This window comes from Varanus komodoensis, unplaced genomic scaffold (genome assembly GCF_004798865.1).
Source record: "Varanus komodoensis strain SLA01 unplaced genomic scaffold, ASM479886v1 scaffold16, whole genome shotgun sequence".
In the NCBI taxonomy this organism is placed as follows: Eukaryota; Metazoa; Chordata; class Lepidosauria; order Squamata; family Varanidae; genus Varanus; species Varanus komodoensis.
This window is the reverse complement of record NW_025335468.1, coordinates 18181204-18253292: the sequence shown is the minus strand read 5'-3', so window position 1 is coordinate 18253292 and position 72089 is coordinate 18181204. Positions and strand designations below refer to the sequence as shown.

Below are 72089 nucleotides of genomic sequence, written 5' to 3'. Positions count from 1 at the left end.
GACCATTATATATGCCACCTGGGACTCCTTGGAGGAATAGGGGGCCTATAAACAAACATTTATTTAGTTAGTTTTTATATGCCATCTCAATACTAAAAGTCTCCGGATGGCTTACAAAAACATAGAATATATATAAAAATAAAAAATACACACACACATTTATATGTGTGTGTGTGTGTGTGTGATTTTGATATAAGAAGATCATGCTTAAATGTTGAAGACATGCTGTCATGGTCAGTGATCATCTCTTATCTAAGGCAGCTGGTCTGCATTCCAAAGGGGCAGTGACCTTCTGTCAAACTTTTGTGACAAATTAATTCAGTTATACGGCAGAACTGATTGGATTTTAATTCCTGGGGTGATTTTGAAGGCCCATGAATCTCATTGTGAGATGGAACTTGGTGGGCGGCTAGGAAAGAGTTGAACATTCTGCTAAGGCCCTGGGATCAGATCTGTTCATCTGTGACTAAGTTGTAGGTTGTGACATACATCATTTATAAGTTACAATCTCAGTTGTGCAAGTTCTATGTGGGAAGGTGCACAGATAAACATGCCTCTATGGGGTAGGGCCCCAGATTTCCCTTAACTGCCGGCAGCAGGAGCCATTCCACCAGGTTTCCAGAGGAGAGGGTGGGAAGAGGAGCCAGGCTATCCCCTCCAGCGCGTGACCAGCTGTCTCTGGCTCTCCTTGTCAGCTAGCCAGAAGCCATTCTCTCAGGTTACCTGAACTATTTCCTTCCTAGTCAGTCATGCTAAAAACTGTAACCAGTACTGAGCTTGCTTTTTCCTTCTTCCCTCCCCATCTACCCATTTCTGTGTGCCCTGTCATTTAGGGAGCTTCCAAACATGGCTTTTAAAAGGCTACTGCTGCATCATTTACAGTATTCCACAGGGGCTCTGCAAATCATGCAGCTGAAGTCTCCCTATGCTTCCCCCCTTCCCCACTTATCCAACATGTTCTAGTTGCTTCATAGATTTGCTAATTGTTCAAGGTGTGTGATAACAGTACTAGCTGAAACCTCAACAAGTGTGGATCATTGCAACTTTTTAGCACGTTGTTGAGCATGTGGTCATGATGACTTCTGTGATGTTGCTGAAGGGTGTGTTCCATTTCTGTGCAGTGGGGCCATTTTTTTTCCAGTGCCGAAGCTGGAAGAGCTCCAGTAACTGATAAGCAACCTCAGCATGTGAAGTGGAGTCACACAAAATGCAGAAGAACCGCTTTGGCTATTTTTGTAACCCTGTTGTGATTGTATTTCCTTTAAAAAAAGGTTTTGGGAGTACTTGAGTTTTGCATGCAGCTTCTCTAGAAGAGATGTTCTACCTAGAGTTGTATTGAGGTTTCTTCTTCCATTTTCTTTGTGATAGTAACAGGACATCTTTACATGTGCTGTTTTCCAGTTAATTTTTCTTTCTCTGCTCTCTGAGAAAGGCTCAGCAGTGCCCCAAAGTCCCTCACACACCTGTGCATGCGGAGCAAAGCCTCATGCCTGATACGATTGTTGCTTCCTTCAGCCTGAGCAACAACTGCAAATCAGGGGGATGTGTTCTTTCACAACAACTTCAAGCTACCAGGGCCAGAGGCTACAAATGATGTCATTCATGGGTAGGCAAATGAGTCCCCACCAGTTTCCTTGAATCCAGCATCCAGTCAGCAGCTTAGGAAGAAGCAAGACTACCATGTATATGGGCATTTAAGACGACCCTTGAAGCCAGAAATAGTGAGGCAAAAAGTGGGGTGTCTTTTTATATGCCAGCTGAACATTTTTAATCATAGAGTAGGGCCCCCATATCTGTGGGGAATACATTCAGTGGATGCCTGAAACCACAGGACTGCCACAAAAGTGGAAAAACAGCAAGTATCTCTGCAGAAAAACCTCAAATAAATCTAGGGACTCTGTCTGGGGACCCCATACTCGTTTTCTCAGTGCTACCCAGTCTCACTCATGGTCTCTCAGTGGACACAAAGACTCTAGGGAGATTCACATTTTTTTCTAGAGATATTTGCTTGTATTCTGTTAGAGATATACTCATATATATCGGCATATATATAAGAGGGCCCTTGAAACCAGAATTAGCAAAGCAAAAATCAAGGGGTCCTCTTATATGCCTGATATTTGAAAAACATTAGAAAAACAGCCCAAAATATCGACCTCAGTTACCTTATAAGCCAGGATACATGGTATCCATTCAGCTATGGATCTATACTTCTTATCCATATGTGTACCATTGGTAAGGAGGACGAACAGTTTCCCATCACTTGCTAGAATTCTGTAAATGGCCCAGCCTGCCCGCTTTCCCTATAAACATCCCCCAGGTGAGCACCCACTATCTCAGAACCTTGTCATCTATAATCACATAAGCCAAAAGCCCAGTTCTTTGAATTTTCCATTTGGAAAAAACAACCCGTCCCTTCAGTGCCACCTCATAACAGCAATGCCTAATAGTGCATTCCCAGCGAAGAACAGCTCCAGCATTTCTTACTGTGGCAACAGGAACTACCAAGGTTGTTGTTTCTTAAGACCTTCCTTGAAATTGCAACAACTTTGGCTCTTCTTTGGGAGCAAATGGAAGGGTAAAGTTGTAAGGGAGGAACAGCGGTACGGAAAGAAGAAACTGCAGGGGGAAAAGCTCGTGTCGTCAGGCCAGGGTGTGGGAACAGGTGGGGCTGGGTGAGACAGGCTTCACAGGGTAAGCTCAGTGAAATTTCCCTCTCTGAAGCAAGAAAGGCAGAAGAAAGGGTGGATGAAAGCCCCAACATGTGGGTGGCTTCTGTTTACCGCTCTCTGGGAGTCAGAGAGTGGTGGAGGGGAGCTGCTCCAGAGGGAGATGGTTTAAAGAAAGGCAGGCAGAGAGATCAGTGTGCTAATAACCGCATAAACAGAGGGAAGGAGGGAGGGAGGGAAAGCTTTGCAGCTTTTATGAGAAATCCAGGCAGATATCAGCAGGCACCGAAAGGGGGAGGAATGGGAAAACTTTCAGATGCGAGTTGGCAAAGGCACCTCCAACACGCAGCGGAGCAGTTGTTAAAAGGCAGCTGACTTGGTGAGGGACTGCGGCCTGCAGCTAACATGTCTGGGATGTGTGCTGGAGTAGAGGAACCTGGGTGAGGGGGCGAGAACAAGCCCTGTCGCTCGCTGGGCATTGTGGGGGCTGTTCTTTGCGCAGCTCCTTCGCTTTGCCAGCCTCTTCCGACCCCAGCCCTCTTCGTGGCAGCTGCCCCGAAGGACACGTTTCTGGTTTGTGCTGGAAATTCTGCACAGTCAGCTTGGCAGCACTAGCGCTTTGCCCTGCCAAAGTCTGGGTAAATGCTTCATTATATCTTGCTGCCTTAAGCCTGAAAGTCTCGAGGCTCTTGAAGGACCAGAGGCAGATATTGCTCAGGGGCACACCTGAAGTCTGTTCTATGCTCCTCAGTCAGGTGGGTCTCTATCCAGGCCAAACCTACATGGGTCAGAGCAAGGAATCAGTCTAGTCTCTAAAAGTAGTAAGGGGGTAATGCCCTTGTTTTCTCTTTCATTCAAATGTGTATGAAACATTGCTGGCCATAATCTCTGCCAAGATCATCAGAGAAGGTGGGTAACTGATTTATATACCCCCATGTTCCTCCCACCTTTTTTCTGAAACTTGGTGTAACTTGCATCTTCTCATTCCCGCTCTTTATGCTCCAACTAGAGTTCCTTTAGGCATGATGCCCCATACTTGCATGGTATCTCACTGGTTCCAACGGATTTTTTTTTAACACTCCCCCATGGAGGGATATAATTTTGTGAAAAATGTGTAGAGAGGACAGCTACACCACCATTCTGATCCCAGTCGGGGCCACACATGCTGACAGGAAAGGAAAGCAAGTTATAATGAATGCTTAGTGTGGCCTTTACTGTAACAAAGTCATACAGAAATCTGTCAAACCAAGCAGCTTAGTTTGAAATGTCATCTCCCCAGTCCTGAAGTTAAAGCTTCAATTGTTTCAGGAACCAAAACAAGACCGAGTTTGGCAATGCCTTGAATATACTGAATATTTAAAATTCAGGAGGAGGTGGGGTATCCATTTTGTTGCATCCCTAATACAGAAGCAATCAACCCTGCAGGCACATGTTATAGCCCAGAAGGCACCCTGAGAAACTGCCTTCTGTTTGTAAGCAACACAAGTTCAGGCCAGCCACTTACTCTCAGCCTACCCTACCTCACAAGGTTATTGTGAAAATAAAATGTGGGAAGAGGAGGATTATATAAGCCACCTTGAGTTCCTTGCAGGAAAAAAGTTAGAATAAAAATATAACAAATTAAACAATGCATAAATAAAATAACATAAATGTGTTTGAATGTGCTGCAATTTGAAACTGAATGGAATGTGATGCCATTGCTCAGAACTTCAGTACTTCAAGATGATCTGGTGTCCTGAAGCTTAGCATACTGACATTAAATTAACAAAGTGAGTAGAAGTGCAGGTCAAAACAATTCTGTGATACTAGTGAACTGTTCAGGAGCAGTTGGAAGAGAAGCCATTTTACAGGACAAAAGTACTCTTTAAATAAAGACCCCCCTCCATTATGGAATTTCCTTCTCTGCAATACGTAGAGGGTGCATTATTAACTAACTCTGATTTTTTTTTACCTTCCCCAAGGTCCACCCAGGAAATCTTTCCCCTGCTTTATCCCATTGCAGCAGTAGCTGTAGAGTAAAAAGACTGAACACATTCTCTGAAAAATAGATGATTTTCCTCTCTTTGCACATTACTTATTTAGTTTTAGCCACCATTTATTAGAAGGCTGTATGGTAGACACAGACCTGCTCCAACAGAAGGGAAGAATTCACAACTGGGCTCCAGTGAAGAGTCCATAAGCAACAGCTGGGAGGTTGTCACCACTGTCAGAGGCAGTAGCCTCTCTGCCCCATGGCAGGGCCACCCAGATGGCATCAGGGCAGGCCCTGGATGGAGCTGAAAAGGCTGCTTTGCCATCCATGTCAGATTTTATGCAAACCACTGGCTGTCACAGACTGACTGATTAATTCAAATTGGTCTCTATGTAGGGTGCAGGTCAAGGGAGAAGGGAGCTTTTCTGTGCCCCGTGGGTCACCCTCTCGTCCCCTCCCCAGACAGTGCTACGTGTGGGGCAGGAGTGCAAATGGGAGGTACTGAGCTCCTTGACAAGCTTTACATCTGAATGATTTTCGTTCATGCATGCTGACATTACTGCTTTATACCGCAAATCTTGACACCTTGATCACTATTGACAAAAATCCAATGCTGAGCCTTGAGATCGTGAGACAAAGTATCCTAATACCTGGCAGAAAATTTTTGGCACAATGTGACATTCCAAGTCTTCCCAGCCACCCCGGAAGTTAGGAAAGTGGTTGAAAAGAATTTGATTTAAATGAAGTTACAAAATGTATACAAGAGAATCCAAAGAATGTGATGCTCCTGATCTCAAATGGAAGCAAAACATTTCACAGGCAGCGGTAATCACACTTTTGTTTTTTTTAACAAATGCACCTGGAGAAAACAGGAATGAGCATTCTGATCAACACACTATTACAATTGCAGTCATACCTTCCACACGAAGTGGTTAGTGGAAGTGTACAGAACAGCTCATCATTCTGCGTGTTCAGAAGAGCAAGTTTTTGCAAGTGATGGAGAAAAAAGTGAGCTTCCCTCACTAAGAAAGAATTTTCTTCAGACCTCAGAGATTTCTGTTTTCTGAGCTTCCTAATGCATTGTCTCCCACGTCTGCTGGACTATTTCCTCCTTTGCTTTCCCCACAGCTCCCTGCCAGGCTGTTTTGCAGACTGTGCAAAAGAAAACTGCTAAACATAATCCATAAAAGATTCTTGGCACTGCTCCTACCTGAAAGAATGCTGAGCATGAAGTCAGGCTATAGGGTGGAGGGATTCACTGAAAGAGTTAAATCTTTTAAAGGGACAGAATGGGTCAGCTACCCCAGTATTTAAGTATTCATTTTAAAGATTTTGCAAAAGCTAAACCAATAGCAAACAAAATACCAACCTTGCATATTTAGCTTACTTAGAAACTTAGTCACTGGGGGTGTTTCATCCATTCACTTTCAAATCTCATTGAATGAAAACATCACTGTGACTGGAGCCTGCCACAATTTGGGGCATGTACAAAATTAATTAATTTTATCACACACACACCTGAGCAAAGAAGCAAAACTACTATTCTGTTTCAGCAGAAACAAAAAGTCTTGAACAATTCAAGAACACATTTAGTCTTTAGAGGGTTTCATGCTACAAATGCTGCAGTGTAATACATGTCTTAGTTTTGTGTCCACTCTTGGTCAGATTTGTTCTACTATTTCAGTTGGTCAACTCTAATTAGCTACCATCTTGGATGCCCACCTTAAAATTGGGAGAAGGTTTGAAAGTGCAGAGAAACCAAGAGCAATGCTACCAGGAGACCAGGATCTTGCATTCACCTGGTCTCCTCGCAGGGTCACCTAGCAGGGCAGAATGGTTAAAGCTGAGACACCAGGCTAAGATGCTGCAAAAGAAATGGTCACATCAGCAGAAGAGAAGAAGTACTTCCAATGGAGATGGGGGCAAAGAAACAGGTCCTGGAGGGCAGCTCCTGGGCAGCAGAGGTAGTTCATGGAGACACTGGTGGACGATCTTTCACAGGCAATGGCAGTGAGGGTAACTCTGGTTAGTACTGTGCAGAAGAAGGCAGTGGCAAACCACCTCTGAATAAGTCTTACCTTGAAAATCCTATGATGATACAGGAGATAGAGCCAGAAGATGAGGCTCTCTGGTTGGAAAGCTATTGGGCAAGTACAAATAGCACAGAATTAAAAGGAAAGTCTGATGCTGCAGAACATATACAATTAGAACATGGAAAGTGGTAAGTATGAATCGAGCAACCAGGAAACCATAGAGCAAGAGGTGGAATGGATAAACATCACAGCCCTTGGTGTGAGTAAGCTAAATTGGACTGGAGTGGGAGATTTTAGACAAACACAAAGTGTTTTATACTGGAAATACCAACCGTACCTCAGAAGAAACAACATGGCTCTAACACTGAGGCAAGATATAGCACAGGCAGCAAGGGGCTATAATGCAAAGTTTGATCCAACAATATCAATCTGAATTCTCAGAAAATCTGTTAACATGTCCATCATTCAAGTCTATGCTCCAATAACAGATGCTATAGAAGAAACTGAAAACTTTTATTTAGGCTTCCAAGAGGAAATTGATAGTAAAGCAAAGCAAGGCCTGCTGATCAGGTATAGAACAAGTCAGAAATGAAGCAGGAGTATGGCTTATTGAATTCTGATATGCCAACAATTTGTTTATTGAAAATACATACTTCAGGCCACAGATCAAATTAATATATATGTTGACATTACCAGACAGCCAATACAGAAATCAAATTGACTATTTAACTGGAAGCAGGAGATGGAGAACCTCTATTCTTGGTGCCAAAACAAGACCAAGAGCGGATTGTGGCAATGACTATGAATTATAAATATCTAAAATCAGAGTAAAGCTGAAAAAGATCACTAAACCATTCAGAAAGCTAATTGTAAACTGTTCAGAAAGTTCATGAGATGTAAGCAATGTATAAAACTTCTTAAATGTGTACTTCAATTGGTTCAAAATAGAGCTGCCAGGCTGCTGACGGGGACTGGGCGTTATGTTCACATGACTCCAGTTCTCCGTCAGCTTCACTGGCTTCCCATTGAAGTCCGGGCCCAATTCAAGGTGTTGGTAATGACCTATAAAGCCCTAAACGGCTTGGGTCCTGGTTACCTGAAGGAGCGCTTACATCCATATATGCCCGCCCACCCCTTGAGATCAGCGGGAGAGGCCCTTCTCCGGGAACCCTCCGTGAAAGAAATCAGGAGGGTGGGGACTCGGAGGAGGGCTTTCTTTGCAGTGGCGCCTAATCTATGGAATGCGCTCCCCAGAGAGGTCTGCCTGGCACCGTCGTTATTTGTTTTTCGGCGCCAGGCAAAGACCTTTTTATTTAAGCGTCATTTTAATTGTTAATATTATTGGATTTTATCTGGCCAGGGCGACTTATTTTATATTGTTATTTTTGTGTTTTAACTTTATGTCTGCACTTTACAAACATTTTAATTTAAGCTATAACTTAATGTTTGTATTTTAACTTAATGTATTTGTATTTTAACTTAATGTTGTAAGCCTCCCCAAGGCTTCGGCGAATGGGGTGGCATAAAAATGTCTTAATAAATAAATAAATAAATAAATAAATAAATAAATAAATAAATAAATAAAATAACAGAAGTACTGTGCTAAAATTCAACTTACATAACATTCCGGAAGAATTTAAAGTCCACATGAAGAACACATTTGCATTACTGAACTCAATAATGGACTGAAACCAGAGACAATATTAAGTATTCAAAAAGGCAATTCATGTAGTGAAAAGAAAGGGTGGGGGGACTTAAATGGATGACAGGAAAAAAACTCACAATTGCTGAGGACAGGTGAGAAGCAAAAGGTTAAAGGTGACAGAAATAGGGTCAGAAACCTGAATGCAACTCTTTAGCAACTATCCCCTAGCAAAATAAAGGATAAACAGTGTGCACAAATAGAAGAGAACAACAAAAGAGGAAAAACAAGAGACCTCTTCCAGAAGATCCAAGACATTAGGGAAATTCAAAACTAGATCAGGAATAGTGAAAGACCAACAGGGGAACATACTATATAGGCAACATAAAATGAAAGGTAAAAACTACATACAGAAGAATTATGCAGAAAAAATAAAAGGATGAGACTTCTTCAAAGAGGAAACCTGTGAGGAAGAACCTACAAGGGATGTGAAAGCTTGCCTGAAAGCACTTAGAAGGAATAAAGCACCCAGAGTAGACAGGGTACCCATAGAACACAGAATATTCCAGCAAGAATATGCCAACGAATGTGGAAAACAGTGGCCCACAGACTGGAAATATTCAGCATGCATTCCGGTCCCCACGAAAGGAGATGCTAAAGGAGGTGCTTCAACTACAGGTCCATTGCAATCATTTCTCCTGCAAGCAAATGATGCTCAAGGTGTTACAATGAAGATTTCTACCATATACGGAGTGAGAAATGCCTGACATTCAAGCTGAATTCTGAAAAAGAGGCACCCCAGATTCTATCTCAAATACACGTTGGCTACTGGAACTCACCAAAGAATTTCAGAAAATGGTCAGTCTGTGCTTTGTTAAATTCAGCAAAACCTTTGATTGTGTGGATCACATCCTGTGGATATCACTAGCTAGGGATAAACCTGAAAGAAATGTGGGTGCCTCAGCACTCGATTGTCCTGATGCATAAACGGTATAATGGACAAGACGCTACTGCTAGGAAAGAATATGGAGAAACAGAATAGTTTTCCATAGGCAAATGTGTCAGACGGGGTATTTTTTCTTCCTGTCTGTATGTAAAACCTATCAGAAGGAATACTGGATCAGTGAAAATTGGTGGACAATACATCACTAGTTGAAGATATGAGGATGATACCATATTACTAGCAGAAAGCAGAAATGAAATGAAACACCTTACGAAAGTGAAAGAAAAAAGTAAAAGCAGAACTGCAGCTGAACATTATCACTACAAAAAAAATATAACTAGAAAAAAATTACACAAGTTTAAGGTCAACAATGAAGAAATTGAGATTGGGAAAGATTTTGCTTACCTTGGCTCAGTCACCAATTCAACGGAAAAGTGCAGCCAAGAAATTTGAAGACTGAGACTTGGAAGGGCAGCAATGAAGGAACTAGGAAAGATAAAACTTTAAGGATGTTTCACTGGAGGTCAAGGCCAAGCCCATTCACACTATTGTGGAAAATGATGCATGCGTGCAAAAATTGGACAGTGAAGAAAGCTGACAGGAAGAAAATTGAAGCATTTTAAACATGGTGCTTGAGCAGAGTTTTTCAAATATCCTGGACTGGCAGAAAGTGGGTCCTAGATCAAATTGAGCCAGAACTTTCCCTTGAAGCAAAAATGATGAGAGTGAAGATCTTGTACTTCATGCATGTCATGAGAGGGCAAGACTCACTGAGGAAAACAATTGCATTAGAGAAAGTCAGAAGCAGCAGCAGAGGAAGACCAAATATGAGTTGGATCAATTCCATAAAAGGAGCCACAGACTTGAGTTCACAAGAGCATCAAATGCAGAGCAGAAGGAACAATGGGGGTAATTTTCTTGGCTGACCTCACTTCCCCCCATGCCGCTTTCACAAGATTGGCTTTTTTGCCTTTCTTTCTAGCTGGAACGTCTTGAGAGGAACAAGAAGAGTTCTTTCAGGGTACCTTATATTCTGCCCACTGCAGTCGACTCTGCTCATCACTCCCTGAAAGTCTCTTATTAACCCCTCTGGATTGTGTTTTACCAAGAGTCACAGTTTTTTGTGTGCCCACCATGAGTAAGCAGGGGAGCAACATCTGCCTGCACCTAGGCGAGTCTGTCCAGTCTAAGATCAACGTCTGAGGCCTTTCTCTGTGGCCAACCAGGGTGAGATGTGAGACCAACAAGTACTAGGGATGGGGGCTTTTCTGTGGTGGCTCCACATCTTTCCCCAACATTTGTGAAGGCTTTTATCCAAAAAAAGTAGGTTAGAAATTAATAAATGGAATTTTGCCCATTTTGTTCTGTATATACAGCCTTTCAACGTACTCCATTCTGTGCTTTGCCACCAATCAGTGTGCGATAACTTCTGGGCACATTTAGTCCAGTTTGGGCTGTTTGAGGAAAGATTTCTCCCTCCCCAAAACAAACAATGCCCCTTATTTCCCCCAAAGAAACATGGATTACACCATCCATATAAAGATTTGGGGTTATGCAAGGTGGGGTACCATGTCTGCTCCTGTACCTTATCAAATCAGCACAAATTTTGGGATACAGGATCCCATCTCTGATCAATATAAGAAAAGATTCAGGATCACTTTTAGGAGGAGGAATCCACAGAGTCAAACTCATTCAGCTTCCATTTTATCCTTCCTTCTTCCGTCCCAACTCTGATTAAGATGGAAAGAATCTGTGGCCCGCTGCACTAGATTAGCAGATAGGAATTTTGTCTATCATAGCAGACCCTGCTCCTACTTTTCTTTCTGACCCACCAGGTTGTAAAAATGCATGTTCAGTAAGACCTGCCTATTGATACCACCAGCAGCCATCTTTACCAGCTTTAGAATACCTCTTCATTACTAGGCTCTGCTTCATTTCCCCCTTCTTTAACGGTGAGCTTTTGGGATTACATGGTGTTTAAATTTGGCCTGAACTGGTCAGTTGTTAAGAAAAAGGTTGGAGCAGCTTCTCCTTAGAGCTTAGTGACAAACCAAGAACCTAAATGCCTGAGAATGCAATTCAGCATGGCTAGGAGTTATAGGACCCTTTTCTGTCTAAATGTCCACAGGATTGCACCCTAGTTCCTGATGTGGTTGAAAACAGGAAAACTGGAGGAAGGTAAAGTGTAAGAATCTTTGTGACCTCTGAATGAATGCTGGATGGGTATTTAAAATGGCTAAAGCAGGCTTCCTTTCACACAATGTCTTGCAGATGTGTTGGTCTACAAATCCCATAATCTGGTTGGGGTTCCAGGATTTATTTATTTATTTATTATGTATTCCACTTTTATTCTGCAATTAAATTAGCTCCAAGGACTCTCTAAGCAGACTTTCTATACATCTGCAGGACAAAAAGCTGGGGAAGGCTTGTCTAAAGTGAACCCTACTGGTTGCAGAAACTGAGTTTTTTCCTTCTCTAAGTTTTGGTTACCTGAAGGAGTGCTTACGTCCATATATGCCTGCCCGCCCCCTGAGATCAGTGGGAGAGGCCCTTCTCCAGGAACCCTCCGTGAAGGAAATTAGGAGGGTGAGTACCTGGAGGAGGACTTTCTCTGCGGTGGTGCCCAATCTATGGGATGCGCTCCCCAGAGAGGTCCACCTGGCACCATCGTTATTTGTTTTTCGGCGTCAGGCAAAGACCTTTTTATTCAAACGTCATTTTAACTGTTAATAGTATTTATTTATTTTATTCTTTGGCCAGGATGACTTATTTTATATTGTTAACTTATTTTATATTGTTAATTTATAGTATTTTAATTGATTTTTGTTGTGAGCCGCCCCGAGGCTTCGGCGAATAGGGCGGCATAGAAATTTTCTAAATAAACAAACAAACTTTCAGTTTTGTGACTTGAAGCTTGATGAAACTGGTTGATGAACATTGAACAGCACCATTTCAGATAAAATATTTCTTTGCTCCATACAGGAAATGGTGATCACAAAGCACCCTAACCTTTAACCTGGATGCCAAACACCCTGAATGTATTCAGGAACTCCCATATGCAGCTTCTTCCACAACGTAGGTTGGCTGTGACCTCTAAGAAGTCCTTCTAGAATTTTAGGATAGGATTTTCCTGCCTCTGAACTTAAAGGTTAAAATTATTATGATATCAATTCTACAGCAGTCTCTTGTGCCAGCATGGCTAGGTTTTAAATCACACACACTCAAGCATCTCAGTACGTTTTGGGTAAAGGTTAAAAGCAAAGATATAATTAGACACAGTTATTTGACAGAGTTGCCATGAGCTCTAGAAAAAATAGTGCATGATGTCAGCTATTAGTATTCCTGTTTGCTCCAGAAAAAAGGGTTGCATTCTCTCCACTTCTGGGTTATTTTTATTTTTATAAAATGTTTTGTTTAAGAAGAGCAGAGCAGATCAGCTTGCCTGCTGTTGGTTGAAAAAGCTATTCATTTCACATTTGCCCCACCTGCTAATACTAAAACCTCAGCTTCTAAAAGGCAAACAAGCATTACAACATAGTAATACTTTCAGAGTCAGGAAAGCAAAATTTGGATCATTTCTACAGAACAGAGCACAGCTAGATTAACATGTTTTAACCCCAACATACCAGAAAAGATACTAATACCCTTAGCATATGTTCTCTAGCCATCACCTACTTTATTTCTCCTTCTGAAAAGGTTGCTTTATATTGTTCTTCTGGCTCTGGAATGCACAAGCCAGCATGAAAGAGAATGAGAGGAAGGAAGGACAAAGCATGTAACCAGTTCACCTAGAAACAAACTTATTAAGCTAAGTGCACCACATTCCTATTAAAAATGCATGGACAAGGCTTTAAATGAGTTACAAAGAATGAAAATAATCGTGCAGCTTCTCTTTCCAAATGAATATTAAACGGAGGAAAACCACAGGTGTTGACATTACAAGGGTCTGTTGTGGTTGAAAACCACAGCCTTGTACCTTCCAGGCATGTCAGTAAGTAGGTAATCTGAAGAACCATTGAGTGGAAACCAGCCAATATTCCTTCACCTGCTGAAGGTTTGTCAGCAGAACAGGGAGGGCTGATGCATTTTCCCTCTCCTCTCTGTAGCTGGCTGTGCCCCCTAAAATATGTACCAGAGGGTTGGGAACCCTCCGGGGCGGATTTTTAGAGAAGAATGGAGTGCAAAAGGAGGAAACTGAGTAACCACTCTCCTATTCTGCTGGTGGAAGTATTTCATCAGAAAGACACCCATAGGGCTAGATCCAGACTCAGTTTGGAGTAGACCCACTGAAAATCAGTGGGACAGCAGGTTAGTCATGACTAAGTTTAATAGATTTCGGTGAAAGAGGGTCTCTAAGGACTAAATAGAGATCCAGCTAATAGGATGAATATGTTTGCCTTTACATGGGATGGTGTAACTTAGTGTCCTGCAATAGCAGGGGCTGGACTTCATGGCCTTCTGTCCTCTTCCAACTCTACCATTTAAGATTCTATGAAATATAACCTAAAATGGGAAATAGTGATTTCTTTTGTTACTGAAAGATACCCTTAATAAGTTTCTGAATAGTCCATTATTCATATCCAGTTTCTGTCCAAGTGAATTGGTAACTCTTTCTCTTTTACCACACCTGTGAAAGCCCTGAGTTGGTAAAAAACAAACCTATTTTTGCATGGAAAATAGAAAAACTAGAATCTGCAATTGGTTAAAATATGTGCATTCTATCTTTCATTTAAATAGCACCAATCCAACTAGAAAGCACTCGGTTGCATATGGTTAAAACAACAAGATACACAATATTATATATCATCCTGTTTTAAATGAGCACTTCTTAAAGTCTTTGTTCAAAGCTTGAATGGAAAACTATTGGTAGGTTTCTTCTGGGATGATGTTCCATAGTTATGGGGCAATGAGAGAAAAAACCCCCAATGCTAAATTATGCTAAAACTTTATCTAGAGTAGATCACATGAGAGAAATTTGATAAGGGCTTTCAGATTCAAAACCACATACTGTACTTAAATTACACCATCAAGTCAAGAAGCAGATAATATAGTTGCTGCTGGACTAGTTTTGCACGATCCCAACACTCCACCTCAGAAAGAATATCCACATGGAAAGCACATTGCAACCTCCCAGGTTGTCTAGAGTTTACAGAAGTATGGCTGATGGCTAATATGAATGTAATTTCTGGATGCTCTGCAACTAATAAGAAGCATTTCTTGTGAGCGGCTAAACTTCTGAGCATAGGAAAGAGTACCTTCAAGGTGGTGCTTCCACACCTGTTTCATCAGGAATTGTCAGATCTATTTCTTGTGGGTCTTCAGGAAACCTCAGAAGATACGGAAATACTTTACTCACCAGTGAAATTCTGTTCTCCATGAGTGGAGAAGCCCAGGCTCTGAGGAAGAAGCCACCTCTGGGGCCAAGAAGGCAGTCTCAAACCAAACTTCCTGGACGAAAGTCTCCACTTGGAACTTCCAAGAAATCAGATCAAGTAGGTGGTCCTCTTCAATGTTGCTAAACAAACAAGAGCCTTGAAAGTAGCCAACCTGTGGAAGAAAAGGACAAACTGTGCCTGCCTAACCAATTTTCCTGAAGGAGGCTGTCCCCAGGTTGGGCCATGTTGGCCTCCTTCACTTTCAGAGAACAGAAATTCATCAGTTAGTAAAGAAGTTCCATTATTTCCACAAATGCAGGAGGTCAGTTGGCTTTGGGGATATGAAAAAGCAATGTATCCCTGGGCAGGTCACATGTTCCTCCTGCTGAGACAAAAGAAGCCTCTGAAAAACACATTGCCAAAGGTACCCTCTCCTGAGCCTGTGTGATCTATCTTACGATGTCTGTAAAAGCATGTCCTGATAACCAATTGGCTGTCCTTCATATCTCATTGTGTTTTGTGTTGTTGTTGTTACGGTTCTTGTTCTTTGGGTTTTTTTGTTTGTTCATTGTAAGCCATCCAGACTTTTAATAATGGAACAGCATAGAAAAACTTGAAATGAAATGAAATAAATTCTAAGAGGGCTCTTCTCCAAAGGCCTCTGCATAGGTTAGCACAATGCATTCATGTAGTCATATAGCCAGGGAGGCCATGGATACCTTCTTCTGAAGAAGGTCTGAAGGACATGACTAGCAAACTGTGCTGCCTGTAAGGCCTGGTCCTTACCGAGAGAAAGTTTACCTGTGCACCTGGCATTCAGGCAGTGAAATAGTCTTTCCTGAAGGGAAGATAATGTAGGCGGAAGGAAGGAAGGAATTGTCAGTTCCTGAGCCCTGTTAAATAGACCTTGGAGACAAAGATAGCATTTGGGTGGAAGACCACTTTGTCTTTGTTAGAAGGCACACAGGTCTCTGTCAGAGCAAAGGGTTCCTCATTCTGTAATTGTTCCAGCTGAGCTGATAACAACCAGGAAAATTGTATTAAAGGTTAATACCTTGAGAGAGGCAGACCCTACTGTTTTGAAGGGGGTCCTGAGCCCCGTATTTGGGTTCCAGATGGAGAAAGTATGGACAAGAGGTGGACTGATTAATGAAACTGCCCTCAGAAACCTTTTGACATAAGGGAAGGTACCCAGGGGGTCTGTTCATATCACTCAGAGTGGAACCTAGGTCTGCATCTTGTCTCCTGAGGGTGTTAGGCCTCAGGCTGGCTGACAGACCCACCTGGAGGAACTCTAGGGTCACTTCCTGAGGCATAGGACCATACCAGGAAGGTGTGCTGTGTATGGTCCTATGTGTATAGTCTTTGTTAGTGGACTCACTCGTGGAGGCTAGGAGGGTTGAGATTGGCAAGAATCAGTGCCCAAAAAATGTCCCTTTGAAGAAGAATCTGTTCCCAGATTTTTTTTTTCTAGTGGTCGGAAAAGATATGAGGCCTCCCTCTGACAGGGGAAGATGGAATGTCATGCTGAAGAGGGTTTCTTTCTCTGACAGGAAATGTCCCTGGGGACCTGGCTTGCATCTGGTATCCTGTTGGCATCTGTGCTTGGTTACCTCAGAAAGACATAGGTGGTTTTCTTCTTCAAGGTGTTCAGTCTTGCCTTATTCTTGTCCTTGGTTTCCAATAGGATCTTCTCCAATGTTTGGCAGATCAGAAGTTTACCAGTGAGGGGAACACCTGCCATGTTGGACTGGGCATCCACAACCCAGTTACAAAGTCAGATGTTTCTCCTCACAACAGTGCTGGACATGGCAGATCTAGCCCCCAGCTGGAAGGCATTCAGGGTGGCACCTGTTGGAATGCTCTCCACTTTGCATACCAGAAGGTCTGAGGTCCAAAATAAGGCATGTCTCCTAAAGGAAAAGGCAGTTGCCATACATTTTGAGCTGCAGTCAAACACATGGTGCTCACTTTCTAGTCTAGGTGCTTTGGTTTGAAATATCATCACAAGGCAATCAACAAATAATGCTACTGACATGTAGGAAGTGATGTTAGGTTAGCATAAATGCCTGGTAATTGGCCACTCTGAGGAACAGTGCAATTGCGGAGTGAATTTTTTAGCTAATCACATCTAAATTTCAGCCCTCTGCACCAGTGAAGGAGAAGTGGGTTTTATGTTTGGACAAAGCTTTTATTACAGAATTGGAGGCAGGCTTTTGAAAATGAAGACATGATCCTTCTCTTGCCCCCTATGAAGACAACCTGTATTGCAAGACCTCGGTGGTAGAATGAAGGATTTTGCCCGTGTTTGTTTAATTATATGGATTAAATTCATGAGAATTGGGATGGCAGCTGATGCTAGGTTAGAGTGTATCTATTGAGTCCTATGTTCATGACAGGAGGCAGTAGAACTTGGATTTCTAGGCCAAGTCTCATTCTCAGTACTTGTTCCACATAGGCTCAGATTATCGTTTGAAGATGTTAAAAGATGTTGATAAAAGATGATGATAAAAGATGTTGATCACCTAGTGTGGCATCCGAGAAAGATCTTGAAGGTTGAATGGAGGAAGCAGAAGAGCCAGAGCAATACTTGTCTCTGCAAGTGTGAGGAATCCAATTTGGCAGGAGGAATTATCAGATTTTCTTAGTTCAGCTCCCCAGACTCTGCCCTTTCTCTTTGCCCTTAGTTTGTCTCACACTGAGCCTTTGGATAGGTAATCCAGCAGGAAGTGAGTCCAACTACGTTGACGAGGCTAGTTTGCAGGCTTTGTGTACTTTTTGCAAAGAACTCCATTGTTTGCACAGAAAAGGAGCCCACTAGCATTCCTGAGCATGTCTAGACTTGATCTAAGCTTAGCTTGCTACCTGGCCAGGGCTCAGCATAGGAAAGAAGTACAATTAATGCAAGAATTAGATTCCAACAGTTTCTTCACCTCTCCAGGTTGATATTCCCTATGTCAGCAGCTGATACCCAGAAATGTTCTCCATGTAACTCAGGGAAATTAAAGAAAGGAATTGATACAGCTTCTTCCAAATGGAGGCCAAAGCAGTATGCAATATTCATTTTGTGTGATTCTGTTTACACCTTTGGTGTTTGATCCTAGAGGAGGAAATGCTCTCTTTTTCTTGGCCTATTTAGTGAAGGCTTTGCAAGTGGGAGCAAGAATCTCCTTTGAGGGCTCCTCTAAGACACCACAAAACAGTTGACAGTATTTTTCTACTACAGTTGGTTCATTTTTTTGAAGGTCTTGGAGGCCATGCACCTCTGGGGTGAAAAGGGAGGAGAGGAACTAAGTCGTGAACCACTTGTCTCCCTCTGGTAACAACCGACACAAGAGTTTTCTCTGCTTATTGCTGTACGAGCTTTTGAGCATACGCCAAGTAAAAAGTCGATCTCTATCTATTGTTCCCTAATGAGAAGGAATAAGTCACTGGAGAAGACCCTGATGCTGGGAACGATTGACAGCAAAAGGAGAAGGGGACAGCACCCACGGATGAGGTGGCTAGATGGAGTCACTGGGGCAGTGGGTGTGGACTCTGAGGGATGGTGGAGGACTAAACAGCAATCTATTGTTCATTAACCAAAACTTCCCTTTTGAACCCTTCTGTCAACCCAGGAACAGCACTGCACAAGCAAGCATGCCTACACCCCTCCATCCATCCAGTTGGGCTTCACACCAGCTTTGGCACCAAGCCAGCAGATTGAGGTTCGTGGGGCCCCTATTGGCAGAGCAGGCCATCCTGCCCTGTGAGTGGTGCCTTGCCACTTTGCCCAAGTTCACGGTGCTCTGAAGCTGCCTCCATTTCCACATCCTGCTGTGGAGGCAGTAACCCATAACACTCCCATGGGAGAATTGTGGTGGTGGTTCCAGTGTCCTTCCTCCTGTGACAACTCCTGTCTGGTCTAGAGCCTTTTAAAATTGTCTTGAGGATGAATTTTCAGAATGGGCACTAAGTGCCTAGCGGGTGTGCCTGAGCTTTCCCCAAACAGATGGAGGAGGGGTGATAAAAGCTGTGGAACAAAAGAACTTTTGAAATGTTGTTAATCACCCATGGATCAAAAACAACTGAGTGGTGGTGGGAGCGACACCCAGAGCGTGCACAAAGAAGCCTGGCAGGACTTCTGTTGAGACTTGCTTAGCTCTAGAATATTCCAAGTGTCTGTTCTGTGCAGGTGCTTAAGCCATACGTGTGAGTCACAAAGATAACAAAGAATTGTATCAGTGTTTAATTTTGAGGCTTGCATTTCAATAGTTGCTATGCATCATGTAGATAAATCACAGTTTACAAATAGCCAACAGATTTTAATTGCAATTTGATAGAATACAATGCAAAAAGTTGATTATATCAAGGAATTAAGAATGCAGCTAAATAGGGCAAAACTTGGTGAAGCAGGCTATGTCCTTGGGTATAAACCATTTGGCATGTACCCTGGGGCCATCTAATGTTTTACAAAAGAACAAAATGCACTGACAACTTTTTAGCAAAAAGCAAACAAAAAAACAAAAAAAAAACAATTCGTGGTGGAGAAATATTTACACTGGTGCCAATATACTTGTATAATGGTAGTAGTATTAGGCCACTAGCCCAAGATCTGGTTGAATTTCAGGCACTCCTTTGACAGTACCTCTGTCAGATTCCCTGATCTGTTGCTCTGCTGCCCTGTGCAAGGGTTGGGGTCACACTGCATGACAAGCTCTCATGGCTTTTTGTGCAGGATGGTCTGTTGTCTGAACCCAGTTTCCAAACTTCACTGTGGTCTCTCATGGTTTCTATGGTCCTAGTATGCAGCTAGCACAGAGTTCCTGGGAAAGAATGACAGCTGCTGCAGTCATCCAATGTGGGACTGAATTTCAGGCTGATGGGATATGTGCCAGCAGCAGGAAGAAATCACGCTAGTGTAGAAACCACTTGTCAGGAACATCCAGGCAAAAAACAGCACAGCATGGAAATGACTCAGGGTTGCTTGTTGTGATGTGTGAACCCAACCAAGGTGTTGTGCAATTGTTCTAAATGTGTTCCTCTTTTCTAGAAATGACTGTTTTTCTGGCACAGAGATTAGGCTGTCAGGCCCTTAACAACCAGGTGTCCTTTTAAAAAGAATTTTCTGTTGGTCACTTCCAATCATCTATATTACTGATGTTTTCATATCATTGTTAATACATTGCAATATCCTCTAGTGTTCAGAAGCAAGTCCACAAATTTCCAGTTGCATTATTTTTGAACTATTCGATAGGTGTAAGGTATCCAGATGAATTGTACATCAATTTGTAATTCAGTGAAAAAGAGGGAAAGCTGCTAGACTGACCATTCATTCTGAACCTCACATCAGCTATAATACAGAAAGCAAAATTCAAGCATCTCACCTTTTATAAGAGAAATTTAGGGTGGAGACAGAATGTCCCACTCATGCTTCCTTCCCTCACAGAATAGCGTGGCACATCTACAAATTAAAGTGCAATATTGAAAACTATTCCAGTTTTGTTTCAGGAAGTTTTTCTATGGTAGCCCAATTAAATCCCCAATTAAATAGTATAGCCTATGTCAAGGTAGGCTATCTTAAGTACAAATGAAAGGATAAAGGAAAATATTCACAAATATTACTCAAACTACACTGAAATCTTTCTAAGATATGAAACATTCACATATTTTAGATAACTGAAAAGGCAAACCTACTGCTTCAAAAATGAAAGTAAGTTACAACAGCACTGGCATACTTTGTCAATGTAGTAAATAACAATGAATTTTGGAAAATCAGTAACTTTGCTATATAATCCTTACAGCAGTAGTACAATCTTGCATGTTTGCTCTGGAAGAATTCCCATAGCATTAAAAGGGAATGATTTCCAAGTAAATGTGAACACTACAGAAACACTTGTGTAAAGTATTACTTAATTGAACAGAGGAGAGGTTATTTAGTAGCTCAAAATAACTCACACAGAGGAATACTCAAATTGCAGGCTGCCAAATTTGTTCAGTTTGCTTTAAAAATGCTTTGGCATCTTTTTTATTAATGATAGGCCTCTTTGACTGATGGACAGGGAAAAATTCCCTCCTTTTCATCACCTATATGGTTCATTTCAAGGCACATGTTCAAGATCACATACTCAAGATATGCAGATTAGTTATCTGTTCCATTATTAGCTACTTTGTCACACTCTCAATTTGGGTGGTCAAATTTCATAGTTCTAAATCACTGTAGCTTTTTAAAACCAGCATAAATTATGGGCAGGGTAATTAGACAATGGAGAGAAATACATGAATAAAACCTTAAATGAATGAAAATGGAATTATTTCACTTCAAAACAAAGTGTAGAACTTTTGTAGCAATGTTAACACTGAGTATTATTCTCAAAGTATCTATGAGAAAGTTATTTCACATTGTATTTTTCCAAGCCCTGTAGTACAAGACTTACAAGCTGAGCAGTATTTATGATCCTCATGCAAAGTACAGTTGTCACTTATGCACAGAAGTCATGGCTAATTCATCCAATGGAGTATATTTCATTAACTTTTTAAAGTTGCAAAATGTGAGAACAGTGATAAAAAATCTTATGTACATATACTTGGAGTAAGATCTACTGAACTCAAACATAGAGAGGATTGCCCTGTTGTGGAGTAAGGCAACAATGTAGCACTGCTGATTAACTTCTTCCATTGGCTCAAGATTTTGAACCACCTATATCATTACTTTAAGATGGGTAAAAATAGTATTTAAAGGTGAGTAAAATTTCAAGCCTAAGAATTAGAAATGACATGCTATTTCTATATATTCTTCAACTTGGAAAGTGTGTATCACATTGCATTAACACGCTTAATAATGTAGAAAAAGGCTTTGTTAATTTCCTATTTCAAAGCACATATTTTCAGTTAACATTTCTACACAACTTAAACAACTTGATAAATTGAACAAACATCATATTCAGGATTTGTTTTTATTTTTGGTTTACAAACAAAGGCACCCAATATTTCTATTTTATAAAAGCTTATGATTTAAAATTTTGTTTTCAGAATCTGTTCCTACAACAGAAAACTCAGCTGGAGAGTAATGTTCTTCTGATGGCCCCAAATTTTCAATTCTGGTACACCTGTGAGTGATCTGCTTCTGAATACACCTCACTTCAGATTTGACAGCATATTAAAATCAATGAAATGATTCATATTCATGTCCAAAATTATGGACTTAAATTAAAAAGACTGAACAATGAAACTGCAATGTTACTTGAACAGCAACGTGTAAGATCTAGATATGAGAAAGTGCCTTTGAACATCCAGATTTGTGTGGAATGTGAAAAATATTCTTGTGGCACAGCATGATGATACTTCTTCATGTAAGAACAACTAGGCAGCCATTGAACTAGAACTAAAATTCCAAGAATTCAAAATAGCAATCATACTGGACATATAGGGTCTCTAATGTGGCAAGCTAGATAATCCCATCAATTAATCAAAAATTCCTTTAAGCAGAATTGTGGACAGTGACATCATGGTTTCAGCTGCATTAGTTTAAAGAGTTAGCAATAATTTGTTCTATCAAAACAAGGAATGGTGAGAAAAATGAATACATCTAAGCACCTCTCTCACCATGTTTAATCACACATACACACATACACACTAGGGTGGCTGGTTGGGGTCCAGGCATCTTGTGCAAAATCCAAATAAAACTACCATTTACCAAAATACTAGGTAAATGTTCAAGTCTAATGAGGATGGGGAGCAGCTGTAACAAATATAGTAGGGATTTTGCAGCCAAATGTAAAACCTTAAATCACACAAGCCACAATTTATTGTATTTTCTCCATTTCCACAGCAGTCTCACACACCTCTAATTGGTGCGGTCCTTGACCATATTACATTTTGTATCTATGGAAAGATTATGTACAATTTTTTTTTTAGAAACACCATTATATTTAAGCATGTGAGACATTTAAGCTTTAGCTAGATCTCTCTCTTCAAAATTAGATCCACACTTGCATGGAATATTTCCACAACATCAAAACAAGGTTTGCTTGTGGAGTTATAAGTAAAGGACATGTGTGCCTTGTGTATAACACTTGTCTGATTCCTTCAGGATTCTTTCACAATTTCTCAGGCATATTTATAAAAACATGTACAATAGAAGTTAAGCATTTTACCACCACACTACACAGATACGGTGGATTATATCAAATAAAAAGAACATTAATATTAGTACAGAACTTTATGAACTGAAAATTAATGGGCAAGTTTATATAATTCAAATATTTTAGTAAGAACTCTTGCAAATGCATTTTCCCTGCTAAAATATATTAAACAGCCAGAAAAACACATTTACTCAAGTAGAAGCTATTTCATATTTTCATTTGCTTACTTGTATTTCTATTCCCCAAACCATTGAATTTTCTCTATCATAAATATGTTGACAGCTTTAAAAGTGTTTGTGAATTCAATTTAATATTTCTGTAGATAAGATAGGAAAGATGCAGAATCTCCTAGAGGGTTAAGCTCTGAATCTTGCTTTTCAAAGTACTTGATATCTTCTTTTATTCTGGGAGAATTCTAGTAAACTGTAAAGATATGTCTCCTTTCTCTGTATCTAAGAAAGATAATTCTTTCCTTGTCCAAGTACATCATTCAAAAAACCTTGGGAATATAAATACGGCATACTAGCTTTGGTTTTCCCCTTGAAGGAGCCCTGTCTTTTCAATTCTGGGAGTTTTACAAAGCAGTGGGAGAGGGGGATTCAGTACTTATACTGATACTGCACATACATCTTATTGTGGCCAATTCAATTTCTACGGGCTGATGAGGACTGGTAGGTGTATTTACAAAAGTAGACCAAAAACAGCTAGGATGGTTAATTTCTTTTAGTAATCTTCACCACATCCTTAGAGTCACTCGAAAGGAGGTGAGAAGAATAAGCTAACAAATGCTTAACAATCATTTACAAGACATCTCTCATAAGATTAACCAGACAAACCACTGTAATTTAAAGTCTCAAATAAATAAATTTATCATCTAAGCCAATCATTTCTTCACCTTAACTAAATGTACTCATTTGCAATAAAAATTAAGTTTACTATGTTAAGGCAGATTTTAATTCAATGCATTCCAGAATTGCACAGTTACATTGGTCAGTGGCCAAAGTTTTTTCCTCACAGAGATACTAACATCTGTTGAGATATTTAACTTACATATTTGCCTAATGACAGGTTGATCCAGTACCAGCCATAAAATCTCCACAGAAATACACAATAAAGCATCACATGTACTGTATTTCACAATCCAGATCTAATATTGTGTGTTTTTACAAAAGACAAGATGAGTAAGTACATTATACGGCTTTGTGCCATTAGACCACCATATGCATAGATGTCCTAATGCTAGAACTGTCATCTTCAGTATCGCATCGTGCTGGATGCTCTGAAGTAAGAGAGAAACTTGTAACACAGGCTAACGACAAAATACCAGATGTTTCTTGCCATTTGTGATCTTGCAATGAAAATGCGCCAGATGAGGATCACAAGCACAGTATTGAAACCATAACGTATGTTCCTTAGCCTAGAAAACAATCAAATAAAAAGAAAATGGGGAATGTGGCAACAATATGCTTATATAATGAAAAAGTTCTACAATGAAATGGAACTTATACTGTTCTATGTCCCTCCACATAAGATTGTTTTTTCAACTTCAGTTTATTGAAGATTTGTTTACAAGGTTAGACACAATCACCACCTTCTTGTATGTAATAAGTAAATACGTTGCATCTTTCAGCAGTATGGGCTCAAGGAGTTCATAGAATGATACTTTCTAAGAGCAATGGAAACAAATGCTTAACTTTAAAAAGATACGAAGGAAATACACTGCAACTGTTTACTATGAATAGATTTTAAAGTAGTATGAAGTCCTCAAATGGAACTCACTTCTAAATGTCAAGCTTTTCTGGCTTCTAGTTTAAAGGGTAATGTTTTCTGTAGAAGTCACAGATACTGCTGATAAAATCAAAACTCTTATTTAGAACAATGCCAGGCATTTTAAACAAAGGTGGGATGTCCTGGAGTAAAAATGCTCTTGTATTTCTAGGAATAAATGCTTGTGCCTACTGGATATAGTACGAATAATGCCTTTTTTCTTCTTATACCATAGTGAAGTGAGGTGACAAACAGAGCTGCAAATTAGTAAGTCTTGAGTTCAAATTTCATCTTACTTCGTTCATGACCTCAGAAGAATTTAGGGCAAACTGAACTTGTAAGCATAATTGCTTATTTTTATGATGTGGCAATGCTTACCTATTTTGCCAGACATTCTAACAATTACACAAGCTAACATATGCAAAGCACTTTCAACATTTAAAGTACTACACAGCTGCCTCAGCTTCAACCCCCTGTAGCCTTGAAAAGGATGACACAGGATTGAAAAACTTAAAGCTATGGCAGCAAAAATATCATTAGTTCTGACTCTCATTTGTCATTAGCAGCCTAGTCAGGGAAGTTACAATTAAAAATGTGACAGCTCTGGTAAATCTCATTCAGATTACATTTACGCACCATCCATTTAGTCTTTGTGCCATTCATTTTTAGGTGATGTTATTGCCTAAATATAATCAATTGATGTTATGAATGATTAAGAACTTACTAAAGAACTTAGTATCAGAAGATTTATAGTGGTCTTCTCTTAGAACATGTCCATCATTTTTTAATGGGCATGAGGTATTTATATCAATGTGCTTTGTTCACATTGGTCAAGCTATGTATGTATTAGTCTACAGAATAAAATATGAACTATACTTACTTGTTCAAGTGTTTCCGAGCTGCTGGGAGACCAGACATTTCCTCATTTAATACATATTTCTTTGTTCCCATGCAGTAATTTTCCATATATTCTGCCCAGTGTAACTGTCGGACATCAAAATTAAATGCCTGCCATAAAAATATAACCCTTAGTGTTAAGATCTGCATCCCAAATGAAATGCAGTTTAAGTCAAGCATATAACGGATGAAGATTTGTATCACAAATTAATGTGCCTAACTAAGCATCTGGTACAGGCTAAATCATCTCTAGTGGATGAAGGTTAGGTGGTTTCTGATTGACCAAATCTTGGAAGGGAGTAAGGCATAAGGTTACTGTGAGACACGATAACCAGTTGAAGAAGACTAAGTGCCAGAATATAAGTGGCAGACAGCTGGAGAAGGATGCTTCTATCCAAATACTAAGAAGCCTCAGAGCCAAAATGGGAGAGCAGGAGTTGTTAAAGGAGAAACTAGATATAGAGCACATTACAAAAATCCGTGGAGTTGAGATAATCAATGGGAAATGGTCATTGCTGGATATAATTATATAGGAAGGTCAAGGAAGTGCCAACTGGAGGAGGTGTTGCTCTCCCTATTAAAGAGGGCATAGAATCCAGCAGACTTGATAATCCAAAGTATGTGGACTCCTCCACAGAAGCACTATAGGTGAGAATTCCTGGCTCTAAAACCAATTTAGTCTTAAGAGTATGCTATCACCCTCAAGAAGAGAATGCTCAGGGTAATCATGAGATGATGAAGCTATTAGAGTTCTTTAAGAATGTCAATAAGCACATAGGTAGGGATAGTTCAGTAGACATTGTTTACTTGGGACTTCCAAAAAACTTTTGACACAGTCCCTCCCCAAAGGCTTCTGAGCAAACTAAGCAATCATGACATAAAAGAGAAAGTCGTCTTATGGATCACAAACCAGTTAAGGAACAAAAGACAGGGTGGGAATAAATGGTAATTTCTCCCAATGGAGAAATTTCATTAGCAGAGCCCTGCAGTGCTCTCCATCAGGACTGATTCTTTTCAATCTATTTGTAAATTATATGGAATTAGAAGTAAGTAGTGAAATGGCTGCCTGGAGGAATGTTGTCCATGGGGTCATGATGGGTTGGGTATGACTTTGTGACTAACAACAAGTGAAGTGGCCAGATTTGCTGATGATATCAACTCATTTAGAATGGTAAAAAGGGATTATGAGGAACTCCAAAGGGACTGTTCAGCTTAGGAAAAAAAGGTGATTACGGGGAGACATGATACAGATGTTTAAAATAATACATGGTGTGAAGAAACTACCCCCTAACCCTAGAATCCAGGGTCATCCCATGAAGATGAGGTGGAAGCTTTCAGACAGATAAAACAACATACTACTTCATATAATGTAGAGCCATAGAGCTAATAGAATTCACTGCCATGGGAAGTGATGATGGCCACTAATCTGGAGGCTACCAGTGGCTACTAGCCTTGCTGGCTATGTACTACCGCCTTTATCAGATGCAGCATGCCTGCATGCGCGAGTTGAAGAGCTCGGGCAGGCCAAGAACTTGTACCCATCCTGTTTGAGGGACTCTTTGTACAGCTGGTTTGCCACTGTGTGAACCAAATGCTGGACTAGAAGGACCACTGATCTGACCAGCTAGGATTTTCTTATGTTTTAATTATACAGTTTTGGAGATTTAGGATACAATTCCATCAGGACCCAGGGTCGTTCCTTAGCTCCCAAACTCCCATTACAGAGTGAGAGTTCAGAGGCAAGCTTTGCCTCCCTGATTTCCATCCTGCATTTTCAGTAGACAGGCTATTTTGCCCATCTAGCTGGAGAATCTTGGAGGAGGAGAGAAAAAGTCTGGAATGGATTCATGCCTCAGAGAAAAGCTGGTAGATTTTTCAACACTGGCTGCAAACCAATGGGGGATTGAGCTCTGATTTATTATTTATTTATATATTTATAACATTTCTATGCCGCACCCATCGCCGAAGCCTCAGGGCAGCTCTTCTCTAAGTTTGGAGTGCAGTCTAAGGGCCACAGGATCATTCCACGAAAATTAATTTAGAGCTCTAGCAGGGAAATTTCATTTTAAGCCCCTTAATTTAAAGCTTATTCTTGTTTTTGCTAATCTCGAACAATACTTTGTATACAGACACATTCACTCAATTATTGTGTGACTCTAATCATACCAAATAAAATTGAAGATGAACAAACCCTTACAACCCAACTATATTATTATTTCAGTGGATTTAGATCTAAGACAGTGTCTTGAGATTAACACTTTTATATGATTTGAAAAAAATCAGATCTTTACATAACACATAACAGATCTTTACATAAGTGAGTTTGCTACACAGAACTCTACCTAATTTCAATACAGTAAAATCTATCCAGAAATGCAGGTAGACAGGGCCCCCTGCCATGGTACAGAAACCAATGTAGGAACTGTTGGAAAAACTGGCACTGACACATGTCCTTCCAGGCCTCTGTGCTTTTGTGGCCTCCTCCTTTGCTCTGCTTTCCTCTTCATCTGTGTGCCCAGACAAGGGTGTGGGCAGGATGGGTGGGGCAGCTGGATGAGCTCAAGCAACCATGGATGGAGGGAGGGAGAAGCTGCCCACAAGGTGGGGGTGCCCTCCAGCAGCAGAGTGCTGTGCAGAGTCAGCAGCCATAAGGGCACGGCTCCACAACCCAGCTCTAAGTCAGCCTGCTTGGTTCTTAAGGGCCTGGCACAATTCTCTCTCAGGCAGAAGAGGCACAGGGGGTGAGCATTCATGCAAGGCAGATGGATTCCACAGAGAACACATTTCCGAACAGACACTTTGACACAGGGACTTTTATTTTTACTATTATTTTTAGAAAGATGACTATAATTATTTGGGAGGAAACTGATGCTTGGAAAAGAACTGAGCCACCCAAATGGTGGTCAGAAAAGAATTGGGGAAAATTGTGGGAGCCCCTCTTATATATGTCAGGAGAAGGGAGGAGTGGGGGTCCTACCAGAACAAGCTCAGCTTGGAAAATCTTCCCAAGAACAAGCCCCACACAGGCAGACAGCCTGTAAGAGTGATGCACAGCAAACACAAAGAACCTACTGATTTCAGTTCCAGACAAACATCTATGAAAGGTCTTAAAATCTATGTGCAGTATTTGCAAATATTAGTAGTGCTAGTGAACACAAGTGTTCTGGTGTTTTAAGCTTTTGGAATCTTCTCACCTTTTTGCTATCTTCACATCTGTTCCTCTTTGAATTTCTTCACATGACAATATTTCAAATACTATATTGTTGACGAGTAAAAACAACATAAACATTACTTGCCTTTTTGTCTTCAGGACCAAGCTGGTTCATAAGCATATTGACATTGTCTGTATTCCAGTCCCAAGAATTACTGGTGAAGTACTCTAGTAACATCATAACCTTGTGGAGACGTGTTATTGTTTTCATCATCCTACAGTCCAGGGGAAGAGTGCATTAAAGTTCACATTCAGAAACTATACATGCCTAAACTCCCCAAGTCACAAGATATGATGCCCCAACAGAGAGCCCTCCACCTTCCCATAACACCAAAGCAATCAAGTAGATTTATCATAACCAGAATATTTTTGCATTGCGTTTTAAGAAATACTGGGCTGCATCAAATGTTAGTTAGAGTAGACCCACTACAATGAATAGGATTTAAGTTAGCCTAACATTGGATACAACCCATTTGAGAAAAAGCAATAGTTACATGCTCAAACAGTATTATATACATTGTATTTTACATATACATTTAAAATGAAGAGAGATGAGTGGGGTGAGGAAGGAAGAAGAGCAATCATATATAGTAGGTTTCATTGCATGGCCAAAAGTGGAAAAGTTTTATTAGAGAATGTATTCATAACATTGTAGCTTTAGCGAAACATAGATCTAGCCTTCGGCTATTGGGCAGTATAGAAAGTTTAAAAATTAAACAAACAAAATTTAGAGACAGATGCCTACTCTCCAACGCTGCTCCACTTAGAATACCATTTCTGGGGACAGCTTCATCAAAGGGCAATTCCCTATACTGTAATAGTGCCCAATGCTATATCCATACACATTTCAGATGCAAGAGATTTAGCTGAGGATAATCCATGGCAAATACCCCTCTTCTTTTTACTCTTGAGGCAGAAAAGGAAAGTGAAGGAAAGCCCTTCATTATAAGACAATCTCATCTTTCCCAAAATAATCATTGGTTAACTGCTGATGTGCCAGTTCAGATACAGATTAATATACAGAAATATTCTGCCCTACTGGAGGAACAATTAACTTGTCTGAATATAGTGCATTCTATTGTTAGGATCAACTTGGAAAGCAACTTTAAAATAATACTGCTATGCATGAATTTGAATGCAGTAAATTGTATGTACAAACCACATTCATCTTTGCTGCATATTATCTTGGTAAAACTGGTCAAATAGATTTTGCTGGCACTGGCTGCCTACAGCCAAGAGCCAACACCTATTCTACACATTCATTTCCAGGCTAATCCATATAACAGAAGGCACTGATGATAAAGAATAGGGAAGATGAAAAGATGAAATGGAAAGGTAAAATAAAGTCAGCATCAATACAAGACAGCTTTTTGAAAAGAAAGTACATTTGGCAGAGTGCTACTAAAAAAGGAAGGCAGATGCTCAAATACAAATAACCAGCCACCAGAAAGGCAATACAAGGTAATTAAGTTATGCAAACTTTTTCTTAAGAGGATTTTTATACAGTTCTTCTAAGTACCTGAACATCACATCTCACCCATATTATGAAAAGCAGAGCTCTTCTTCCCAAACTTTCATAAGCAAAACATTCACCAGAACAAAAACACTGAATATGAACATGAATTTTTAGCAATTAAAAAGTCACTGAATTCAAACACCAGTGAGTTTACAGAAAGTGTATTTTAACAGTGACCGTCTTACACGCATTTAAGCTTCTGGGCTATACTTTCAGAAGAACATAAAAAGGAACCAAGTGAAATCTAGTGCTTCCAATGTATTTCTATGGTGAAGAGCTACTGAATTCAGCAGGCTACCTTTTTGGCAGCTGCCCCAAATTAATCTCTTTATATAGATTCTCTTTGCACTGCCAAGATGTTAAAAGGCACGGCTGCAATAACAATGCAATATCACACTTTAGGTTGTTCTATTGCCACAGCAAGTCTTACTCCTGCAGTCATTTCTGTGCAAGTCCATGTGCCTAGATAGAGCAATGCGTACTCTAAGGACCAGTAAGTGATTCAAATACATTTTCAGATATTTTCCTGCAAGAAGCCTCTGAGTTTTTCTTCAACATGGTCTATTTAATTGGTGTCCTGCAGGAGCATGGGGTTGAACCTGGTGGCCTTCATGGCCCCTTCCAACTCTACTATTCAATGATTTAGTGATTTACATGTTCTAAATACAATGCCATTCTTGCAGCAGGATGAAATAAACAGCTTCAAGTGTAGGGAAGTACAACAGATTGGCCAGAACTGTACATCATGAAAGCAGTAAATGGTCTTTGTTTAATGGTAAGGAAGGTAATAGGTAAAGAATGGCACATTTGAATTCCAGAACAGGTCAGTAGAGCCAGCTACTTCCAAGACCCTAAATCTGACCATTCTGTTTACTTAAAAGACATCCTGATTTTAACTGTATTGAACTACTGCTGATTCTCTTTAGTATCCCTACAAACAGATTGTAGGTCTTTACATAGCACAAATTTCACACCTACAAAAAACAAGCTTGAACTACATTTGGATATTATTACTAAACAGCACCATCACCATGTTGGGTCAATTAAATATAAGTCAGTGAGGAAATATGAGGGGAAAGGTTTCGAACTACTGAGGTTAACTAGTATAAATGATATTGTAAATCATCATCATGGGCTTCATACTGAACCAAAGGACTAGCAGCTGTTCACATGTGTGATGATTCAGCAGATGCAATCCTGTCAACTATCAAGATCATCCACGGTATTATGAGGAGTGCTTTTGTGCTCCTGTTTCAGTTTCGATGAAACTGAATTCTTCAGTGTGTTGTTAAGTTTTCAAGCTACAAACACTTCTAACTCTATTGACTGAGTAACAAGTACATTTATTTATTTTCCATCTCATGGAAAAGAACACTGTTGTAGTATCCAGGAACTACCAGCAAAGCTTATAAAGTTCTAAACACCTATAGACAGATCCTATGCATCTTTATATGGACGTGCACAGTCAATCCATCTCCATGCAGATACAATTATGTGGTGCACATACAACAATTTAATACTTTGGATTATGCTCCTAGGGTAATTGAAGGATCTATTCATTCAAGTCATTATGTTTAACTACTGCAGAAACTAGTTAATATGCAAGCATGTTCAGAAAATACATGAATTTCAAGATAGAAAACTTTATTTGAAATTGTTTAATATCCTGTCCTTCCCCACTAAAAAAAACTGATTAAAATCAAGTATCTAAAATTGCCTCAGTTTAGATCAGTACATTCTGTAGAAAGGAGCTGTATGACAAGTGTCTCATGGACCATGTGTGGCTCTCCACTTCTCTCAGTAGAGTCTGCAAAACCTGTAGCAATGGCAGAAGTTAGCAATGGCAGAACATAATTTCCAACTGGTGGCTGCAGCAACTAGAGGTTGGCTTCCTGACATGGTGTTCGCTTGGATCCCTACTCTTCCTTTTTATTTGACTATTTTAATCACACAGTTTTCCTGTCATGTTGCAAAGCAAATTGCTATCCTCCAGCTTTATTGTTATTTCTGAGAATGCCTCTGGGTTCCACAAGACTTTTTTCTTCTGGGAAATGGGTGTTTTATAACAAGCCAAGTCTCCAAACCAGCCATTTTTGAGAAATACTCCTTTTTCATTTGTGTTGCCATTTTGGTGGTATCTTCCCCTTCTTTAGGGGTGCAATAGGCCAATTTTCTGCCCAATTCTAACTTTCAACTAACTCTCAGCTGTCCCAAGCTTTCCATTGCTCCAGGAAACTGGTGGGCATATTTCATCACCTCTTATTTTCAAATAAGCCTCTTATTTTCAAATGTTTCTGCAAACCTGGGTAGTCTTTCCCAAGCATACCAAAACCAATACCTTGTTTATGGATGGTTCCATTTTACTGCTCAAACATAAAATATCCATGTTTAATAGCACAGTGGGAACTACACCGCACTGTATTCCCAGCCCTTAACAGGTGTGCTAACCTGAAGAAAGTGTCTTTGAGGTTCATGGCAGAGGAAGAAATTCTTTTTTCCCTATTCAGCATCCTTTCCCATTCCGCTACTGCCATTCCTAAATTTGAGCATATTTTCTTGCTGAATTAAGAAAAACAGCATTCTGTATAGATATTAGGTTTCCTTAATGAAACTTCCCTGTACAGCACAGGAAGTATAAAATGCATTTACCTGACCCTTGGCATCTCTGAGATACTCTAAGTTATAAGAAGCTGTAACAGGGCAATCCCAGTAAATATCTTCTGGAAATCATGGAGCACAGATCCTTGCCCTTTGGGGTCTTAAAAATATTTAATTGATATGCTCGTATTCTCCTGCATACTTAGGCAGTCTCCTCAACATGCAGAGGCCATCACCTCATTTTGCCATTCAGTCAGTTCAGTATTAAAGGAAACGTTCAGATTTGATATGGTTGAATGCAAACTATAAAAAGCATGCTTATGGGGATGAATATGCCTTTCAGGCATCCCTCCTCCTCAAACAATACTTACAGATTCAGCTGCTTTACTGGACACATTTGTTTGTTCTACCTGGGGTCAATTATATTATTCTGATTTCAATAATCTAGAGGACTGGAGTATGTTTTTGCTATCTAGTAAATTTCACTCAAGTTCCAGTAGCAATCGTGAGCAGCAGGTACATACTAGAAGTTTTGATTGGCATTTAGCGGCCTATAAGAAGTTATATAGACTAACCATTACAAAAAAAAAGTTAAATGATGTGAAGTAGATATGTGAAGTAAACTCAAATGCTATTAAGTCTTGTACAAAGATAAGGATGTTGCCCAGGAATCCAATTACACGAGAAGTGTATAGAACTGGCAAGCATTTTAAAGTTAACTCAAAATAATGCAAATTCCTGGAATAAAGCAGGAATGTAGCAAAGTTGCTTTGAGGGGCACAAGCATGGGAAATTTGTATGAACAACTGGGAGAATGACATGGAATCATCCATGAAAGATGAAAGCATAAACACTTGTCCTTGCGTCCAGTCTGTACTATGCTAAAAATGAAAGCAACCGCCTAAATAAAGCATGACACAAGATTAATTTCTGTGCATGCTGAATGATCTAACTTTCCTTAGTAAGATATCTACTGCCAGAGAAGTTGGCAAGTTTCTTAGAGGACGTTGAGAATATATAAAAATATGTCATTGTTTAAAAAACAATGAGTACTGTTTTCTTTTCTTCCTCCCAAATTCTATTTAATCTATGACAACTTGACTTTTCTTCTGTCCCATCAGATCCTGGTGGTAGCTGGGCAGTTTGAACATCAGTTCTGCAAAAGAAAGCTTGAAAATTGTGCTATTTTAAAAAATTTTAAAATAGGAAAAGTAAAATTATGCAAGTTTGACCAGCTAAAGGAGACCTCTTGCCCACTTAAAAATAGCCAGAAGAATTATAAGCCAAATGATAGTGATATATAAAGTGTTTTAAGTTATCAGCATCATACATATAACACATATAAGTGTAGTATGAATTTGTATCTCTTCTATTCCCTTCCCCTCCTCATTCATTTCAGCTTATAATTTCAATAACAGTGCTAGAGTAGGATGATTCAAAGAGTTTAGTGTTCAAACTTGCCAGGATTGCTAGTTCATTAATAAGAAAATAGCTTTGAACAATCACTAAGGTCCAAGAAACATCCTGCTCTTTTACTATTATTGTTTATTCTTCCATTAGTAAATCTAAGGTAAAGCTCATGCCATTGATCTACGCCGACAACAAGCTTCCATCACCTTTCTAGCAAAAAAATTAGCCCTTTCTTTCTTACCACGGTTTCTGACCTGTCAACCTGAGAACAACATCGTATAACAACGCAGGAAGTATGTGACCGACTGTAGTCCAATAATGATGTATAAGAGGGTTGGACTGGAGTTTAAGATTGGGACGCCTTATTGCTTGTTCTAAAGGATTCCTCTTGAATATCAAATTTAGGTAACATTCTGTAGGAAAAATAAGGGTCAAAATGGTTTGAGTAGCTCTTGCTCAAAGAATGAATCTACAGTTAGGCAGAAAATTCAATTAGCCTAGACATCTAGATGATTTAGCTATTTAGTGCAATATCCATACTACACCATTTTCACTGTTGCCAGAAACAGAAGATTTGACTTCAGGCATCTTCTTGGATCTAACAGTCCATTCAATCATACTCACAAGAAAGAAAAACGTAGTTAATGTGTTAATTGTGTAAACACGGGTTTGTAAAAAGCCAGAGGGACACAAGACAGAGCTAATCACCATTACCTTGGACTTCTTCCTGTAATCCTGAGGTAGGTATCATACAGGAATGCTGGGGCCTTATGGCTTACAGCAATCCAGTAGTGATATAAAAGGTGATTGGAGGTTAGATTTACATTGGGCCGTCTGAAGGCCTGTTCGAGAGGATTCCTCTTGAAAGTGGATATTACATGGTATTCTAAGAAAGAAAAGTTGCGTAACAGCTTTGATAATAACCATGTAAATGCAATGGACTTCCATGGACATAACATACAGTACTATTCTCACTGCATTAAAAGTTATTTTTCCTACATATTCTTCGTTAACATGGAACATTAAACATTTAAACAAATTATTCAATTGTCAGTTTATGAAGTCTGACTTATTAGACATTTTCTACTTGTGTTCCATTCACTGGAGATTCTTTTCCTGTTCCTCTTTCTTACTTAATTATTAACAATGGGTGTAAATTATTGAAAACAGATCACCATAGGTTTATACCTGCTATAGCATATGAATCAAACAATACTTAGTATGTTGCATTACAGATTTTAATCCAATATTTTAAATTAGCTGAGATATCACATTCATGCAAGTTAAAAGTAGTGAATTTGTTTATTAATGTGCACTTTAGATTTCTGTTCTGAATGTCTGGACTGCTACCTTTCTATTATTTAACCCTGGTTCCCAATATCAGTCAAAAAATACTATAAAAGGAATAAAATTTACATGTGCAAATATTCCCACAAAAAACAGCATTGTTTGATACATAGATTCATATTTGGAAACAATGTAACTAGTAATTAACTAAAATAAAATATATTTTATAATATAAGAAAAATATTTTGAAAAATATTTCTACTTCCAGAATTTGACTAAACAAGAGAAAAGTGGGGAGAGGGATACATAATTTATAATTGAGTTTAATTTACTATTTAATAGGCTTAGAAACTCTTAGTCCTAAATATTGGTGGAGAGGGGTAGATTTCAGTGAAGCCTCAAATCTCTGTAAATCCAATTAGCTCATATGCTGTTAATCAGGTGCAATTAACCAAAAAAAGAAAAAACAACCTTCTCTTCCCCACAGCTTTCTCAATCTTCTAATAATGCCAATAGACATAATCTTGATTCAAAAACATGGCTATTGGCTCAAGATATGAGAGAGAGAGGTGTTTGTTTAGTCTGCATTTTAACATTAACCTAATTTAGACTTCCTCAACCAACATATGAATTGAAATGCAGTTAACCTTCAGTATTCTCATTTCTTCAACTTTTGCAATGCGGTTCTCAGATTTAAAAAAAAAGTGTATCTGAGGGTAAAACATGCACTGCTCTATGTTTATTAGTGAAAATAACATAAAATACATTACATAATAAAAAATTGCTTGCAAAAATGCACATTAGGCAAAACCACATGCAAAATGCTCATATATGAGAAGGAATGCAAAAACTATTATTTTTAATTGCACACTGATGCAGAAACAGGACTGAATGGACATACAATCAAAACATTATAGAACCAAAAACTGAGGTTCATTCATCCCTACAATCAGTACCCTACTCCTTCTATGGAATCCTTATTCTGTACTTTGTTCTTATTAGAAACTCTGTAGTACTGCCACCAATAACAGTCCTGATGCTGAGAATAACCATGGAGTTCTGTACATTGTGCAAGAAATATGAGAGTTCTGTACTGGTGCAATCTAATTTCTATCAGAAAAGCGGAACTTTGTAATCTGTACATGTTATGCAAATCAACAGTGCATAACTTCCATTTTTATATTACAATTTGCATTATATTGTCTAATTTCTTTTCTGGTTCTCCCTCATGATGAAAAGCACAGAGTAATATAGGGTTCTACTCTTATTCCATCAGCACTGTCTTCTGAAATTTCTGCAGAAAGCCAGAGGAACTAGAAATGAAAGCTTCTGACATTTTATGCACTCCTGTACAGTTACAGCACACAGAGATGAAAAAACAATTTTGTATTATCTTCTATTTCTCATTACTCATATAGCTACCATAAAAGGTTATAATAATTTTGAAGGGTTTTTAAAGCTATATTGGCATATTGGATCAAACACTGAAATTGCTCTTTTCTATCTCAAGCATACTGTGCCATCCAAGAGCTCCAGTGTGTTTTAAGGTATTTAGCAAGACTTTCCCCTATGAAATCAGTTTTGCAACACTATTTACAGGAGGCACCTAGAACAAATAAATGTCTATGGCCAGAACAAAATGGGTACTTGTGCTAAATATTATATAAGTAGAAAGATGGCTTTCTAAAGCTTAACAAATAAGTTAATTTTAAAATGTAATAATTTTATTAGGAAGGAGAAAATTAGGCCTACCGACTTCACCCCAATGGAAAGGATTGGTGCCACCTGTTGTACAGTTGTATACCATAATATTTCTTGGCCTGAAAAACAAATATTAGTTTTTGTTTTTCTAGCATCTCTCTTCTAAGCACAAAATCACTTTATATAATCTAAACCAAGAAGCGGTAATACAGCAAAAGAACTACCCAATAATTCTAACAGAGCAATAATAATATAAATCAGCAGCCAAGCATTAAATCCAACTTTACAGCAACTTATTTTAATGTTTACATCCTGCCTTTTTCCCTTTCAATGACTCAAGGAGGTTTACATAATCCCCCTCTTAATATTTCCTCGCAACAAGCCAGTAAGGAAATCTGAGGGTCTGTGACTGGCTCAAAGTCATACAGGGAGTGCCAAGCTGAGTGAGAGCTAGAACCTGGGGCTCCCAGATCCACTGTGCCACTCTGGTAAAAGAGTCCTTGTGGATTTTACTCTGCTTAGCCAGCAGCTAATGGGGGGCGGTGCTCATGTCCATTTCTGAAACTGTGAGCCAGCGCTGTACAAAGATGATCCTGCGGTCATGTGGCCAGTACTCACAGTACATGCTTTCAAACTGCTAGGTTGGCTAGAAGCTGGGGCAAACGACAGATGCTCACTCTGCCTGGTGGAGGCTGGGTTCAAACTGCAGGAGTGCCAGTCATTTTTGGCCAAGAGTTCCAGCATCATTAGGAAATTATTCAAATGAGAAGCAGAATAGAAATGCCTCTACTAGGCATTCAACAGCAGCTCTGGATATTCCATAGGAGTGGCAAGAGGGAATGTTCCCCTGTTCTCTTTGGACAGAAACTGAAAGTTTGTGTCAAGGAAGTTTAAGTCAGTTGAACTCCAGGGCACATATCTTGCATGCAGAAGATGGTAGGTTTGATCCACAGCACATCCAGCCAGGACAGGAAAAACTTCTGCCTGAAACACTGAGCAGCTGCTGCAAGTCAGTATCAACATAGAAGTAAACCTGAAGTCTATGTAACTATTAGAATGTTGTAAGCATTTCATACAAATCTATGCTTGTATATAAAAGGGTGGGACAAAAACGGCCAAGTGCCTGTGGGCACAGGCAAGGGATCCATACCTTAGAAGCTAGACTGATTCATATAGGTGCTGGTGCTTCAATTTTCTAGAAAGCTTCCAGAAACAAGACTTAGCATAGCACTACCACTCATCAATCAAAAAGACTGGGAAGGGCATCAACAGGATATTAAGTTTCTCTATCTTTGTTCTTCAAATCTAACCTTTGCCAAAATTTGACATTTTCCATTTTTGTAGAATTTTTCACATGCCACAGTAACAATACGAGTGGTTCTTGGGAAGATACCATGAAGCCTATCTTTGAGACCTTTCCTTGGCAGCTACATTACAGTTCAGGACAGTGGGTTATGTTGTGATTGTCCCTCCAAGGACCTGCTCCAATGATAATGAAAGCCTAGGGCACTCAAAGTATGCTTTGGGTAACTTCTGGTGGTAAGGAAACATATCGCTATCAATATGATGTTATAAGACCACTGCTAAGTCCATTGAAAAACTGCATTGTCACCTGCTATACCTATTAACTCCTGAATACCAAGCAGCAGCTATTGTTGTGTTGATGACCACATCTACTGGAATAAGATCTGCAACTGCATTGTTGGAAGCCCGCATTGTTCGTAGGATTCCTTTTCCTGCCTTAAAACAGAAGGTACACAATAAGAAAGCCATTTCAAGGGTCTGTTGGTTTTCAGAGAAAATGTGTACATTTTTTTACTGTTACTTACAGCAATAAAAAGGCCACTAGGTCCATTAAAGTTATCAATCCATCCCTGTTGGGAAACCAAGCAAAAGGAAGAATGAACAGATTTACTGACTTAATTGGCATGAAAGCTGGAGTCCTTGTGGCTCTACATGGAAAGTAATTCAGTCATAGGAACTGACTTCTGCAGGTAGAAGGCTAAGTTATGAATGGCACTGGAAAGAATCCGTCTGGGGCTTAACAGGAAATCCCCAGCTTATTTTCAATCTTCTATTGGAGATTACATCATGATTCCTCTCCCCATAACAGATGGAAATTGGGGAGGGGTCTGCAGAATGTGTTCACCCTTACAGAGGCTAGAGATTGATCCGATCATGCTCCATTCTGCTTTTCACATAGCTCTGACTGAGCAATACATACAACTGGAGATTCAACCCGATTTACTATTGGCATGGCCTAGTCCATTAAAGAAAAGATCATAAAAGTTGACTTACAGGGAAAGGCTCCTTCCAACTGGCACCCACAATTGATGGCCTTATAATGGCTACATTTAGTTTTGCACCTTCTTGCTGCACAATATATTCTGCTAAGGCTTTTGTATATGTGTAAGTATTAGGTCTGTCTCCTAATAGTTTTGGTGTAATATCATTCACTAGACCATCATCCATCCATCTAAAGAAATAAAATAAGTACATTTTTGAAGGCAGAAACATCCACTGTTTAAGAGTTATCTGTGTTAAGAGTTGTATTAGCTGTACAAAGGAAAAAATACACCAAAATTGACTGTAAACTACAGGAGCATTAAAAGATTTCAGAAGAATTTGTGCTCCTTTCATTCTAATTGTCTTTAAAACACCTTCAGACCAATCCACTACTTCAGTATTGTAGTCATTTTACTTATGCTTGAAAGAGAGTATCTCATTTTTTCATAATTAAAAAATAAGAAGCGCAACATAAACTGAGATGCCTTATTCTCATCCTGCTTTTCAATACTGACACCCATGATGCAAATGACCTTTTGGAGCCACTAAATGATGCTAGTCATCATATTGCAGAAAATGCATTTCAAAACAAACCCAACTTTTTCATATTGCTCCTACTTTAAGCTAAAAATGGGGGTGGGGGAGAGATAAAAAGATCAAAAGAGAAGTTAAACAAGCTGTCATTACATTTTAGAAGTTTTCATTTTCTGAGACTTGTTATTTAAGTAGACTGGAGATGAATAACATAAAAGTTAAGATGCAAGTTGCTGCCATTAGTAAGGCTTTCAATGGATTGATAATTACACATTAGGTTCATTAAGTTACCTTTTACATCCCCAAGAGTAGAGCAGATTGAAAGAGTGCACTCTCATGCATATTTACCCAGAAATAATTCCCACTGAATGTAATGTAACTTGCTCCCAAAAGCTGCATAATTCCCCCCCCAGGTAGCTGCTCTTAGGTACCATTGAACCAAACTTCAAGAACAGTTTGATATTAATATTTTTAAAGGCATTGAAAATTAATGGATGAAAGATCAGCACAATTGCTGATACAGTTCCAATTATCAGACCTACATCCCCTGTAATAGCTAGTTGGTTCAAATTTTTAGCAAGTGTAGTCAAGATCGCTACTAATAGCAAAGACTGTCCAATTTTATAAGTTAAATTAATGTTTCTATTCTTTTTTTCAATTTTGAATCCTTGATACCAGAGGAAAAAAGCATTAGATACTTACTCTAAGGAATCTATCAATTTCTTAGGATCAAGAGGAGGTGGATAGACAACCTCCTCAATGTGTTTTCGATTGCAATAGGCAAATGCTGTTGAAACATGGACGAACACATCTAGATTCTTCATTTTCTGAGCCAAGAAGAGCAACTGTTGTGTTGCAATTACATTGAGTTGAACAGCATCTCTGTTGAAGGGGGGGGAAATCAAATGAGTCTGTTTAAGAGGATTTTAGGACACAACTTACAAAGTCCCCTTCCTCCATTTTGAACAGTCTTATACAGCTTCTGACAAACCCACTTCCTAAGAAGGCATGGTTAAGAAAGCGTCTGATATTCACAAGCAAGAATACCCAAGGACCAGATAAGAAGCAACAAGATGTGGACATACACCCCCAGCTAATTTCGGCTACCGGAAAATCTGGTATAGTTTTGGAAGAGAAAGCCATGTTTTTAAATGGTATCATTCCATTCTTTGGCAAATTCCTTTCCCCACCAGAGTTTTTAATGGTTTTTTTTTAAAGTGAGGAAGTGTCTCTGCCTTTACATGCATGCCTGTCCAGAATCACACTCATCTTTTGACAACAAATATTTGAAAATAGCAAATTTAGAGCTGGTAGATGACAGACACATTTGTATAGCAATTCTTCCAACTTTCTTCCTAAAGCTAATTTTTCCCTACAGTTTTTTGAGTCATTGCTGATAAGAGCCCAAGAGGATCCAGGCATTCTCAACTATCACTTCATTGCTTGCATGAGGAGTTAGCTTAGAAGGTGGAAAGAAGGTCAGACAACTCTCCATTATTGTAGTGCAGCATTAAAGCAGAGGCAAAAAGCAATAGCCAGATTTGCGCAACACTTTAAGCCTTTGGCTTAATAAACAAACAATGGGGCTTATTTGACCTAGAGGCCATGATGGGCCCGACAATCATGCACAGAGTGGTTCCCAAACAACCTTCTCCCCTCTTGGGCTTCCTTCAGCTTTACCAGGGGAAACCACAGGGTCTTTGAGGTTCTCCCCTTCCCCACTGCAATTTCACCTTGATACAGGTTCCCCTCGCCATGTTGGCAGGTGTGGGGGAAAGCTTGCAAAACTGAGGGTCAACTAGGGACACAAGACCTCCCTCCAAAAAACTATGAGATTACACTATGAAGAAGGTAGAAAGAACCCCCCCTTCATGAAGTGTGTTCTTGCACTGCAAGAAGCTGCCTGCTTCCAATCTGTCAAATTGGGATAGGTGCTTGCAAAGCAGGAGAAAGTGGGGAAATACTCACCTGCGGCCTTTGCTGGTATTGGAGAGGGTGAGGCACAGCTGTTATTGGCTAAAAGCAACCCCAGCCACTACCAACCAACAAGGTCCCCAGTTTTCCCCCCTACCTGCCCCCTTTGTGCAAACAGGCAGTATATGGAACAAACTGATTTTGTACAAAGGATACACTGATTTGTTAAGAAGAAAGGGCCATGACAGCCCCTCCAAAGCACCACTGGGTGTCCCCACAAGGGCATCTCATAGATGCTCTCATAGTGATCACAGAGGAGAACCTGACAGTCCACTTTCACCATCTCAAAATATCCCTTTCAAGCTGAAGCAAGCCTGAAAAGATGCAGTTGGGGCAGTGGGGGAGAACTTTGCCAGAACCCTCTCCCCGATTGCTGCTACAGCAGTTATGTGGTGGCTGGAAATAGTGGTTGCCAACGAGCCACTCAGCCGGTATAGCCAGATTTTGTGCAACTCTGGCCATGTGTCTACTGGGTTTGGATGGCAAAACAAGCCTTTCCGGGTCAAAATAAGCCATGGCTTTTGGAGGTTGCTTAGAGACAAACCATGCATTCAGACAAGATGCTAGCCACTGTGAAACCATAACCACAGTGGCTTAGCATGTTGTGCCAACCCAGTCAGACTGTGCAAAGATCTGAGAAACTGGACTCTTCAGGTAACTGCTAGACAATAAAGTTTGTCTGGTATGTCTAACCACAATTTGTGGTCACCTAACCTTGTGGTTATATAGACACCTACCAGGATAACACTCTTGCAAAGAAAATGCCTAGAATGAAGAGCGTATGACGCCATGATGAATAATTCAAGTTTCCTTTTTCCAGACCTACTGCTTTTAAATCTGGAAGTTTCTGAAATGACTCATTCCCATTTCACTAAACTGTCAACTGAAAAGTAAACATAATACTTTTAGTTTTTCCCTTTGCTAAAACTTAAAACACACTGAATCCACCTGCACATATTATAAGTGCAGTCAAAGGCACTAAGGCAGTGTAAGGTAATGCATTTTTCCTCTTAGAAGCTTTCCAACCAAAAATATATTTTGAAAAGACAACAGAAGATAATTACATTATTTTTAAATAAAAACAATGAATATTTACCTTAGAATTTCATTGAATCTTATAGTAGCAGCACAATGGAATATGATGTTAGTGTATTCTATGAGAATCTCCTTGTCTGCATCACTAAGGGCCATTTCAGGTTCTGTAAGGTCACTAGCAACTGCTATAATTTTTTCTTGAAATTCTGGTTGTTCATCTCTCAATCTGTCAAAGAGCTGTTAAAGAGATAATTAGACTAAATATTAGGGAGTCAAAAACCAATAAAGCCAGGAACACATCTTTGAATTCATCCTATACCATCATACTAGGAAAATACTGAGATAGTTCTTTTCTAAAATATGTCACAATATTTTCTGTCTCACGTTGCTTATGAAAGAGCATAAATTATTTTTAAAAGTACTGTGCTGAATCAAGCCAAAGACATACCTAACCCACTGTTTACTAATCCAAAGCAGCCAACTAGATGTTCACACTATAAAATTTCTTGGTGCAAGTTTGTAATGGGCAACTTACTCAAGCACATACAATCCATCTCATATTCAAGGAAAAATCTTTTATATTGTGCATATTGACACTTCCATAGAAATAAATACCACCACCACCAAAACCCTGCCAGTTAAAGCTGTTTTCACCTTTTTCTAAAATTAAAATATCTGAGATCTCTACTTTAACCTGTAGCCTCTTTCAATCCCTCCATTCATAACAAACAATGCTCCTTAGGCAGAAAGGGTAGGGTTCACTCACAGGAACAAAACTGTTCATCTGCAAATAATTTCAAGATCTTTTTTCCCACAATAAGATCACTGAGAGCAAGGGAGCTGCTCCTAAACACACTTCAAAAATCTGTATTAACTAGAGTAGCCAGTTCCTATCTAACTACACACACTGATATAAGATTAAAAATCAAAATCTGTTAAGTATCAGGAAATGCAACTAGAGTATTTTAAGGTCAATTTCCACAATGACCCGATTCACGACACAACAACCCATCACGGGTAACAAGCCATGGTGGATCATCACATCATCAAATCCCAGACCACTTCCCTCAGAGTGTTTTTAAACAAGTGACCCTGAGAATCCATGGATTGTTCTAGGAGTTGTTTTTCCCACAGTGGGTTGTCATGTTGTCCAAACCAGGTCAACAAATTGCACTGCATGTAAAGGGAAGTACCAGTAAGGCTCTTGACAAGGGTGACAAAAAGTCCTTGCTGCTCTTGGTGAACTCATCTCCCACATGCTACTTCTGAGGTGCCATGAAAGACAGCCCCTTTCAAGGTGGACTAGTGACACACTGCAGAGGTTGTCATTGGTTGGTCTCCCTGCATTTTTGAAAGTTGCATTCCAAATGTATGTACATTTGTTATAATTCTTTCAAAAATGTTTGCACTGTTACTTTCACTGTGGAGACACACACTTCTGCTGGTTTGAAAAAAGGACATGTCATCCAGACAGTGTAATGGGGCTACCTGTAGAGAATCGGCCAGTCTCTTGCACACTGCAGACTGTTCAGTGGGAGTTGTTACTGGATTCTGAAGAGGAGGAGAGAGGCAGATAAAGGCTTTGAAGTGCCTTCAGCTAGGCCTAGTGAAGTTTCTCAGGTTGAACATGAGAATCGGCCTGAATTGGAAAAGGAAGAAGGGTTTTCAGGATGGGAGGGGGAACAGGTGTGAAACCTAGTTCTTGACCCAGTGAGGAGCTGTTGCAAGAAACAAGCTGCTCAGTTGGAGGGGCTTTGCCATTTGTGCCATCTTGCTCTCCAGCAGCAAAAGCCATTCTGAGAATAGAGCCAGAATATTTACTGAAAGGGAGGGACTGAGGGGAAGTTTCCCATTCAGATTCAATTCTTTAAATGAGCAGAGGCTTCTCTTTTCAGCTTTGGCAGAAGGCTATTTAGAGATCAAACTGTTCAAACTATTTAGAGCTCAATAAAAGAACTGTGTTTCAAAGGACTGTTTTGAGTTTTGGAACCAGAAGGAAGGTGGGAAGGGACCAGCTCACAACAGTACCTGCTGTCAAAAGGTGGCAAGGGAAAGCAAAGACATGAGTTACCTTTTAAGCGGTCTAGGAAAGGCCAGACAAGTTTGTTTTACCAGAAAGAATACATATGAAATCTACACTTTTCTCCAAAACATCTTGTTTTGCCTGGCCTACATTTAAAAAAGGGAAAGAAAAGGCCATATTTCTGATAGCCTTTAAATCCAAGAGAGTGTACTGTTCAATATTCTCAGCACCTTATCTCTCCAGAATGGGTGTTTTCTCTTGACAGCTCACCTTTTGTTCATGGAAAGTAAATTGGGAAAAGGCCTATTTGGAGCTTCTCTATGACAGCAGGTACCACCCAGAACATTGCCCTGGTGAAGCTTTCTATTCCAGAACCAAAGAAGTGCACACCTCCACATTTGCACATGTCTAATTAGAAATCTCAAACAACCCCTCACAAAAAATATTTTATGTATTTGGAGTGCATTTTTTAAAGGGGTGGACCAACAAGGGATAACTCCTCCGATGCACCACTTGGGCGCAGTGCTGTCAATTCAGAGACTGATCTTTGCTCTGGAAAAGTAAGAGAAAGGGGGGAAGTAGAGGCAAGCCAAAAAATGGTTCTCAGTCATAAAAGCAAGTCAAGACAAGTTACTACGTCTCCCAGGATACTGGCTGGAAGACCAAAAGGGAGGAGTGAGAGAACAATTAATGGTGAGCTCCACTGCGGTTTAGTCACAAAACAACCAACACACTGTGATTGCCAGAAGAGGAAGCACCATGTGCAAACCCACCCATGGCTTATTTACACCAAATGTGAACAGCTATTCCACACTGAATGTATCTCAACTCTCCCTCCCTCTCTCTCTCATCATGGAAAACATTACAAATGTGTTTCAGAAAAGTACTGTGCACAGCCATTTTACTGTTCTGTTATATATGTCTGAACTGTTACTACACCAAGTAGTACTTAGATTAGCCTTAATTTTAACATAATAGGTTTGTACTCAAGATTAACTGTAAATGAGAAAGGAGAGTGAGCCAGTTAGTATTTGTAGCTCTGACAATATCCTAATTGTGCAAAAAATGTAGAAAATTACAGATGTTGAACTGTCAGAGAGGTAGACAGTTTTGAGTTCCTTCATTATACCAAATCACATCATTATCTCATAATGACACTAATCCAACACGTGTTCTCTCTCTCGCTCTTGAGAATTTTACTCAAAAAGAATCTTTTTTTAGCATTACATGGACATTTATGGAGTCATACCTTGCAGTTGATCATTTCTTCCACTCGTTCTTGAGATGTCTTCCCTGCTTTGTGTCTCACCAACACATAAACTGCTTTTACATTTGGACAGGACCTTAGGAGCTTTTCCAAAAGAACTTTTCCCATGAAGCCAGTAGCTCCAGTAAGGAGGACATTCTTGCCTTCGAAGTATTCTGGGATAGATACCATTATGATCTTAAAAGAATTAAAGAGGAAGTTAGGGCATATATACTGTCACTTAAATACACAAAAGCACAAAAAAAATCATGCTGGATCAGACCATCAGTCCAGCATTCAGTTCACACAGTGGCAAACCAGCTGAACACAGAATCTCTCAAGCAGGAAGGGTACAAGACCTCCACCTGCCCAAGTTCCTCGGCAACTTGTGTATGCAGGCATGCTGCATCTGATAAAGAAGGTAGCACACAGCCAGCAAGGCTAGTTAGTAGCCACTGATAGCCTCATCTTTCATGAATCTAATTTCCTCTTAAATTCATCCAGATTGGTGACCATCACCACTTCCCATCACAGTTAATTTCATAGTTTAACTCTACATTGTATGAAGTAATACATCGTTTCATCTGTCTGAAACATTCCACCTTAGCTTCATGGGATGCCAATGGGTTATAGGGTTAGGGGATAGTTTTCTTCAAACCATGCATTATTTTAAACACCTCTACCATGTCTCCCCTTACCCACCTTTTTTCTAAGCTGAACATTCCCAGTTTTTGTAGCCACTCCTCAGAGGAGTTGCTCCAGCCCCTTGATCATTTCTGTTGCCCTTATATTTTGTCCAGTTCAATAATGTCCTTATTCAGGTTAGATGAACACAATATTCAATAGTAAACACACAATAAGTGTGGTTTCACCAAGGATTAGTATAAGGGTTGACAGATTGTAAGATCTTGACAATTCTATTTTCTGTCCATCTTCTAAGTATGCTGAGCATAGTTTGCTTTTTTCACAGCTAACATTTTCATCGAGCTGTCCCCTCCCACCCCAAGATCCCTTTTGTGCCTCACCACAGCTAGTTCTGATCTCATCAATATACCTGTAATGGGGATTTTTTGCCCCAACATGCAATACTTAACATTTACTTAGATTGAACTGCATTTGCCAAACCGATGCCTATTCTCCCAGCTTGGTGAGATCCCTTTGGCGTTCCTCATAATCCCTTATGTTTCTGACCATTCTAAATAGTTTGATGTCATCAGCAAATCTGGCCACTTCACTACTTATTCCTAATTCCATACTGTTTATAAAAAGATTGAAAAGAATTGGTCCTAATGCACAGCCCTGCAGTATTCCACTGATGATCTCTCTCCATTGGGAGAAATTACCATTTACTCCCACCCTCTGTCTTCTGCTCTTTATAATCCATAAGAGGACTTTTTATTTGCTGACACTCAGACTGGCAGTAAGGCTGACAGCCTTGGTCATTCCTCCTCAGCCTCCCTTCCAGAATACCTAAAGAACAGGTATGTGCTCTGCATCCACCACTGTGAAGATTGAAGAAAAGAATTCATTCCACTTGTCTACAATCTCCTTATCCTCCCATAGTGCACTTTAATTCCATTCTAGTCCCATGATCCAACTACTTCTCTAGCTGCTTTCCTGTTTTTGATATATCTAAACAATTCTTTATTATTGGCCCTGATGTTATTAGTGATATGCTTCTCAAACTGCTTTCTTGCTTCTCTGATTGTCTGCTTACATCTCCCTTGTGCAACCTTGTGGACCTTTCTATTCTCATTTGGACAAGATTTCCATGGCAAAATAAAAAAGAAACAGGAAGTTAATAGTCTGGAAAACCGTTGTGCTAATTTTTAACCAATAACTCAATAGTTCAGTTTATTATAATACAATAATAGGAATATTATAATAATAGGAAACAATAGTCTGTAAGCAGAAAGTGCACTGTAGCCTTGCCAGTTTCTAGTACTTAAGCAGGCTAAGGGTCCCTCCCCCCGGGGGGGGGTGAAGGTAGGGCAGAAAAGAGAACAGATTGTTTGACTGCCAAGAATTAAGTCAGTTCCTACAGATGTGCTAGCTTTGACACATTTTTAGTTGAATAAAAGACTGATTCTGATATAATATTTGTCTTCCATAGAATACCGTGAAAACTGTGATCCATGTTACACTCATGACTATACTGTGGAGGAAAGACTTTTGGAATCAGCCATACATTTCATAGTTTAACATTAACTTTTTTGTTTGCTGGAGCTTTAGAATGTTATTGACATATACTGCAATATCTGTCTACAGCTTTATCGGTGTAAGCTAACAGCTAAATCTACCTTTATATTAATGTCTGTTAACAAACTCACCATGATAACAGGCCATGCAGAGAAAATGGTAAGATTTTTCTCTTTGTAACCTAGCAAAAACTATTTTGGTTGCAATATATGAATATGTGGCCAATGCAAACCATGCTTTACCATTTATTCCCTGCTAGGAGGGCTATATCCCTGCCAAAATAAAATAGGGATTACTAAAAGCTACTGTTCTTGAGAAATGTACAATGATCCCATTCTATATATTAATCAATTCTTGGAAAAATACATGTGCCCAATAGCAGAAGTACCTTAAAAATAAATATGTCAATGAAGACTTTAAGATCTGAGGTTGGAAAGATATTTTACTCCAAACTTTTATTTCAGATTGGCCCTTACTCCCCCCGCCCCTTTGTGCTGAATTACAGACTAATCCAACCATTCAGGTCAAAAGTAAATATTATTTTAAGTGCATGTTTGCATTTGCACTGGTTTATATTGCAGCTTTGCAACACCCCCATTACCACTTCAGCCTCAAATTAGAGCTGCAGTGCAGGAAGACACAGGTTAACCTTGTCACACAGAAGAGGACCAGGATCTCTTTTTGGTCATCCCAGAATGCAGGACACAGAATAATGTTCTCCAGTTACATGCAGCCAGATACTGGCTGAATATCAGGGAAAAAATCCTGACTATTACAGCACTACAACAATAGAAGTAATCACCTAAAGAGGTTGTGGGCTCTTCCACACTGAAGGCATTCCAGCTAGACAGGTATTTTGAGAGATGCTTTAACTGGGAGTCCTGCATTGAGAAGGGGTTGGACTTGATGACCTCCTCTATTATAAGATATATAGCCCCTTCCTTATATACCACCATTTCAACAGTCTCTCCTCCTGCAATCTTCTTGTATTGGAATTACTATTAGAAGTAACAGTAGTTTCCCTTCCAGGATAATTGAAGCTTTACAACTACAGGTTTTTAACTGGGACAGCAGCATGAGAAGAAAATGAAACTAAGGTTGCAGTGTGAATCAGGTCCATTGTGGCAGCTATTTATGCATAAAACAAGAAAGACGCAAATACAAACATGCACTTAACATCAATGTAGTTTGATCCGGGTAATGGTTATAATGATTCAGAAAGGATTAGATTCCATTCTAGTCTGATAAATTATGGCTTCTAATAACTGAAGAACTAATAAGGAAATTACTACTCTTGTCAATGAAACACTGTCCCCAAATAAAAACTCCAAGGCTGATGTTATAGGGGCTTTTCAAATGATCACTAGTACATGGTTGAACTGTTCAACCTGGTTCACAAATTATATTAAGCCAATAACAACTGAGTTATTGTGGGTTGTTTGCAAGGTAGCATTATCCTGATGTCCAGATTTGGAGTATTTTCCCTATTGCAGATGTTTTGTTTTCTTTTGCGAACAAGCCACACTGAGAATCCAGGGCCTGTGGCAGAATTGTTCGGTGTGGCGTGCTGTAACATTGACAGGGCAATTTTATCTTGGGTTATTGTAAACATAAACAGAGCTGACCAGCAAGAGCACCAAGAACCCCTGCCTTTGCTTGCAAGTCTCACTGGTGCAGTCAACATTTCTTTCCATCCCTTCTCAGAAACTTCCACCTCAGGACAGATTTGTTTTTCATAGAAGTCTTGAAGAAAGGATACCCAAAGGTGTCCAAAATGCTTTAGCCAACTGTTGCTATTTTTTAAATGAGTTCCTGCAAAACTGCACAGGACTGAATTAAGGAATTTTACATGATTCCTCATCCATTTAACAGTTCTGCCATGAAATTTGCATATTTTAGCTTTGCCTTACTCATCTGCCTTGACTATTCAGTCCTCACTAAGCTTTGAAATTTACATTTGTTCACAAACTCAGTCCCTGCTCTGCCTTAATATTTGCATATGTTTAGCAATCCCATTCACTGCTCTGTAACCCTCATGCACATTGGACAGTTACCAATGAAGATCAGTGGAAGGAAACAGCAGTCAGGAAGGGGGTTGTAAGTGACTGCTGACAGTAGAAGAGAAGGAACTTTAGGGGCAGGTAAGGACATTGAGAAGAGAAGGATATCTCAATACCAACAGGCAGTATGATGGAAGATTTTTTTTTTAAGTCCCAATATGTTTTCCTGTTCATAAGGGCTCAGAAAATATTTCCTTTCTGTCACTGAGGCAAAGGCTGGAGAGTTGGACATAGGAAGCTAGGAAGTGGAAGATGAAATTGACAAGGACATTGGTGGTTGTGGGGGGAGGGGAGATATGTCTCTGTTGGGCCCCACAGTAGACAGGTGACCTTGTAATCCAGCACACAATCCCTATTTATTTTGTTTTAAGTTTGTACATTTGTTCCCTCATGCATAAGGGCTCAGCAACTTAAATCCCTTTGGCAATCTGATGCAGAGTGGGGAACATACTTGAGCTGGCAACTCCAACAGACCAATTGCGGAACGGGTTGCAGACATAAGGAACAAAGAAATGAGGATTTCTGCCACAAAGCTTCCTGGGATACATGCCAACAGTGGCCAGGCAGACTAAAAGAGAAACAGCTCATAGCAAGTTGCCAAACAGCTGATCATCTGTTGGGAGTAATGGACATGCCACCCACCCACCATCACTTATTCTCGAGATGGTTTAATGTGACATCCAAACCTATCCTTCAGTTAATGAGTACTTAACATTACCTCAAGGTACTAGTACATAGAAACTAAAAATCCAATCACTTCTGTCAATGTTTAGGTACTATATACCCATAAATGCACAAAATCTTATTATTATTGAATTTTATTCGGCCAGGGCGGCTTATTTTATTTTACTGTATATATATTTTAATTGTCATTGTTTTAATGTATTTTGTATTCGATGTTGTAAGCCGCCCCGAGGCCTTGGCAAGGGGCGGCATAGAAATGTTTTAATAAATAAATAAATAAAATGGCAGATAGCTCTTCACTATATCTCCACTGTACTGTCTAAGCTAGATTGAAGACTTCAAGCTTTAAGGAACTTTGAAACTGTTACCTCTGCAAAAGCAGCCCCAGGAAAATACATGTTTAATTTCTGAGCTATTGCTGGGAGCCCAACCCATCTTCAAGCACAGACATAACACACATCATGAAAGTTCCTTAGATAATGAGCAGCAGCATAAACTATAATGATAGCTTGCCATTAAGTGAAAGGTGTTATCCATAAATGGTCTCACAGGCAAGGGTAAGACAGGTGAATGTAGGGCCTAAGTAAAAAACAGCCAAAAACCACAAAACTTTTACTAAGGTGCACCAATATACTAGCCAAGATATGCTTGTTATGAGTTACGTGGTAGCATTCATAAACATTCAATTTATCCACAACCATATATTCCTCCTATGTGGAACATCCACAATAGGTTGTTATATAGTGGCATCTTAGTTGCCAATTATGAAGACCTACCTGCAATTAAAACCAACCAAGAGGAAGTGCAGCAACACTGCATTTGTCCAATCTGGTGCCCTTCAGATGCTTTGGACTACAGCTCTTACCACTCTTGACTATTAATCATGCTAGTAGGGCTGGCAAGAGTTTTAGTTCAAAGCATATCAATGGTACAAGGATGGCGAAGACTGCTTTATGATATATTTTAATGATTGGGATAGGCATTACACCAACAAACTTTTTGAAGAATCAAATTTAAGCTCAAGATTTGACCTTACATACTTTTCCTATGCAAAAAAGCAAAGAAAAATAGCCCTAAATGAGTTCCCCTGAATGCTACTTGGGAAGGATATTGTTTAAGAAAATATGCCTTTAGATAAAACACACATTCATAAATCCAGAATTCAAGCTCAATGCTTTCAGTTCAGATAATGATGCATTCAGAAGTATTGTCCTTTTGACAGATGTCTGATCAGCAGTCTGATAGAAGGCAATTTAAAAATAAAACAAAACAAGGACTAACAGCTCCAGTATTGTGGCCAATAATTTCTCTTAATAAAAGATTATAGTGTCTAAGGCTGTGTAAGCACCATTGTGGAACAAACAATTGTTGCTCTGTTAGCCCCCAAACCCCACTGCCTCTCTGTTTTGTTGAAGTACAAGCTTTAGTCATTCATTTTTTCCAGAACTCAAGTTTTAGAAATAGAAGTGGCAAACACAAGGAAGAGATATTATAGATAAAATGTGGACTTGTACCTAAACTAAGTTTTTTTTGGTTAAAGAATATTAAAGTAACTAGAACTTTGAGCTTTGCAAAAATGCAACATATTGAAATGGGAATGAACATACTAAAAATATGGAGTTGTTTTAAAATTCTGATGTTTTCTGTTTAAATAAGATGTTGGAGATTTGAAATGCTATAGAAAAAAATATTAGAGCAATCCTAAAAGGGATAGCTAGTTGCCATCCACGCAGATATTTTGGCTAGCTGCATTACCCTTTATTCTTCAATTGTTCAGATTTCAGTCTATACAAGTCAGTGCAATACATTTAAGTAATTTAATTTAAAACAGTAGAGTTGCCATTAACTTAAATCAAAACATGCCTTCTATCCATGTAGTCCCAAGTAACATCTTTAGCTGTTTTCACTGAATGTTTAGCTAAGGGAGTTTTTCATACTTTGGCTAGTATTTGCTATAGAAATCTTTCAGTGCTGCTGAAATTACTGTGTAGCAGGACTAATACAGACACTCCGTTTTGCCATCTGCAAGTTGCCCAAGTCCACTCTTATGAACAGGTTTAACCATTTCAGATGACCTTGCTGGTCAACCATTTATCACCAGGATCCTCTCCTCTGCACAAAACCTTATCTCTGACCTTGTAACTTGTATGTAAAACACTGTATGAACTCAAAAGAAAAGACTCCTGCTCTTCTCTCCAGCTTTAAGGTTGGAATGGGAATGTGAGAGACAGCAGCCCTTCCAGTCCTCCAACAGTTCAGAACTGAGGGAGGCGGCTTTTTCTTCCCTGACACCAAATGGGTCTCCAATCTTGGCACCCAAGCAGGCATAAATCAAGCACACATACCCCTTGCTTCACTTCCATGCTGGATGGAAAAAGGATGCTATTCCTACTTACTTCCATACACAATTCAAGGACAAAACCAAGTCCATGTACCTATTTTCTCCCTCTAAGCTTCCGGCCACAAAGGAGAAGTAGAGATGTGGCAGCTGGCTCTGCATCTGCATATGCATTCACTGGGTGCTCCAGGGTCCACAGGACCCAAAGGTCAGTCCACCACTTGGGAGAGAGAAAGAAGCATCTCTTACGCTGCCTCTATCTGTAACCAGACTTTCTGTCAGGCACAGAGAGAGATTCATCCTCTCTTTTCTTTAGTTACAGTTCTGAGGAAGCCTCATACTCATCTTACTCACCAGAGCTTAATGCTTTGTTGAGGATGGCAGTGAGATTATTGAACCCTGAATATAATGGCCTGGATGTGCCCTCTTTTGCCACTATGTACCTCAAATCCCCAAGTTTGCAGGCAGCCCAATCTGGATGAAACATGCAGACAGACAACTAGTGCATGACTCAGCTAAAGCTGAGCAATTACATAACAACATTTCTTGTTTTGTTTTTAAAAGAGCAACTAGTCCCTAGTAATAACATCCTCTCTCTGCTGAAAATGCAGATGATCAGCAGATACATGATTTGCTCTATTTCCAAAGTTCAGAGATGAATATTTTTTAATGTAGTCAAAATAGCAACATCTACTTACAAAAGGGATAGATTAGTAGGCTTAGAGAAACACCAAGTTTTATCAAAGTACAAGGGGGAAAAGGGTTAAGGGAGAACCACCAAAAGAGTGCAAGAGTACTGAGCATGCTCAATAGCCATGAAATGCTGAGTGAATGTTGAGGGGGGCAAGAACAAACTGTGGGGGAGGAATGGAATGGAGCATGAGGAGGACGGCATTGCTAATTAGCTGAAATAATGAAGAACTCAATGCTGCATCATTTTGTTGCAGGTTCCAGCTATTCCATATAATGAACAGTTTGCAAAATTTTGACTATTTCTGTATTGCAACTGATACATATTTGCTGATACAATTTTAATCTTGTCATGCATACCCAGTACATCCTCAGTTTCTGTCTATGTATATTATGGATGCTGGCATAAAACTAGAGGGGAAAATAATAAGCCTGAAAATAAACGGGGAGAAAACAAGCAACAGCTAGCAAGCACTGGAAACCAGGAGAAAATATGGATGCTCCTGGTTGTACAGATCTGCCTATAATTATTTCAGCCTGCAAGAGCAGCCATTCCAATGTCGAAGAGGACCCAAGCTTCAAGAACTGCAGCGTCTGTTCATGCCAGCCTTCTATACATGCGATTGTAACGATAACTGGAAGACATAACTTGTGCAAAGTATAGCCAAGAGCATTCTAATAGCTATGCTGCCATCAACCATTGGTAAAATTCAAGGTGCATTTTAAAACCCATAATAATTTGGCTTCAGCTATCAGACAAGGAATTTTTGCTTTCAAATAATAAATCACTTGCTCAATCTACATCTCATACCTGATCTACAAGGGGGCACAGAAAGGTACACTCTGTAGTTGCCTACAGTTGTTGAACTCTTTGCCACAGGTTTCTCAAAGCCCAAATGGATTTCTGGAGCATTATGACTATTTTGATTGGACAAATTCAGGATTAAGCTGAATGTTGTTAGCAGAATAAAGTTCTTTATCTGCTTTTATCCTACCTGTTTTATATGCCTTTAAGATTAGCTTTCCTTTTCTAAGATTCTGATATAACAAAGGTTGAACATTTAAAAACGTAGCTTGCTAGTGATCTGTTGGAAAGTTGGAATGAGCCTGGCCATTTCCCAGAGATCAATTCAGGATGGGATACAGCTTCCTGTTCTGAAATAGAAAGCAGAGGTATACGCAGATGATATTTACATTTTCATAGTAATTTCATAGTTATCTACAATTATACTGTATGTGAAGGTTTAAAAAATTGTAATAGAGCTATAGTCTGGGTATCTCAGAGAAACTTAAACAATTAAAGGGAAAAAAAGAGCTATCAGATTTCAAAATTCAAGTCAAATTTGTCATCTTCTGCAAGACAAAAAGGTACAGCAAATAAAAGGATTGCAACTGACACCAAGGAATCAACTGCACTGTTGCAGAAATGGTACAGTATACGTTAATGAAATCAAATTAAGGAACAGGCTTACATAGAAGTAGAGCTATAATATAGTCCTCCCATGATATTGCTGTAGTCTATCACTTGCATAATGTCCCCAAATTAGAAGATGGCTTTGGATAGTAAAATGCCCCATGAACATGTTTGTGTAGTTTTTTATATCCAATGAATGAAAATTAATGGTATTCTTTTAGCTTATTGCGAAGTACTTGAAATGAAAAGAAAATTATTAGAGCCATATAGAGCCGAAGTACGGGGTTTTTTTTTGGCAGAAACTCAAAGCAGGAGGACACCTATAAAAAAGGAATTACCTCACTGACCTTCACCACTGGCATCTATCAAGAGAGCTAGTGCAATTTAGCAGTGCCAAGTTGACCATTATAGCTATGTGCCAAGGAGGAGTCCTACCCGTCCTCAGTAACTCCCTCTATACCACTTTAGGGAAGCTCAGACTTGCAAGCAAATCACATGCCCTTCCACTACATCAAACTTAAGTCTTCTAGTTATAGAAAACTGCATGGCCTTCTGGTCAGAAATCTGTACACATTAACTGAAAGCAGCCAATTTTAATTATGCATCACTGCCAGTACTGACATAATTGGATACATGTTTTTACCACCATCATTTGGAAAATACCAAACTAACTTTAATAATAAAGCAACATTAAAAACAACCATCTAGCCAGTAGAAGAATCTGACTCCTATCCAACAAGATAGACAATTCAATGTCCAATGCTTGGTAGTAAATTCAAAACAGCAGTAAAAAGGAAGACTCACAACAAATTATGGCAGAGGATGGACAGAATGAGTATGGAAGAACGAACAATGTCCTCCTTTAATCTAACTTCAACCTACTCATTCTATGCATATATAGCCACTCACAACTGATATAAGTAAGGCTGCTTAGAGAACGGGATACTCCTATGACCGCTCTAAGAGCCTGAGGTGAAAGAAGGGTGTGGCACAGCATGTCCTTCACTTGTAGCATAGTAATAGAGCACATGCTCTGCATGCAGATGGTCCTAGGATAAGCCACAGTATGCTAGGTAGGACAGGGAAACTCATCTGAGTCCCTGCAGAGTTACTGCCATGCATTGCAAACAGTACACTGAGCTAAGTAAATAGACTAATGATTTGACCTGGCATAAGAAAACTTTCTTGTAGAAGACTTTCCAATGAAAATGCACAAAATGACTTCTTCAGAAGCAAAGAGTAATCTGTAACCCTAAAGTGACTGATGGGGCTTCATCGGGATTCAGCACCAGGCCAAAGCATGCTGCTTTTTCTACCTGAATCAAAACTGGCTAAAGCTTTGGAAAGTTATTCCAAAGGGAACAGAAGAGTGGGATTTATGCTTTGCCAAACTGCAGCACATGGCAGAATAGGCATTTCCCTAAACCAGAAAACCCTCAGACACATGCAGCCTTGCCACTTGATACCTAGGCATCCCTTGGAAAACCAGTGATGGAGCCCTCCCCAATAGTTGCTGGATGATGCACAGAGTCTGTAAGCTTTTTCATTTAAAAAAGGGGTGGGCATATTGAGCTATACCTAACACATATTCCTTTGCATCCTGTTTTCTGCATGGACAAACAAAATTAGCAAGTAGAGTCAAGCTTAGTGTTCACTGGGAAATCCTTTCATATAAGGATTAGGAAAATATTTCCATACCTTTGCAAGAAGGGTGGACCTAATCTATTTTTCTTAATCATCATAAGTGGCTTTAGAAAAGATTACTGGATGCCTGTTACAATTATTTCTCAATCATCTACAAAGTTCAGGCAAGAAACAAGTACCTTCTTCCCTCAGCTCTGGAAATCCAGGCATGAAAGGATTTCAAGGGTGTTAAAAAAATTCAAGAGGACACCTCACACCACCCCATGTTAACTCCTGCTTTGGCGAAATATACAAGTCACTAGGAACTGAAGGATAGCTCATTAGCCTATAGCGGCCACTTTGCAAGACACCTTGCAAATAAAAAAATGTTGGTATGCATTCCAATTTAAGCCTTCATATTAACAGAGTCCAGTAATTTATCTTCCACAGCTGGCTCATTCATTCAGCTTGTGTTACAGGAATGTGGTCAAAATTCTCAAATTAGAAGTCATCCATATGTGTGATGTGATCCATGCTGGCTTGCAGTCAGATCTGGACTGCCTGACTGGGTAGTGAAAACTGCCAACGCTTCCTTATATGAAAGTTTATTTTATTCTACCAACAAGTGACAATAGCTTCTTCCCTGTTAAATTAGTCATCGTTAAGAATAATTATTGACCAATGTAATATGCTTCATTTTGGGGTAATATGCTTGAGTGCATAGTGAAGTGAATTTCAAGAATTCATGGATACGACTGATCGTCTGAATTTACTCAGCTCCAGATTCAGGTCTGATTTTAGGGCAGCCTTATTTGCCCTAACAGATGATTGTCACTGAAAGCAAGATGAGGCATAAGTAATGTTGGTTCTGCTGGACTTCTCAGCATTTTTGGTGCCAGCTTCAACTATTTACCTTTCTGGGTCACCATGTTGGGATGGAGTTCAGGGAAACAGCCTGCTCTATTCCTTTCTTGCAGGTAGTTTCAGAAAGTGGTGTTGGTGGACTTTTGCTCATTTCCTTGACTTATAAATTTCCAGAAGCCTTAATGTTGCCTCTGTGCTTTTTAACAACCACATAAAACTGCTTGAAAAGATTATCCAGGGATAGAGAGTGATCTTTCATCAGTATTGGACTATTATAGCATGCTTTACATAGAGATTCCCTTGAAAAACACTCAGAAATGTCGAGTTTTGACCGGGGAAAAGCACTAGGACTATGTGACTCTGACTGCACTGACTGCCAGTTCATTTCTCAGTGCAATTCAAAACACTGGTTATTGCCTTTAATGCCTTAAATGGATTAGGATCTAGCTACTTAAACAACTGTCTCCTTCTATGTAACTTGCCCAACTTTTGGAATCAGCTGCTGCACTGCTCTCATGTACATTGATGGCAACACACATGGGTTATCTCATTGGTGGCAGTACCCCATACATGGAACTCCCTGCCCCAAGAAGTTAGGCCATCTGTTTGAGTGATCTGTCAGAAAGTATTCCTTGATGTTACTTATTGACTACTGACTGCATTTCCTGACTGCTATTTCTGGGGTTTTATTGCTGCTGTTCTTAACTGTGTTTGTGATTAATTATTATTTTTATATTTTTATACTTTTGTAAGATGCTTTGAGCTATTCTGTTTTTAGAGCAGAAAAGCAAAGTAACTTTCTTAGATAAATAATAATCCTATTTTGCTGGAGTGAAATGTGAGTGTAGCAATCCCAGAAAAATGAAGCAGATGAGCAATAACTTTTATTTTCAGGGGAATGAATAATGGAACTGAATGGTAAGCATAGTAATGAAAGTTCAAGAAAACTAAAAAGAAAAAGAAAGAAAGATGAGAGGAAGGAATCAAGATTTTTAAATTCTCTGAAAAATTATGTAATACGTATTATACATTCACATTTGTGCAAGGAATGGCACATCTTTCAGGTTATTTTTTCATCTAAAGAAGCCCTCAATATTATCCAGATCCAATCTGAAATACAAAATATTCACTGCAAATCAAGTTACTTTTACCGATCAACAAGCTCAGAAAGACAAGTTGCCATAGATTTTCTTTGCTTTCCCACAGATTGTATCTCAAGTTTCAAAGTCTGCATTTTGTATATTCTGAAAAGCAGTACATTCTCGTTTATACAGGGTACAATAGAAGGTTGCATTGTATCCAATCTTGGATACATTGGCCTCTTTGGTCTCTACTGTATGCCACCTGTGCTGAAAACTGTCAGGAAGGGTTTATTCCTATGGGTTCATCTAGGACTCTTGGTGAATTTCTGTACTACCAACTGTGATATCCTTCTGAGTTGACATACCAGGATATGAGCACGGCACACTGCTTTATACTGTTGCCAGCCCTTCCAAGAGCACAGATCTCAGAAGATCGTCCTAGGACATTTCTGCAGGACCTTTCCCATGGTTCTTGTCTTGGAAGGTGCTGCACGTACCCATCTCACTGATTATAGCACTTGTCACAGACTCACAGAATTGGAAGTTCCTCAAAGTTTGACTACATAGTTTCTTCCTAACAGTCTCTAAGGAGTGCCCAGTTCCTTCCAAAGCCGTCTATATGATTGTCAAATAGCTCATACCATCAGAATGGTCTGCCAAATAATTAGTTGAATCCTCTTTCTTGTGATTTGAACCCACTGGTTTTGGTCTAACATTTAGGCAATGGAAAATAAATTTATTCTGTCATCTATAAAACAGTCTCCAAAATCTTCAAAAATGACAATTATATCACCTCTTAATAGTCTCCCTCATAGAATGAGGTCTCCAGATTCCTCATCATGTTTGTTGTCTTGCTCCTCTAGGCACATTCTACTTCATCAATATTCTTTTTGAACTATACGAAACTACAGAGTAATCTGAATATTTAGAGTGTAGCATCATCCACCCAATCCTTGGAAGACCTTAGAACTTCCAAATAAGTGTTCTGAATCAGGGAAATATTGCTGATTAAGATACACCCTGATTCTGGGATAGGGAAACAGTCTGATTTGGATAAGTTTGTACTCCCCCAGAAAGCTCAGATTGCCAGCTTAGATATATTCTTAGAGCTGGCACTGCCCAGATGGGCAATAGAAGCCAAGAGTGCATTTTAGGGACTTAGGTATTACTTCTCTAGACAAAAACGACCTATGCTTAGTTATTCTGCCTTGGATACATCCAGCCTAGATTTCTCTAGCATGCTTTGTGGGACTGCGGCTGGCCTAAAATGAAGCCATCAAATGTTAACTAAAGTGGGAGTGAAGAAAACATTGCATGCCCGTCCAGATACAACTGTACTGGCACCCAGTTTAGCTTTCAGTGTTCTTGTGTTGCCCTATAAAGCCTTAACAGCCTGAATCTTGAGAAACTAGGAATGCCTGCTTCCAAAGGAGTCTATATATGGGAGATTACTTGGGAATCCCATGTGCACTTCTTTGATTTCCACAATGGAAGAAAGGTGAAAAACACATGTACTCAATATAAAATAATAAATCTACTCCACATTCACCCACTGTTTGAAATATATGTGCACGGTAGAATTACTCAGGATAAGGCTTTTTTTATATAACATTGGCACTATGACTCTAGGTTCCCTCCTAGGGTAAATTAGTTCCACCCCTTCCGACATGCCAACTCCCAGTAAAGGCTATTCTCTCTCAGAGAGTTCGTGGTTCTGAAATTTGACACAAACACCAACTTAAGTTCATCAAAAATTTCTATGTTTTGTTGCTAGAGCCTGTTTTGCTTACCACTGCTGAATTTACTTAATTGTTGGTTTATTTTATTATTATTATTATTATTATTATTATTATTATTATTATTATTATTTTATACTGTTTTAATAAAGATTCGATTGCTGGCTCCTTTTTGTACATTATCTTAATAAATAGTGCTGGCTGGGGAATATTAGGGAGATTTAGGGCTTTTCTTGTTTAAACATGTATAGGGTTGTACCCATAGAAAGCTAACATGATTTTTTCATCATGTATGGCAGTAAACTGCCATGGCCAGTACCACATGATCAATTAAGTAGAATGTGCAAATATCAACGAGAGAGACAGTAAGAAAGATTGGAGGCTTATCTGGACAGTAAGCATGTTAGAAATACCTATATAAATTACCAGTACTCCTTTTAGAGCTATTTCTAACGCTTATCATCATGAGCTGCTATTGTCACAAATTTTGATTCTTCAGAAAATGCAGTAGGATTTAAGCTACAACACTCAATGACAGAATTCAATAGTACTTGCCAGGAGGTTAAGAGCTACACACTAAGATGAAGAGCAGGGCAAAATCAATTTGTTTCTTCAGTTGTTTAAGAGTTTTATCCTAATCATACCGCCTGAACCCAGCAATAAGTCAATTTGCTTTCCAAAAATCAATTATCATGTTTGCTCTTTGCTCTAAAGTACTGAGAGTTATAAAATCCAATATTCACAACCACATGTTAAACATTCATGCATCATACTTCTATTAGCTTGCTTTTAAAATTTGTTTGTAAACACAGAAAGTCATGTGCAAATATGAGTTTGCTACAGAGGTGGCAAATATGAGTTCCTACAAAGGTACAATGTAAGTTGGAAAAAAGGGCAACAAGGTTGTTGAAATTATGGTTAGGAAAACAGTAACTGACAAAAGTTACAGTTCAATTTCTTTGGACTGACTATCAAACTGAAAATACAGGTTTTGCATGCTCTTTCCGAAACTTCCCTTTACCCAATTTTCTACAGCATTTCAGATTTCACACAGTCTTCTAACTTAGTTCAAAACATTTACTATACCCAGTGAAGCAAAAGCAGCAATGGCTCTCCCTTACAGACATTGTTTTAAATAATAGAATGTTTTGAATGTGCAATTCTTTAACCAAAGGTCTCTAACACAGTGCCTGTGAACACTTGTGCCTGGCAAGCTCCCTGGCCCTCCTGACTTTTAAGGTTTTTTATTAAGATGCTCCTTAATTATTTATCTTTTAAATGGGAGACTAGCATGATGCAAAGTTAAGGGCTCCAGTTCCATCTTTATTTGGGTTGAAAAAAGTATTCTACCTTTGCCTGATAATTAAGTTCTTGGAAAAGTTACTTTTAGTCTCACCAGTCTGTCTTCTGCAGAAGTGTTTGTGGGAAGCCATGTCCAGAATGGCAGGCACTTTAAGACGGGCAAGCCACACACTCAGGCAGCCATTTTCTGACAATGCCCATTACCCTTTCTCAAAAATCAAAATGTGTACACCAATCCAAACATGTTTGGGACCTCTGCTTTAGCTTTGAATCAATGTATCAAATTCCTCTAGCCCCTCCTTCAGATTTTCTACCATCCCAATTCTTCAACATTCTTTCTGAACAGTGACATCCAAATATACAATATTTCCACTGAGTGCACTAGCACTAGTGTGGAGCTAAGCATGATCAGCACTCTGTCCCTTATTGCTTTTCTAGGACACATGAAACTTCCCAAAATGCATATACCTTTATTAGACTAACTCAAAGGACACAAAATAGTATGCAAGCTTTTCAGTCCTCCAGAACCTTTCATCAGGGAGATGGTAAACAAAGCAAAAGGCTGAGGTGCAGGAGAGGGCGAAAAAAGTCTGACACCCTTAGTGCCTGGTTGAGCCTATTTCTAGAGAATTCTAAAGCTTGCACACCATTTTTAAACCTCTGTGTTGGTCTTTAAAAAGCATTACCCCAAAATATGGATTTTGGCGTTTTTCTTATGGCAAACATTATACATGACATTTTAATCATCCTTCAATATTGACTTGACGACCTTGACAGTATTAAGGAAGTTCATTAAAAATATTTGAGACAGTTGCAAAAATTTTACTAGATGTGCAGGTTTTGCAATTGAAGAAGTGCATCCTCCCTCTTAAGTTTTATACAAGATGGTTACTTCCTTTTTGCTGACCCAAATTTACAAATTTAGTTGCTCAAAGCTAACTTCTATTTAACTACTTTCTTGCCCTAAGAGATACACCCTTTTTTCTGGAAAGGCAACATTTTTCACAGTTAAGAGTTACAATTTATGAAAAACCATAGCATAACAGAAAAACCAGACTAGTACGTAGATTCACTACATACGAATAGTGGAAGGCAAGAAACAGCTTCCTAAGAAGGATAGTATTTATTATTTCCTACACATAGCCCCACCCAAAGCTAGTATCTTAAGAGAACAGGAAGATGATAAAACACTAGGATGGCGCAAGATTCATTTAGCTCCTTAACAAACTAATTGTCTAAATCCAGGAGTAATTGAGCTTTAGAAACAATCTGCATGGAAGCCACATACTTTAAGAGAAACGGCATTAAACAGGATAAAGCCTCATCTTTTACATCTGGCCCTCCATGAGCCCATGACAGCGCTATTATTCAACTGCACATTATAAGGATAAGACATTAAAAAGCAAAGGCTATTTTTGCCACCTTCTGGAAACGTGAGGGAAGGAGGCGATCATGTGTACTAATTGTCCCCCAGAGGAAAAAAGGGAGATGTTGCCACAACAGCCTCAAACTTATGTTATGCTTGTAGAAACTCCACGCGCTGCCCCTGCACCGTCCACTTCAGGGTCTCACCTCGCTCGGGGTCAGCACCCCGCTCCCCTCCGCCACCCCAACACCTCACTGGCCCAGAGGCTGCCGAAAAGTACCCACAAGTCGCCTCGTCTTCCCCTCCCCATCTCACCAAATGTATTCTTATCAAGGGAAACGAAAAAGTCCCTTCAGTTTTTTTCAAAAAATTCTTAAATCTTTTATCAAAGGGGGGAGGGAATAAGAGATGCCCCACAGCGTTAAACGAAGCCGGGGCCCGGGCAGCATGGCTCACCCTGCCGCACCCCGCCCTCGAGGCACTTCGGAAGAGTACCTGGCACTCGCCGCCCAGCCTCTCCAGCGGTCTCCACCCCGTTCCCCTTCATCTCCGCCAAAGGAAGCGAGGCCCCACCAAGGGGCCGCCCCACCTCCCGCCCGCCCTCCCTCCCTCAGGAAGCGGCTCGCATTCAATCCCGTCCTCCCCTCCGCGGAGAGCTCCCCCCACCGCACCCGGCCAACGGCCACCCGCGGCACTACCGCCTCCGTGGGGCTCCGGGCCCGGCGGGCGGCCTCTGCTTCTGCCCCCGCCAGCACCTTAGTCCTGCAGCAGCGGCCGCGCGCGCACCACGGCGAGTTCCTCCGCTCGCCCCGGGGTGACGGCGAGGATGGCGGCGGCGACGACTCGCGCTGACCGGCCCTTCCCCTCACTACCGAACTCCCTCCCCCCGAAGCCGGCTGGCCCCGCCCGCCCAGAAGCCTCCCCTTCCTCCCGGCTTATTCCTTACTTGCCGCCTGCCGGTGCCGCGACTGCCGCTTTGCCCAACAGTAGTCTTGAAAAAAGAAAGGGAGGGGGAGGAGAAGAAGCCTGCTATTGGCGGCCGCCCAATCCCAGACGGCACCACCACCATAGGCTCTCGCGCACGCCACTCTCCCGCGCGCAAGCTGCCGCTGAGTGGTCCAGGGTCGCGGAGGGGCGGGGCCGCGCGCCCATTCATCTGTGGGCGGGGCCTCGTCTCCTCTCAGTTGCGGAGCCCGCTTGGCCAATGGAGGGGGAGGAAGCGAGCGGAGCGCCTTGCCGGGCCTCCCCTCGCCCGCAGCCGGCGCGAGGAATCTCCAGGCTAAGGGCGGACGAGGCACGCGCTCTGCACAGCAGTCCAAGTGGCCCCGCACTGCCATGTTCCCTGAGCAGGCGGCGTTGCAGCCAGCCTGGGAGCTGGCGGGAGAGGAGCCCCAGGTCGCCGCGGCAACTTATGGCGTCCCCGCCCGGAAAAGAGCCTCTCGCGAAGCGGAAGGCCCGGGTGGTGGGACCGTGGGCTGTCTCCCTTTCCCCGCTGTCTCCGCCCGCGCGCCCTTCCCGCTAAACCCCAAAGCTCCCCCAAGTGCCTGGCTGGAGGGAAGAGGCGAGGAATTCCGTTTCCCGAAGTTCCAGTCCGTGAGCATTGGCTGTGAACCTCGGTAGCAGGTCGCCGTTCCTGTGATGAGGAGCGTGGTCCTTAATCGCACACGTAGAGCTCTTTTCGTAATAGTTGCTTAATCGGAAGTTTGGCTTGCAGTGTTCCATCGCTTGCAGACAAACCTGGAATGATATTAAGGCTGAGTCTTGGGGCAACGAAAGGAGAACCCTGTTTGAGTTATTGTTCAAATGACAGCAAATATAAATAAAAAATAAGAGATGAACCACACCGTAAAACGAAAACAGGGAAATAGGAGGCCAGAGAATATTGCTTATCCTGCCGCAACCCCTCTTCAGGACACTTCAGAAGAGTACCTCCCACTCACTGTAGATACGTAATATTCCCCAACAAAAACTAATACTTCAGAAGAGTACCTGCCATCCTCGGTAGGGGTGGGGTAATGTTTCCCAATTACAACTAACAAAATATTGAGCTGCTTGACTAAAAGGGCATTCTGTGTGTTCAAACTTAAGTGTTGGTTGGTTGGAATGTATAGCTATCAGATGATCTCATAAGATAGTTCTGTAGCCTGCGTTAATAAATGAGCATTGCTTGTGCCCCTAATTTGCATTGATGGATTGCACAAAAACTTACTGCAACTTTTTCCCATGTGGAATGGCTCGGTGTTGTTAAAACCTGGCAACCCAGCCATGGCATAATTATCACCTTGGGAAAATTTTCTGGGTCATACAGATATTGGCTACTAAATCTGTTCCAGAGATGATGACAAAATTAAAGATGTGTCAGTAAAAGCTATTTGGGGAGATTGATTTAGCCTTAGCAAACACCTGAAGCTGCTTTTTCCTGCCCATTCTTCACTTAGAATTGTCCCCTAATGAAGTCCCTTAAGCATCTGGGCATCTTTATGCATTTTTGTTGCAGATAGCTGTCCCTGGTTTGCAGGTCTTTGAGTTGCTTCAACAACCTAATAATCTCTCTGATCAGGGGTGGCAGTGGAACAAAATATGTGTGTGTGTTAATGGTACTTGCACCGTATTGCTATCATTCGCTTTGAGAACTATTATCACTCAAACTATTATCACTCTCCACCCTTAAAACAGGTCTAAGCTCCATACTGTTTTCCAGCAAAAGGCAAAACAAACTGCTATACAAATAATGTAATCTGCTTTCAGTACCCAGATTAGAATACCAGTAGAGCAAGGTATGCTTTCAGGCATTGCTATACATTCTGTTCAGAAACGTTTAGGTGCAGTCCTATGCAGCTTCTAGAATGCAGGAAGTGGTAAGGTTCGTTGGTTTGTTTATCTAAACATAGAATTGTGCCCTTACTTCATTGTTGCTTTGGACATTTGTACCCAAGCAAAAAATTTATGTGATTTAAAAGCATGGCAAAAATGACAAACAACTTATTAGTCAACTAACAACAGAATTTTACCTGTTTTATGTCCTGTATGATCAATGAACTTCATAAAATTCTACCTGAGTAATTATCACAACTCTGAACTATTAAGTTTTCTCACTTATTTATATATTCAATTTACAAAGAACTCAAAGTGGCTTGTATAATTCTCCTGCTGCTGCTCATGGGCAAAGAGCTTTATTTAACTAATGCAGGGATGGAGCACTTTGAACCTGGGGCCTAAAGCCAGCTCTGCTAGGGGCCCACCTTCAGGGTTCCTCAGGTACCTGTGCCTCTTCCCTGGGCACTTCCCAGGCTCCCAACCACCAATCCTGTGGGAGGTTTCTTACTTTTGTGTAGATTCCCCCTACCCCAATTCTCAAAGCTAAAATGCTTCTCCCAAAGTCTAGTTTCTGACAGTAAGAACATTGATCTACAAAATCTGTATGGCCACACCCCATTCCCCTTGTCCTTACAATGAGGTGCCAAGAGCTTCTCTGGAATTGAGTTCACCCCCAAGGCTGAAATGTGCCTCACTCTTGAACTATGGAAACCCAAAGTACACCCTACAGCAACCTTGTAAGATCAGGGCATTTGAAGGGTATCAGGATGAGGGATGGGCCCTACGTAGCCCTAGTGGCCTGAGTAAGACAAAATGGCCAGGTTTGCAGGATATGTCCTGGCTCACACAACATTTATTCGACCCACAACAAGGAGCGGCACCTGCAGGCACCATTTTCATATTCAACCCCCAAGGATATGTTGTCATTTGTGCAAGCCTGGCCATTGTGGGTTGTGTGAGAGCTAAACACAGCCTGGTCTGTTGAATATGGAAGCCTCACTGATGGTTAGAAAATGCACAGTTGGCTGTTATTTTGTGCAAACTGGCCTCACTGTGGGTCTTGCTGCAGGATGAACTGCACATGATTGCTAGAGAACTATTCTTAGAATTCTTATTTTCATGAGTGACTGGTGTTTTACATCATGTATAATGATGCATTTGAACCAGATATAGTTTTATCTGTCATTGCCTGCATGTCTTATTTTAACTTATTTGTACTAAACAAAAAAGCAATCCCTCAACTTGACACCCTCCAGAGGCACTGGGCTACAAATGGTAAAAGGTCACTGTAGAGTGTACTTTAGATTACTGTCAATTCAAGGGTTATGCACTTTTCAGCATGAGGGCCAAATCTGGTTTCAGATTAGCCCCTGAGGGCTTCCTGCCAGTGGCCCAAGGGAAAAACAATGGAGCCAGCATACCAAAATTAAGGTCTAGCTATCATCTATACTAGACTGAAAAACAAACACTTTCTGACTATTAAGCCTTAAAGCAACACCAGAATCACTCTGGTAGGTGTTTCTGAACTGAAGTTACTTCATAATCTAGCCCTAAATTATATTTACTCAGACGTCTGTCCCATTGTTTTCTGGGATGTACTTAACTTGGATTCATGCGGATTACATTGAAATATTCACATAGAATTCCACATTTCTCTAACCAGCAAAACCTGCTACTCTGCTCTACATTTTGAAGAGGAGTATTTACATTACCCTGCCTTTATTTGCCTTTTTAACAGTTACTCTACAGCCACCTTACAAAAGTGGTAAAGCAATTGATGTAGAAAGAGGCTTTGTTCAGCTTCCTGTTTTCATATGGAATCCAAGCCTTTTCTTCAGTTACCCTGGTTAAATGCTAAGAGATTTGGGTGGAAACACTTTCTATTCTCTCCTTTCTGTTCTAAAAGCATTCCTGATCCATGAAAGGACCTCTCATTTCATGACTGCTAACTTAGCTCAAGATTCTTTGGTGAAGGAAGAATACATTCACACTGTACCCTTTACACTCTCTAGTCCATGGCTATGCCTCACTGATGGTACAATTTTACATCATCCCAAGATTGAAAAGAATGTCCTACTTATTACACGGGGGGGGGGGGTTACCCCTCCCTTCAGAAGGAGCATAGGATGTGGTGTAATCCAACACCCAATCAGAACATGGAAATATTAAACACCATATGGAAGAGCATGAATTAGATGATGTCGCGTAAGGCTAATGCCTCTCTGGCCTCAGGAGCAGGAGAATGTCCTCCCCCTGCTCCTGTAAGTTCCTGCTGTGACAGGGACAATGAAAGAAAAGAAAGAAAATCCAGATTGTTTGGAAAGAAAGGTGGGCATAACCTCTGAATGGGTCATGTGTCATAGCAAAGCATGAGGCATAGTAGCACAGAAGTAAAATTTCCATGTAGATTAACTTCTGGTGTTTAGACAATGTCTTTCCACCCATAGTGAAGCCCTCAGTTTGTTCCAGGGCTCCCGTCATGCCTGTAAGGGCCCCTTGGACCAAAGGCCAATAATGGTTAGCATTGGTTGGGGGTGTGGGGTGACCTGCTCCATTCGCAGCCCATTGCAAGGCAGTGCTGTACATGAGATGCAGCTTCGCAAGGATTTTTAAAATTTATTTGCACAACACATGAGAAGTCACTGTAGTGCTACAAGGGCATCCTGTCTCAGCTCCAAGAGATGGGGAGAGGTTTCATTGGGGCATCCTGCAAGTGCTACAAATGGCAGGTTCTTTTAAAGGTGTGATGTGCATATAAACACACACAACAAGCCAGTCTAACCTTTAATAAATTGCACTGCTCCTGCAATCAATCTCACAGCTCCATCTGCATTTCCCTAGGGCACCAAAAACACTGGCTTGCACTGCTGAGTTGCCACAGGAGACTGTAACACACACCCCTCTGCAAAATAGGAATAACAGTGCTGGGCTAATTGGCAGGATTGTGTAACCCACAGTGAGATGTGTGAGATGGGCATCACAATGGAGAACTTCATCTGCACACATTGTCAATGTCTTGTTTATAAACTCAGACAAAAGGTATGAAAAAGATTGGAGTTACAAAGACCACAAACTCTTTTTGCTGCTACCTTCCATGCGCCCCCCCCCCCATGCCAACCCCCATTTGGCAGACTGCAGACCAAACCCATCTACAGGAAACCCCTAGGGCTTTTGAATTGTTTTTATGAAGTTTCAGTTACTTCCTAACAGGGAAGGCCTCAAAAAGATTTAACACACAACATGGCCACACAACTTGGTTGACCGCTTCATGCATTGGCTAAAAACTCTAAATGGTGGGAGAGGGGTAATTGTTCACAAAAGCAAAAAAATGGATGCACATTTTGCCTTATGGCTTGGGTTATAAAGGGTCGGAGACTTGCTTTTTAAAATGCAAGTGAGCAGGAATCTAGAGATTATGGCTCATCAGCAAAGTTCAGTGGTCTCTGTTTGCCTCTTCCAGTCAATGCCAATGAGCACAGATGACGTTTGGACCAATTATCCCCATAATAGGACTACCAAGCACCTCTCCCTTTCCCATGTGTCCTCTTTCAGCACTTCCCCAACATTTGCAGATGAATGCGCAGGGTTTTAAGCTGCTTGCAGATACCAACCTTAGCAAACTGACCCTATGCATCTTTGTAGGAGAGGTGTGTGCATGGAAGTGTGCATGTAAGCCACAAAAAAGCTAGTGCATCTTCTCATGTGGATATGGGACTAGCACAGATTTTCTTTTTCACAAGGAACGCCACAGTAGTTCTTAGATGGGCAATGCTCCTGTATTCTTCCCTCAGATTGCCTCACTCTGCCTCATTTGCTTGCTGGAAAAAGACTTATTGGTTTACTTTCCATGAAAGGGAACTCTGCTGGGGGCCTACGTCAAGGCACAGGACAGGCAGGCAGTTATTCACACCGTCAGTGAGGAGTGCCTGATGTGGCAAGCACTCCTTACATGCTGAAAGCCATGGTGCTTCTAGCTGGTCTTGAGAGAAAACCAGCCTCATGGCCCCTTCCAAGTCTACATGCCACCACCTGCATCGTGGCCATTCTTGGCTGAGCTCCTGCCTGCAAGTTTTATTGACAGGCCTCGCTTGGCTGGGCCGTACCCACCTACCCCCCCCCCCCGGGTTGTGGGGAATTGGCAAGCAGAGGTAGCCAAGGCAGGCATGTCACAGCATGTGATGTCGCTTTCCTCAGCGCACAACAGCTTTGGTATGGGAGAGTCTGGTTCTACCGCCAACTGCCTACTTCCTCTTGCTCCCATGCTGAATAAATTGCCCCATGCTTAATTGGCTGACTTCCTGTCTCGTCCTGAGCCTTGTCCACACAGCTGGAAAGTGCAAGTAAATTTAAGAGGAGGAGACCTAGGAAAGCAGTTGCTGAGACTGCTTTCACTATGGCGTCATGACTGGAATCCAGAAGGGGCAGGTGCCCCCTCCCTCCCCTGTGAGTGGATGCCCAGGGACAAAGGCATCTCTTCCTAACCACTTGTGTATCACACAACTCTTCTGGGTGAACTGGACTTCTCTACACAAGGCATTTGTGGCGCACTCCCAAACCCTCACGGAAGTTTGCAGAGGCTTTTCATGATTTTGCTATTCCTCACCCCACCCCAAGGCCTCTCTTGTGTTTTCCAGCCATTTTCTGGACTTTTTCATAGAGTGAGGAAAGCCTGATATGTACTGAGATGGTGCTGTTTTTAACTTACACAAGCCTAGTGTGTTGTTACAGTTCCCTTTTATACTGTGTGTAACATACAGAAACATAGGAACAGATTGAGTCAGAAGGGGTCTCCTGGACCCCGCCCCCCAAGCCGGCTCCGCTCATGACCTGCTTACCATGCACATAGAAAGGCAAAGAGAAAACCCCATGGTGCAAGGGGTTGCAACGGGTGAATGTCACTCTAAACGTCCCATCAAGAATATGGATGAAGCTTTGCTAAATTTCCAGGCAAATGCCTCCTGTAGAAAGGTCCTGACTAATGCAGGGGACATAAAGAGTCAGCATGGGAAGCAGAGAAAGGAACTCTGCCCAAGGTTTTTTCCCACTGTATGACTGCGGCAAGGTTGCTGCAAAGACGCCAGGTTTCCAATCAAAATGTGACTTCAAAAATAGACCACCTTTCTATACACTGCCTCAAGCACACGAAAGGAAAGTGGGTATGGCACGTGGGAAACTTTGCAATGTGCAAACAAGACTTCCCCAGGACTTCCTATGATCCTGATGGGTTATTCCTGAAGATGGCACTGGGTGAGAACCAGTGAGAACCAATGGAAGTAAGCAGAACTCTCTCCGGGCTTGTCAGAAGAACAAGTGGCACTCTTGGGTGTTCAGAAACCAATTGTTTTCAGCAGCAAAATGGTGTCTTGCCCTTTATGGCCTGGAACACTGTGGACCTAAATTTCAAGGTTCTTGTGGGGTTCAGAAATAGACTACACAAGGGACAAAGGCCCTGGCTCCAAGTAAGACAATAAAACAAAAGAATGAAGAAGACTTTTGGGCTGAGTCCATATTGGTTTTGGAGAACTTGAAAAGGTTTGAGATGACTTGCTGCTAATTATAAGAAAGAAGGAAGCCGCCAAGGATCCTGAAAGGGCTAGCTTGGAATGGTAAAATGTAATCAAAATCCAATCTGCACACAAAGTTTCAGTGCTTAAAATTAGTGAAATCTCCACCCA

General features: G+C 40.4%; 1 protein-coding gene across 9 annotated transcripts; it reads right to left on the bottom strand.

The window, feature by feature from the left end:
• Positions 1 to 18836: 18836 nt before the first annotated feature.
• On the bottom strand, positions 18837 to 64603 carry FAR1 (fatty acyl-CoA reductase 1). Of its 9 annotated transcripts, none has more exons than XM_044425612.1 (13): positions 64544 to 64603; positions 55206 to 55365; positions 46243 to 46437; positions 43032 to 43207; positions 40664 to 40843; positions 39440 to 39617; positions 38971 to 39015; positions 38754 to 38881; positions 37193 to 37260; positions 34868 to 35039; positions 28715 to 28844; positions 25402 to 25529; positions 18837 to 24171 (listed from the first exon to the last, which is right to left on the bottom strand). In XM_044425612.1, exons 3-13 carry the CDS (start codon positions 46429 to 46431, stop codon positions 24009 to 24011), a joined length of 1557 nt encoding a protein of 518 aa, XP_044281547.1. In that variant the 5' UTR covers positions 46432 to 46437; positions 55206 to 55365; positions 64544 to 64603; the 3' UTR covers positions 18837 to 24008. The 9 variants fall into 9 exon arrangements, with proteins under 9 accessions (XP_044281547.1, XP_044281546.1, XP_044281549.1 ...); XM_044425611.1 differs by lacking the exon at positions 64544 to 64603 and adding an exon at positions 64353 to 64465; XM_044425614.1 differs by lacking the exon at positions 55206 to 55365 and having other exon boundaries at positions 64544 to 64599.
• Positions 64604 to 72089: the final 7486 nt, after the last annotated feature.

Bases quoted from the DNA above. Each gene is read 5' to 3' on its own strand.
- FAR1 (XM_044425612.1), bottom strand. From the start codon at position 46,431: ATGGTATCTATCCCAGAATACTTCGAAGGCAAGAATGTCCTCCTTACT. The intron at 40,844-43,031 runs GTAAATATTCAT...CCCCTTCAACAG, and splicing joins AGATTCAATGAAATTCTAAG to AGATGCTGTTCAACTCAATG. The intron at 37,261-38,753 runs GTGACAATGCAG...TTTGTTTTTCAG, and splicing joins GGAGTTAATAGGTATAGCAG to GCCAAGAAATATTATGGTAT.